A 72,089-nucleotide genomic window follows, 5' to 3' on the forward strand; every position below is an offset into this window, starting at 1 on the left:
TTCCCCACTATGACTTTCATATGTCCTATTAAGCCTTATAGTTGGGGTTCTTCTAGTGAGACAATCCCATTTATACTGAATTTACTTGTGATTTACACGTTTTTCTTCTTCCTAACAGGCAGAAAGGATCTTTTCCTGAATCTGCTAGAGACGATGCTATAACCAGCTTGCCGTCCTCGTCCCCATTGTCAGGTATGTACATGTCTATAGCACAAACAATGTGAATGTTGTCATCAAGGGTGAAATATTTCCACATGGTTTTTCTTTAATGGGTCTCCTATGTTATCCATGTTTCAAGGAACCCAATTACTTTGCCCATGGGCCCATACTGTGTCTCCATTTCTGTAATTTTGTACAGTATTATCATGGATTCTGTGATACATTGTTGCATCCAGTAACCTCCGCCATCATAATGAGATATCGTCTCCTATAGTAGAATATCGCTCATTAGGGATGCACCATATGGCGGCACACAGGGCGTTCACTGCTCCATATTAGTGACACATCTAATGCCCCTCATATGAGGTCATGTCCGGTATATAGGACTTATTCTGCCCTATTGTGTAATACCAGATTGTCAGGACTATAGGGGACAGGACTAGAACAATCTATGTACTATATACAGGAGCGATACAATGCAGACCCCATAACAATATGTCTTTAGTGAGTTGTTGTTTTTTCTTCTTTCTGATCAGAATTTCCAGCTGACAACGAAAAATCAGAAAATGGGAAAAAGGAGAAAAAGAGACGAGGTAAGTGTGAGAGTCATCTCCATGTTGTGTGATGTCGTCAGTGAGAATAATTCATGTGGAGCAGATGTCATCTGTCGGAGATGGGATTGTCACATGTATGATGGCTGACGATGATCCCTGACCTCTGTGTGATGAGATTCCTCTGCGTCCGGCCACAGTGACCGCACAGTAGTATCATGTCATATGGAGTCCCATCACTTACATTATATTTCCTTCTCTTCTCATAGGTTCCATCTTCCGCCGGATCTTATCATCCTGCCGGCGTGGATTATCCAGGGCTGCTCGCGTATTTGCGTGTTGTCACCGTTCCCCTAGAGACATCTAAAAGACGGTAAACCTCCGCATCCAGCGCCCTGAAGTCCAGCAGATCCACCATCACTGCTGGAGCTGTACAGAAGGACCTTCACCATCTACCGGTGGCCTTCTGACTGTTACATCTCTGCCCGGACAATCTCAGTATCACCTCTGTCACCAGGCTCCGCGGTATTCATACTGCTCGCAGACGTGGCGGTTACTGATCACCTGGTATCTGACCCCGGCTGTCCTCCTGACTATGAGTTTGCCTACTGATTCTGTTCCTGGTTTTGTCCTTCCCTTCTATCCTAATATTAATAAAAAAAAAATACAATTATTATTACTGAGATCTTGGTTCATCCATCAAACTTTACTCTGCATTTTGTTAACTGATAAAAATAATTTATTGACACTTCTGCTTTTAAAAGGATATATAGAGTATGCTTATAATATATATACAGTATGCTGATTATATATACATGGTGACAAAGTCACTGGCAAAGTGCTGGAGGGGAGGTATGTTTCACTGAGGCTATTAGCTTCAGTGATTTGAAGCCCATAAGTTTTACACCAGCATACTATGTGTTGAGAGGGATTAATCGGCCATTTTAAGGGCTGGGTTTTTGTGAACGACCATAGAACGGGTTGGGAGGTCATTCACCATATCTCCACCCCAGGGTGGGGACTAGGATGTATATAGTCGGCCTTCTAAGGCATTCAGTGTTCAGTAGGGCTGTAGAGAGGAACTCCAGCGCTTTGTGTCCTGAGAAGGAAAAGCTGAACTAGTGGATGGTTGTTCTCCTGAGCGGGCAGATCCCCACAGCAACACGGCTGTATGTTATGTTTTGTTTTTCCTTAGGTCAGAAAGCACGTATTTATTTTTGCTAACTCCTCACTGGCTTATGCAGCATCTACAAATAAACCAGTGAGAGACTTAAGGAGACGGCGCTCCGGTGGCTACTTCTGTGTGCAACTGAGTGGGCCGATCTACCATAGTATATATAAGGCGGCATGCGTGTCTTTGTCTGAAGATTCGATAAACTGCGCATGCGTGATGCGCAGCCTGGCTCCAGAGAGAAGCAGGCATCCAGCCATTACAGGTAAGAGGAGGTGTATGGCGCTGGAGATCGCGGGATGCGTAGACACTGAACGCATACCGCGATCTCCGGCGCCATACTTACATACTTACCTGACCGGGAGGAGCGTTGCTGCGGCGCCTCTCTTCGCTGGAGACCGGGGGCGGAGTGAAGGCGTCAGATCGACGCATGCGCATTGCGCTATCCGGCGTCATTTTACTGAAGACACATTTACAGTGTGTCTTCAGCAAAATGGCGCCGGACAGTGCGGTGCTCCAGCGCCGCACTCCTCCCCCGGCCTCTGGCAGAAGAGGACGCAGCAGCGCTGGAGTACAGAGAAGAAAGGTGAGTATAACTGTTTTTTTTTTTGTGTATGTGTGTACAGTGTGAAAGGGATGAGGGGGCCACACATAACAGGATTGTGGGGTGAGGGGACCATGCATATATCAGGACTGGGGGGTGAGGGGTACCATGCATATATCAGGACTGGGGGGTGAGGGGTACCACACATACCAGGATTGGGGGGTGAGGGGTACCACACATACCAGGATTGGGGGTGAGGCGTACCACACATACCAGGATTGGGGGTGAGGGGTAACACACATACCAAAATTGGGGGTGAGGGGTAACACACATACCAAGATTGGGGGTGAGGGGTACCACACATACCAGGATTGTGGGGTGAGGGGTACCACGCATACCAGGATTGGGGGGTGAGGGATAACACACATACCACGATTGGGGGTGAGGGGTACCATGCATACCAGCATTGTGCGGTGAGGGGTGCCACACATACCAGGATTGGGGGGTGAGGAGTGCCACACATACCAGGATTGGGCGGTGAGGGGTATCACGCATACCAGGATTTGGGGGGTGAGGGGTGCCACGCATACCAGGATTGCGGGGGTGAGGGGTGCCACGCATACCAGGATTGGGTGGTGAGGGGTAACACGCATACCAGGATTGGGGGGTGAGGGGACCATGCATACCGGGATTGGGGATGAGGGGTGCCACGCATACCGGGATTGGGGATGAGGGGTGCCACACATACAAGGATTGAGGATGAGGGGTGCCACGCATGCCGGGATTGGGGATGAGGGATGCCACGCATGCCAGGATTGGGGATGAGGGGTGCCACGCATGCCGGGATTGGGGATGAGGGGTGCCACGCATGCCGGGATTGGGGATGAGGGGTGCCACACATTCCGGGATTGGGGATGAGGGGTGCCACGCATACCGGGATTGGGGATGAGGGATGGAGTGCCATGCATACCGGGATGAGAGATGGGGTACCATGCATACCAGGATGAGGGATACCATACACACCAGGATAGTGATGAGGGGTACCATACATACCAGGATAGGGATGAGGGGTACCATACATACCAGGATAGGGATGAGGGGTGCCACACATACCAGGATAGTGATGAGGGGTGCCACGTATACCAGGATTGGGGGTGAGGGGTGCCACGCATACCAGGAATGGGGGTGAGGGGTGCCACGCATACCAGGATTGGGGGTGAGGGGCACCACGCATACCAGGATTGGATGGTGGGGACAGGATGGGGGCAGCACAAATACAAGGAGGGGGGCAGCACATACCAGCATGGGAGACCATATACCAATAAAAATGCTCGCCACCCGGGCGTAGAACGGGTTCAATAGCTAGTAGTATATATATGCTGAATGCATATACCGTATTTTTCGGACTATAAGACGCACCGGACCATAAGACGTACCTAGGTTTTAGAGGAGGAAAATAGAAAAAAAATATAAGCAAAAAATGTGGTCATTATGCCCTGTTAAGGGGGAGGGGGTCTGCTGCTTACACTGTTATAGGGGTAATGTCCCCCAATTCTGTTAATATCCCCCATCCTGGTATATTTATATATACACTGCTCAAAAAAATAAAGGGAACACTGAAATAACACATCCTAGATCTGAATGAATGAAATATTCTCATTGAATACTGTGTTCTGTACAAAGCTGAATGTGCTGAAAACAAAATCACACAAAAATCATCAATGGAAATCACATTTATTAACCAATGGAGGCCTGGATTTGGAGTCACCCCCAAAATTAAAGTGGAAAAACACACTACAGGCTCATTCAACTTTGATGTAATGTCCTTAAAACAAGTCAAAATGAGTCTCAGTATTGTGTGTGGCCTCCACGTGCCTGTATGACCTCCCTACAATGCCTGGGCATGCTCCTGATGAGGTTGCGGATGGTCTCCTGTGGGATCTCCTCCCAGACCTGGACTAAAGCATCCGCCAACTCCTGGACAGTCTGTGGTGCAACGTGACGTTGGTGGATGGAGCGAGACATGATATCCCAGATGTGCTCAATCGGATTCAGGTCTGGGGTACGGGCGGGCCAGTCCATAACCTCAATGCCTTCATCTTGCAGGAACTGCTGACACACTCCAGCCACATGAGGTCTGGCATTGTCCCGCATTAGGAGGAACCCAGGGCCAACCGCACCAGCACATGGTCTCACAAGGGGTCTGAGGATCTCATCTCGGTACCTAATGGCAGTCAGGCTACCTCTGGCGAGCACGTGGAGGGCTGTGCGGCCCTCCAAAGAAATGCCACCCCACACCATTACTGACCCACTGCCAAACCGGTCATGCTGAAGGATGTTGCAGGCAGCAGATCGCTCTCCACGGCGTCTCCAGACTCTGTCACGTCTGTCACATGTGCTCAGTGTGAACCGGCTTTCATCTGTGAAGAGCACAGGGCGCCAGTGGCGACTTTGCCAATCCTGGTGTTCTGTGGCAAATGCAAAGCGTCCTGCACGGTGTTGGGCTGTGAGCACAACCCCCATCTGTGGACGTCGGGCCCTCATACCACCGTTATGGAGTGGGTTTCTAACCGTTTGTGCAGACACATCCACATTTGTGGTCAGCTGGAGGTCATTTTTCAGGGCTCTGGCAGTGCTCCTCCTGTTCCTCCTTGCACAAAGGCGGAGGTAGCGGTCCTGCTGCTGGGTTGTTGCCCTCCTACGGCCCCCTCCACGTCTCCTGGTGTACTGGCCTGTCTCCTGGTAGCGCCTCCAGCCTCTGGACACTACGCTGACAGACACAGCAAACCTTCTTTCCACAGCTCGCATTGATGTGCCATCCTGGAAGAGCTGCACTACTTGAGCAACTTCTGTGGGTTGTAGAGTCCATCTCAAGCTACCACTAGTGTGAAAGCACAACCAACATTCAAAAGTGACCAAAACATCAGCCAGAAAGCATTGGTACTGAGATGTGGTCTGTGGTCTCAACCTGCAGAACCACTCCTTTATTGAGAGTGTTTTGATAATTGCCAATAATTTCCATCTATTGTCTATTCCATTTGCACAGCAGCATGTGAAATTGATCGTCAATCAGTGTTGCTTCCTAAGTGGACAGTTTGATTTCACAGAAGTTTGATTTACTTGGAGTTATATTCTGTTGTTTAAGTGTTCCCTTTATTTTTTTGAGTAGTGTATATATATATATATATATATATATATATATATGTATATATATATATATATATATATATATATATATATATATATATACATACACTGTGGCTCTGGGTGTTGGGGGGAACGGCAGTGGCGGAGGAGAGGGGCACAGAAGGCAGCAGCCACCTGCTGCAGCCTTTACCTGAACGGGATTCGGGCATATGATCTGACGTGGCCATAGACTATAATGGTCCAGACAGAGTGAATGTGCCCTCTGTCGTGCATCAGGTGTGTACGCCTACTGGAGGCGCAGTCTACTAAGCCTATGGCCTCGTCAGTGCACACTACCGAATCCAGTTTTGTGGGGGAGTTCGGACCAAAGCCCCGACTGGTCAATGTGAAACTCCGTAAGGAAGAATGATGAGATACATACCTGCATAGACAGAGTATGAGAGTGATGAATGGATGGATAGATGGGGGCATTTTTGTCAGGTTTACACAGTGGCTGTTGGGCAGGAAAGAAATCACTTTGTGCAAACGTTGTCCTTATAGTCATGAATCCTTTTTCAGACAACACCGCTCCACAATTTTACCACGGCCACTGATTTTACCTCGGCTCCCAGGAGGCTTCAGCCGCGCTCAACAGATTCGTCAACTTTCACAGAAGTCCAGTAGATTCTGCCCTATTTCTGGAAACCTCCATATGGCAAATATGGATGAGACAGACGGATGATTAGATGGATGTCTGAGAAGAGGGCGCCCTGATAATGAGCATATATTACAAAGCCAGTACAAAAACAACAGGGGTCCTGGACCCTGGCCGTGTAGACTGATAACTGGTGTACTGCACTTACAGGGGGACATTAAGTCATAGGGGCCACACCAGGCAGGGACCCGATATTACAGGGTGGCAGGAGGGCGACTATTGCAAACAACATAATTAGAGCTATGGGCCCTTATGTGCAGAGTATTCAGGGGCCCCATTATGCAATGCAGGCGGGATACAGAGTCCCAGCAGAGCTCAACAATGACGGATACAATGTTTTATAATGGAATTGACCTAATAGCAAGGCACCAGTGTAATGGTATCAGGGGCCCCGGCAGCCGCCTGTACTCAGCTCCTATATATCAGGTGTAAGGGCCACATAGTAATGGTATCAGGGGCCCCAGCAGCTGCCTGTACTCAGCTCCTATATATCAGGTGTAAGGGCCACATAGTAATGGTATCAGGGGCCCCAGCAGCCGCCTGTACTCAGCCCTTATATATCAGGTGTAAGGGCCACACAGTAATGGTATCAGGGGCCCCAGCAGCCGCCTGTACTCAGCCCTTATATATCAGGTGTAAGGGCCACATAGCAATGGTATCAGGGGCCCCAGCAGCCGCCTGTACTCAGCCCTTATATATCAGGTGTAAGGGCCACATAGCAATGGTATCAGGGGCCCCAGCAGCCGCCTGTACTCAGCCCTTATATATCAGGTGTAAGGGCCACATAGCAATGGTATCAGGGGCCCCAGCAGCCGCCTGTACTCAGCCCTTATATATCAGGTGTAAGGGCCACATACTACTGGTATCAGGGCCCCCAGCAGCCGCCTGTGCTCAGCCCTTTTATATCAGGTGTAAGGGCCACATAGTTATGGTGTCAGGGGCCCCAGCAGCCGCCTGTACTCAGCCCTTATATATCAGGGGTAAGGGCCACATAGTAATGGTATCAGGGGCCCCAGCAGCCGCCTGTACTCAGCTCCTATATATCAGGTGTAAGGGCCACATAGTAATGGTATCAAGGGCCCAGCAGCCGCCTGTACTCAGCCCTTATATATCAGGTGTAAGTGTGGCACCCCAGGGGTCTGGTTTCCACAGTAATAGCAATATTATGTCTGAGAGCAGGTGGGAGGTCTCTTGGTCAGGAATCCTGTGCATGCCACACCTCCTGCCCAGTCCTGGGAGGGGAAGAACTTCCCCTATATAAAACTGGGGCTGAGGCAGGGTTAGTTAGTTAAGAAGAGGAGCAGCTATAGGAAAGAAAGATCAGGAGCTCAGTGGGAGCAGTGCTACAAGGAATCAGGGGCTGGCAGCTGAAGAGCTCGCCCTGATTGAAGAGTTACACCGGACCCGGAGTCCGAGGCTGTTGGGACTAATCCTTACCCAGCAGCAGAAACCGACCGGCAGGGGATTTCAGGTCCTCTGGCCAAGAAACCCGAAGGCACGGTCACACGCGTGGGACCAGCACCGCCGTCGTGGAGCGGAAGCCACTAGAAGGCCCCGAGTCACCGGCCATACGGGTGAGCACCACACGGTACACTCAGGGACGTGGGCTACTTTTACCCACCTCTAGCAAGGTAGCCAGAAGAGTACAATTAGTTGGGGAGGCCTACAACTCCGCCTGGCCAGGGGAAATCCCATCTGCTCAAAGACTGACCAGGCCCCGATCGCTAGCCAGTACTCCGGGAGGGTCTATCTTTATCACCAGTAAAGACCCTGAACTACACCGCATCATCTCTGAGTGGTTCCTGCTACCCCCATCATCCACGTCGGCTGCCCTGAGGCCATACCCCTCCCGTTGGGGGTTATACCATCTACGCTGCACAATCGTACCACCGGCCTCAGCGGTCTGCCCTGCAGTGGCGGCCTCATAGCCGCATTCAACGGGTGGCGTAGTCGAACACCGTACCATCTACTGCTAAACTCTGCCACACAGTTTGACTGCCTGGGCACGGACCGGGTCACCGCCACGAGACTACTACCCCCAACAGGCCCGGCTCCGGGTAGTCCCCGCGTGCGCAACGCTACACCAAGTAGGCCCAGGGGCGCGTCATAAGGGCCACATAGTAATGGAATCAGGGGCCCCAGCAGCCGCCTGTACTCAGCCCCTATATATCAGGGGTAAGGGCCACATAGTAATGGTATCAGGGGCCCCAGCAGCCGTCTGTACTCAGCTCCTATATATCAGGGGTAAGGGCCACATAGTAATGGTATCAAGGGCCCAGCAGCCGCCTGTACTCAGCTCCTATATATCAGGTGTAAGGGCCACATAGTAATGGTATCAGGGGCCCCAGCAGCCGCCTGTACTCAGCTCCTATATATCAGGTGTAAGGGCCACATAGTAATGGTATCAGGGGCCCCGGCAGCTGCCTGTACTCAGCTCCTATACAGTGGTGGCCAAAAGTATTGGCACCCCTGCAATTCTGTCAGATAATACTCAGTTTCTTCCTGAAAATGATTGCAATCACAAATTCTTTGGTCTTATTATCTTCATTTAATTTGTCTTCAATGAAAAAACACAAAAAGAATTGTCCTAAAGCCAAATTGGATACAATTGGCAATAACTAAATCACACTTGCAGCCAGTTAACATGGATTATGTTATGATCTGCAACATAAACTAAGGAAAGAAAGGGAAAAGCTGTCCCTACAGTAAGACTAAGCTGAATCCCTACGATGTAGCGGGCAGCCTGTTCCTTGTGAACAGACCCGCCTTCGTCCTCGGCTAGTCTGAACAGAGACCTATAGAATAAAGGGAGGGGTCCCTAAAAGAACTAAGGACTGGGACAAAAAATGGACACCTCCTAACAGAAGTTGTTGCAGAGCAAAAATACAAACTGAACAAAAAGTACTAGAGGTCCAGAGGACCAAGCAAACTAGACAGAGATAGGCACCGAAGCACCTGGCTAGAGAGACAGGCAAAAAACACTGAAGTCCAGCAAAGCCAGAAGGGCGGAGCTGGAATATATAGGCAGCTAGTCACGTGACCGCAAAACACAAGATAGCAAAAACTAACAGGAGGGTTCTAACAGAGTAAAGTTGACTCAGCCTCTGTCCTGTGTCCTTGTGTGTACCACATTGAGCATGGAGAAAAGAAAGAAGACAAAAGAGCTGTCTGAGGACTTGAGAAACCAAATTGTGAGGAAGCATGAGCAATCTCAAGGCTACAAGTCCATCCCCAAAGACCTGAATGTTCCTGTGTCTTCCGTGCGCAGTGTCATCAAGAAGTTTAAAGCCCATGGCACTGTGGCTAACCTATCTAGATGTGGACGGAAAAGAAAAATTGACAAGAGATTTCAACGCAAGATTGTGCGGATGGTGGATAAAGAACCTCGACTAACATCCAAACAAGTTCAAGCTGCCCTGCAGTCCGAGGGTACAACAGTGTCAACCCGTACTATCCGTCGGCGTCTGAATGAAAAGGGACTGTATGGTAGGATACCCAGGAAGACCCCACTTCTTACCCCGAGACATAAAAAAGCCAGGCTGGAGTTTGCCAAAACTTACCTGAGAAAGCCTAAAACGTTTTGGAAGAATGTTCTCTGGTCAGATGAGACAAAAGTAGAGGTTTTTGGGAAAAAGCATCAACATAGAGTGTACAGGAAAAAAAAGAGGCATTCAAAGAAAAGAACATGGTCCCTACAGTCAAACATGGCGGAAGTTCCCTGATGTTTTGGGGTTGCTTTGCTGCCTCTGGCACTGGACTGCTTGACCGTATGCATGGCATTATGAAGTCTGAAGACTACCAACAAAGTTTGCAGCATAATGTAGGGCCCAGTGTGAGAAAGCTGGGTCTCCCTCATAGGTCATGGGTCTTCCAGCAGGACAATGACCCAAAACACACTTCCAAAAGCACTATAAAATGGTTTGAGAGAAAGCACTGGAGACTTCTAAGGTGGCCAGCAATGAGTCCAGACCTGAATCCCATGGAACATCTGTGCAGAGATCTCAAAATGGCAGTTTGGAGAAGGCACCCTTCAAATATCAGGGACCTGGAGCAGTTTGCCAAAGAAGAATGGTCTACAATTCCAGCAGAGCATTGTAAGAAACTCATTGATGGTTACCGGAAGCGGTTGTTCGCAGTTATTTTGGCTAAAGGTTGTGCAGCCAAGTATTAGGCTGAAGGTGCCAATACTTTTGTCTGGCCCATTTTTGGAGTTTTGTGTGAAATGATCATTGATTTGATTTTTGTTTCATTCTCTTGTGTTTTTTCTTTGCAAGAAAATTAAATGAAGATAATAATACCAAAGAATTTGTGATTGCAATCATTTTCAGGAAGAAACTGAGTATTATCTGACAGAATTGCAGGGGTGCCAATACTTTTGGCCACCACTGTATATCAGGTGTAAGGGCCACATAGTAATGGTATCAGGGGCCCCAGCAGCCACCTGTACTCAGCTACTATATATGGCCACGGCCGAAAGTGTTGGCAATCTTAAAATTGTTCCAGAAAATGAAGTATTTCTCCCAGAAAATTATTGCAATTACACATGTTTTGTTATACACGTTTAATATTCTTTGTGTGTATTGGAACAAAAGAAAAAAACAAACAAAAGGAAAAAAGGCAAATTGGACATCATTTCATACAAAACCCCAAAAATGGGCCGGACAAAATTGATAGCACCTTTCCAAAATTGTGGGTGAACAACTTTGTTTCAAGCATGTGATGCTCATTTAAACTAACCTGTGGCAAGTAACAGGTGTGGGCAATATGAAAATCACACCTGAAACCAGATAAAAAGTGGAGAAGTTGACTCAATCTTTGCATTGTGTCTGTGTGTGCCACACTAAGCATGGAGTACAGAAAGAGAAGAGAACTGTCTGAGTACTTGAGAACCAAAATTGTTGAAAAATATTACCAACGGATTTTGGGTCGCAATGTAGTGCCCAGTCAGAAAGCTGGGTTTGCGTCCTAGGTCATGGTTCTTCCAGGAGAATGACCCCAAACATACTTCAAGAAGCCCGCAGAAATGGATGGAAACATAGCGCTGGAGAGGTATGAAGTAGCAGCAACTATGAGAGACATGGAGCAGTTTACAAAAGAAGAGTGGTCAAAATTCCAGCTGAGAGGTGTAAGAAGCTTGTTGATGGTTATAGGAAGCGATTGATTGCAGTTATTTTATTCCAAAGGGTGAGCAACCAAATATTAAAGTTGAGGGTGCCAACAATTTTGTTCAGACCATTTTTGGGGCTGTGTGTGAAATTATGTCCAATTTGCCTTTTTTTCTGCTTTTTTGTGTTGTTGCAATACACACAAAGAAAATAAAGTGTGTATAGCAAAACATGTGTAACAGCAATAATTGGGAGAAATACTTCATTTTCTGAAACAATTTCAAGGGAGTGAACACTTTCGGCCATAACTGTATGTGTAATATATACATATATACATACATACACACACATACAGTTGAAACCAGAAGTTTCCATACACTATATAAAAAGACACATCTGCATGTTTTTCTCAATATCTGACATGAAATCAGAATAAACCTTTCCCGTTTTAGGTCAATTAGGATTACCATAATTTTTAAAATTTGCCAAATGCCAGAATAATGAGAGAGAGAGAATGTTTAAGTCATTTTTATTACTTACTGCAAAGTCAAAAGTTTACACACACTAAGATTACTGTGCCTTTAAACAATTCTGGACTGCCCATATGATGATGTAATGTGTTTGGAAGCTTCTAATAGTTTTTTTTTCTGTAGTATCATGGGAAAGTCTAAAGAAATTAGCGAAGATATCAGGAAGAGAATTGTGGACTTGCACAAGTCTGGCTCATCCTTAGATACAATTTCAAGATACCTGACGGTGCCTCGGTCATCTGTACAAACAATTATACGCAAGTACAAACAAGATGGGAATGTACTGCCATCTTATCGCTCAGGAAGGAGACGGGTTCTGTGTCCCAGAGATGAACGTGCTTTGGTCCGACACGTGCATATCAACCCAAGGACAAAAGCAAGAGACCTTGTGAAGATGATGGCGGAAGCAGGTAAGATTGTGTCAATAACCACAGTGAAACGAGTACTGTATCAACATGGGCTGAAAGGCCACTCTGCCAGGAAGAAGCCATTACTCCAAAAGAAACATAAAAAAGCCAAATTAATGTTTGCAAATGCACACAGGAACAAAGACCTTAATTTTTGGAGACATGTCTGTGGTCTGATGAAACTAAAATTGAACTTTTTTGGCATAATGACCATCGCTACGTTTGGAGGAAAAAGGGAGAAGCTTGGAAGCCTAAGGACACCATCCCAACTGTGAAACATGGGGGTGGCAGCATCATGATCTGGGGTTGATTTGCTGCAGGAGGGACTGGTTCACTTCACAAAATAGATGACACCATGAGAAAAAAAGATTATGTGGCAATACTGAAGCAACATCTCAAGACATCAGCCAGGAAGTTAAAGCTTGGGCGGAAATGGGTATTCCAAATGGACAATGACCCGAAGCATATTGACAAAATGGGAACAAAGTGGCTTAAGAATAACAAAGTCAATGTTTCGGCGTGGCTATCACAAAGCTCTGATTGCAATCCTATTGAAAATTTATGGGCACTCTTGCTGCGAGCAAGGCGACCTACAAACCTGGATCTGTTACCCCAGTTTTGCCAGGAGGAATGGGTCCAAATTCCGACCAACTATTGTGAGAAGTTTGTGGAAGGATATCCCAAAAGTTTGACCCAAGTCATTCAGTTTAAGGGTGATGGTACCAAATACTAATGAAATGTATGTAAACTTTTGACTTTATATATATCAAAAATTGATTCTGCTATAACCAGAACCCTGGTAGGATAAACAAAAACATGAACACTTCAAATAATATTAACAATATAATTTTATTAGAACATAAAATAACAATAATTAAAATACCAGGGGCCTCAAATGTGAGGGACAAACAAATGCTGTACCCTATATCTGCGCAGCAAGAGTAATAACCATATATTACCCCATTACTGAAATAATGTGACTACACAAATGCACTACAAAAGATTTCAATCTGAATAACCGCTCATGTGGCAAAAATAGAAAGAAAGAAATGCATATGCTATTATAACGGTCACTAGACTATCACTGATGAGTTTGAGATACACCTATAAAATGTAAAGCGGCAGTGCATATGATGATATAGAGTCGACTGTCCAGCAAAAAAGTGCAAAGTGCTTAGATAAAGATAACGTATTGTTTCCAGCCTCAAAGAAACTAATGCATATAGCGGTTAATAATGTTAGTATATCTATCAGGGGAGACTGGGTACATAAAAGAGGCTGGGTACGGTCCCATAGAATAACTATAGTGTAATAGTGGCACTGTCCACAAATAGACAAAACAGCTCAACACATCATGAGAAAGAAATACCTGGTTAGAATGGCAGCTTCTAGGCAGGGTAAGCACCCGTCCCTCCACCCCGACGCGCGTTTCATCAACACTTCCTCAGGGGTCGTGCCAGGGAGGGGAACGCCAGATGTTATATAGGGAGCCTAATCCAATCATGAACCGAGCCGGAGAGAAAAAGTGTGTCACCTGACTTTCCGGTATGTGTTCTGGCTGGTATACGGCGTGAGACATTCTGTGTCCGCCCCAATACATGTGACTCTGCGGCTTCTGGCATTTGACCCGCAAGCCGGCAGTGCAGTCACGGACATGACGGCAGTGCGTGCCAGCAGGGTCTAAGAGCCAGAAACAGCCAAGGTCAGGGGGAGGCGCCCATAAATGCTAGCGCTCAGCAGCCATACACTCTAACCTGATCATACATAATACTAAGATGTGAATAGGCAGAAATTATGGGATTCTATTGTGTAGTGAACAAATATACACACTGATTAGTGATTAGAATAATGTTAAGACTTTGCAGTAAGTAATAAAAATGCCTTAAAACATTCTCTCTCTCTCATTATTCTGGCATTTGGAAAATATCAAAAATGATGGTAATCCTAATTGTCCTAAAACGGGAAAGATTTATTCTGATTTCATGTCAGATATTGATAAAAACATGCAGATGTGTCTCTTTATATAGTGGATGGAAACTTCTGGTTTCATCTGTATATGTATTGATTTCATGGCTCTAATGATTTTTGGGGGAATTGCTCAAGTTTTTAATGTAAGCATCAAAAATTGTAAAAAAATTTTTACACTTTTATATTTTTTACATATTTCTATGTCGCCAACAAATTCTGCAAAGTTCAGTTTTTTTCTCATTAATAAAACTTGCATTTTTCTAATCATTTATTGTATCATAAAATATTACACACAATGCAGATTGTTCAACTTTGCCAAAATTTGACTTTTCCCATGTGTCCACCAGTCTTGACCAGTACCGGCAAAATTTTGAAGCCTTGCGGAGCTTCTTGGGGAGAGGCTTAACAGCGCCGCAGGTTTTTCCAGCTAATCCTTCACTAAAACAGGCGTGTAAAAGGCCAATCTTCATGAAATGGGACATAATCTTGTGTAACTGTCTGCCCAGAAACAATGTAGGGCTGACAATTATCTAATAGGTTTGAGGCCTTAAAGGGACTCTGTCAGCACAGAATGACTGTTCAAACCAAGCACAGGCACTCGATGCACTCTTGCTGCGGCCAAACAGTTAAGTGCATCTTCTCATCTATTTCTATCCCTGTTACAAAATGGAGCGTCTGGTTGGATGCCCGACCACTGATCCATTCATTCTCAATGGAGCTGTTGGAAAAAGCAGAGCGCTCTGCAGCCCCAAAGGGCAAGAATGGAGGTCAGACTGAGCATGTGCACCGCTGCCCAATTCCAAAAGTGATAAAAGTGGCGCATTCTGCCCATCAGTGCCGCTCTAAGCTGTTGGACACCACCGATCACCTTGGATAGGTGATAAAGGGGTCGTCTGATGAAAAGAAGTTCTCTCGATTTATGTACGGAAGCATCGTTATAAAATACAGTTTTCTCTCATAAAATGTGAGATTTTAGTATTACGTTATACCAGGGATGGCCAATTTATTTTCCCGAGGAGCCCTCCACTGTTCTGGAGGGAAAAATCAACAGGCTGAAATCAATTCTGCTCAATATTAGAATTGATACATTCCGCTGACTCGCTGCTACATGTTACGATAGAGCTTATTGTATCGTCTATCCTTACTTGTAGTGACTCGCCCCCTGGGCCGTGGGGCTCTCGGAACCAGACAAGAGGGCAATGCTGGGAGTAGTAGTGGCGACCCGGTCCCGTGGCTCAGGGTGGTCAGACCAAATGCTGTGGCAGTGTATTTGTAGGTTTTGAAAGTCCGACTACGCCACCTGTGGATTGCGGTCAGGGAGGACCGCCGCTGCGGGGCAGACCGCTGAGGCTGGTGTTGGGGGTGCAGCAGGGAATAGTACAACTCCCCATGGGAGGAGTGTAGCCTCAGAGCAGTGTAATAGGATGCTGGGGGTGATGGTGCAGGCGCAGCAGTAATCACACAGAGTCCAATAATGCAGTCCAGGGTCTTTTACTGCAGATCTTATCACAGACCCACCAGGAGTACAGGGAGGAATGGACCTGGGTGTCTGAGGGCATTCGGGCGAGCTCCACTGGTCAGGGTGAGTGGGTAGGCCTACCGTTCTCTCTCTGCCCTTGCTGACTATCTCCCCCTTTAGTGGTATGATAGCCCACGTCCCTGAGCTGGCCGTGTACTACGCCTGTATGGCTTGCGACTCGGGCCCTAGGTACCTATAGCTTGTCTGTGCTGTACTGGTCCCTCTGTGTGGCGGACCTTCCAGGCTTCTTAGGCCAAGGGACCTAAAATCCCTCGCAAGTAGATGATCTGCTGCAGGACTTGCAATTCTGACAGCCTCGGATCCCAGTGTCCGGTATGTTGTTCTCTCTCAGCCAGGACCAGCTCTCGTCGCCTCTGTCCCTGGCTTGCTGTTCCTCCTTAGCCTCCTGGACTCATCAGCTGCCGCTGACCTGTCCCTCTCTTCTGGGAACCCTTCTGGATGCTTCAGAAGTGGGTCCTGGTCTCCCTAAACCTGCCCTCAGTACCAGCTTTTATAGGGGCAGCCTGCTCCCCCTACTGGCCTGGGACAGGAGGTGCTGCATGCTAATGGTCCATGACCAGAGAACCTCCCTCCTGCTCTCAGACACAGCCTTACAAGTTTGTGGCATCCAGGCCTGGGGTGACACAGTAGCAGCAAATCCACACCATATAATTCAGCGCTTTTTATAAATCATCTGCTCCCGTTATTCAATCATTGTACGATGATAAACAGCTCTTCACACACACATTATGATGTCCCCACAGTACATTCCCCCGACAAAGTATGATGTCCCCGCAGTACATTTCACCACACACAGTATGATGTCCCCACAGCACATTCCCCCCCACACACAGTATGATGCCCCCACAGTACATTCCCCCCCACACACAGTATGATGTCCCCACAGTACATTCCCCCCCACACACAGTATGATGTCCTCACAGTACTCCCCCCCCCACACACAGTATGATGGCCCCACAGTACATTCCTCCCCACACACAGTATGATGCCCCCACAGTACATTCCCTCACACACACAGTATGATGCCCCCACAGTACATTCCTCCACACACAGTATGATGTCCTCACAGTACATCCCCCCACACACAGTATGATGGCCCCACAGTACATTCCTCCCCACACACAGTATGATGCCCCCACAGTACATTCCCTCACACACACAGTATGATGTCCCCACAGTACATTCCCCCCACACACACACAGTATGATGCCCCCACAGTACATTCCCCCCACACACACAGTATGATGCCCCCACAGTACATTCCTCCCCACACACAGTATGATGCCCCCACAGTACATTCCCACACACACAGTATGATGCCCCCACAGTATATTCCCCCTCACACACAATATAATGCCCCTACACAGCATGAGGTCCCCACAGTAAATTCTCACACACAGTATGATGCCCCCACAGTAAATTCCCCCACACTCAGTATGATGTCCAAACAGTACATCCCCCCCACACAAAGTATGATGTCCCCACAGTACATTCCCCCCCACACACAGTATGATGCTCCCACAGTACATTTCCCCCACACACAGTATGATGTCCCCACAGTACATTCCCCCACACACAGTATGATACCCCCACAGTACATTCCCCCCACACACAATATGATGTCCCCACAGTACATTCCCCCACACACAGTATGATGTCCACACAGTACATTCCCCCCACAGACAGTATGATTCCCCACAGTACATTCCTCCCCACACACAGTATGATGCCCCCACAGTACATTCCCACACATACACAGTATGATGCCCCCACAGTACATTCCTCCAACATACTGTATAATTCCCCCACACACAGTATGATGCCCCCACAGTACATTCCTTCACACACAGTATGATGCCCCCACAGTACATTCCCCCCACACAGTATGATGTCCCCACAGTACATTTCCCCCCAACACACAGTATGGTGTCCCCAGAGTACATTCCCCCACACACACAGTATGATGTCCCCACAGTACATTCCCCCCACACAGTATGATGCCCCCACACACACAGTATGATGTCCCCACAGTACATTCCCCCCACACAGTATGATGCCCCCACAGTACATTCCCCCACACACAGTATGATGTTCCCCTCTATGCCAGTCTTTTCACTGAGCTAAATACAACTCTCAGCAAAAAAAGTTGTGGACTGGCTCCGTACCGTCTCTGGCCATATTCACCTGTCCACGTGTTTGTGGTTAGGCAGTCCTTCCACTGGGGAGGGCACGGGTAATGTTGTGGGACCCATGCTTGTGGAAGGAGGAGACAATACCGGAAAAAATAATGGTGGCTGGGGACCGAGTATAGATACCCAGTCGCCGCCGCCATAAGATTGTGGACAGCTTCCGCCTCCACGAGCTTAAAAAGCCATATTTCAAGTGCAAGCAGCTGCCCAGAAATCTGGCAGTTTAGTGTTGCGGCCTGTGGGTGGGTGGATGGCTGCATACTTGCACTTGCATTCCAAGTAACAGAAAACTAAGCAGATGGTGGCCTCTATCATCATCATGGCCTCACCTCGGCACTATGAACTCTCCAGAAGGAGAAGCCAGGGCCCGCCGGAGTAGTCTCCGGTTCTCTGGTGGGCCCGTCCAACCCTGCCGAAAAGCTGCCCTGGCTAATAAAATTGTGGGGGAAGGTTTCCGGACACTCTGTGGCTGCTTTTTTAATGTGGATCGGCCATGCTTATGCATGTTATTTCTCAAAAAGCATTACAGATCAGGCCATTGTCCAACTCTGTATTCAAGAAATAAAATGCGAAAAGAAAGATGTGTGTGTGTTAAAGCACCACCGACAAGTGCGAGTTGATGTTGGACGGACTGCCATTGCTTCTGCAACAAGCTGAATTACAGGACTTCCTGGGAGAAATGACACCCAGGGTAGATACGGTTTCCCTCTATGCCAGTCCTTTCACCGAACTAAATACAACTGTCAGCAAAAAAAGTTGTGGACTGGCTATGTACCGTCCCTGGCCACGTTCACCTGTCCACAAGTTTGTGGTTAGGCGGTCCTTCCCAGTACGTGCACTGGGGAGGGCACGGGTAATGTTGTGGGACCCGTGCTTGTGGAAGGCAGAGGCGATACCGGGAAATATAGTGGTGGCTGGGGAAAGAGTGTGGACACCCGGTCGCCGCCGACATGAGGTTATGAAAAGCTTCCGCCTCCACGAGCCTAAAAGGCTACATTTCAAGTGCAAGTAGCTGTCAAAAATTTGTCAGTATAGTATTGCAGCCGGTGGGTAGGTTGGTGGCTGCCTGCATACTTGCACTTGCATTCCAAGGAACTGAACGCTGAGGAGGGACAAGGACGTGGATGGTGATTGTTGCAAGTCTGTAACGACAGGTCCATGGCGGGAGGCATCTTCGCATGCGCCAAGCATCTCTTATGATGGGCACACTTTTAGGCAGTGACCTGGGAGTCAGAGATGCTTCCATGCTGTTCCCATGTCTTTTCAGCACTGTATGCATGTGTCTGATGATGTGTCACACACCACATGGCCAGATAAGGTTGTAAAATGTTAAAATGACATTTCCTGGTGAATGCATTTGTGTTGGTTGAAAGCAATGCAAAAGTGCAAAAACGCATCAAAAACGCTACGTGTGAACATAGCCCAAGGTGTGGAGGAGTATTTTTGTTTTTGGTTATTTATTTTCCCTTATATACAAGTTATAACTCTGGAAAGGATGTTCCTTAACATACTTCCCAGGAAAATCCATTTTGGTTTCGTTTTTGTATATTTTATTGTGAGTCCGTAAAAGTGGCGTAAATACTTCTGACAACATTGTTGACAGCAGTGACCTGGGAGTCAGAAATGCTTCCAGGGGTCTTCCCCATGCTGTTCCCATGTCATTTGAGCACTGTTCCCATCGATTTGGGCAATTTTTAGGCCCTCTGCAGACCGCCGGGGGGAGCCGCCTGAAAAATGCTCGAGTTTCCCATAGACTTACATTGGGCTCATTGCTCGGGTCGAGCAGCCGAGTATTCCAATGTGCTCGACCCGAGCATCGAGCACCCGAGCATTTTAGTGCTCGCCCATCACCATTAATGACGTAAATGATTGATCACTTGGGGCACTTATCATTAATTCTTCATTATTTGTCACAGTTGTTAATAGTAAACTCTCCAACCAATGAGGTAAATGTTATTTGGTGAAAAAAGACACGCGCGGAATAAATATACACAATATTTCCCATAATATGACTATTATATCTTTGAGGAATGTTCACAAGTGGCATTTTTTTCAGGGTTATTTTTCTGCTGCTAAAACACTGCGTTTTACAGTACCAGCTTAGTGAATGAGATTTCTAAAGTCTCATTCACATGCTGCGTTTTTTTCCTTTTTTTATTTTAAATTTGCAGGATGTTAATTCTTTCAGGGGTTTTGCAACATTTTTCACCCATTCAAATGAATGAAAAAAAACAACCCACAAGTATAAACACTGCAAAAACACAGCAAATAAGTGTGGATTGTATGCAGTGTCTTTCCGGAGTACAACCTGGATTTTGGTGTGGAAAAAAATGCTGCAAAAACGCAACGTGTGAACATTCCCTTATCCTGGTTGTGTTGTATTTGGAAATAAAAGAGGACGGCCAAAAAAGCATATTGCTAGGCAGCATGTATGTGTGTAGAGCCACTCCTTGAAGATTCCATCACAAGATTCCATGATGACATCACAGGTCATGGTCGGGCATTATGACATCACAGCTCACAGTCACTATATATACAATGTACACAGGGTCGCGGCTGCCTTTGTTGGCTTCATAGTGACTGAGCGCACTTGCAGTTTCTCGCTATTCTATAGTGACTGATCGCACTTGCAGTTTCTCGCTATCCCATAGTGACTGAGCGCACTTGCAGGTTCTCGCTATTATATATAGTGACTGATCGCACTTGCAGTTTCTATGGCTGAATTACTTTTGGACAATCTTCAAGTAGAAGCTCTATGGGAGATTCTTACCACCAATCGCCCTGAGATTGTGCTTCTACCACCCGATGGCGTCCTCAGCTTCACTCACCGGCTGGTGGTGGAGCTTGTAAGGGACTGCCTGACCAAATACCACCGAGGTCATCTCACCTCAGAGTATCTGACGGATTTACCTCAGAACATCAGGACATTACTACAGCAGGTAAGTGGCGGAAGCTCCGCATAACACTTCTCAATAATGGATAATAATGGTGGGATAGAAGCAGGAACGTATTAAGAGTAGCCAGGGCCCTGGGCAGTTTAGGAGCCGTGAGCTCCCAGCACCCGATGTATCGCATGACATGGCACAAGATTGCCTTTGATAGATCATGTGATAAGTCATTCGATTAACATGCAGGTGCTCGGGTGCACTACACATAACAGAGCGCTATACATAATAGAGCAGGGGTGGGAAAGTAATATTACTGAGGGGCCACATGAGAAATGTGACTGTTGTGTAGGCCGAATCAATAGGCTGAAATTAATTCTGCTCAATATTAACATATTAATTATATTTTATATTATTAACTGTATCACTTATTATTGAGCAGAATTAAGTGTGCTGGCATCCCCCTACATACAGAAAGAGCCCACACACATACCCTATATACAGTAAGAGCCCACACACAGCACCCTTTATACAGTAAGAGCCCATACATAGCACCAATGTACAGTATGAGCTCACACACAGAATCCTATTTAGAGTATGAGCCCTCACATAGCCCCCTATATACAGCATGAGCCCCCACACACTTTAAATATTGCTTGGCAGCATGTATTTGTGCAGAGCAGCCGCTATAAGATTCCATCACAAGATTCCATGATGACATCACTAGTGATGGTCGGCCATTATGACATCAGAGCTCACAGTCACTGTGTACAATCTACACAGGGTCATGGCTGCCGTTGTTGGCTCCATAGTGACTGAGCACTTGCAGTTTCTCGCTATGGAACATCAGGACATTACTACAGCAGGTAAATGGTGGACGCTCCGCACAAGTCTTCTCCACAATAATGGATAATAATGGTGGGATAGAAGCTTCTTCTTTCTTCCAATATAAAACAGGACAAGACCCCAGATATGTAGTCATTGTATCTGCAGAGAGGAGCAGACGTCAGATACAATGGCCGCCTCCATTGTGATCTTTCTCATCTCGAGATTTTTCATTTGTGTTTCTTTTCTTCTTTATAGGCTGAAAAAAGATCTCAATATGGAGATTTGTCTTTTGTTAAAGAACTGGCCGAAAAAGTCCTGTGTGTACTGGAAGGTCCGGCCCGCTCATCGGAACGCCCGGTAAGGATCCATCATCTTCTCTATCACACGTCCTTGTTTTCTCATCTTCTCCAGATCACCAGCCAGATATCAGAAGATCTGGTGTTAGATCTTATCGGCCTCCCTGTCAGCCCCTGGCAAGCACAGGAGGTAATATGGCCGCCTGTCTCTGCTGATGGCAGTCTGTATTCTGCTGATGTAGTCACAGCTCAGTGGTGGGAAGTCTGTATTTCCGCCTCTGTCTCCCTCTATTATCCATATTAATGTTTTTGCAATGCTACCTCATCTTAATCCATTTTATCTGATAAAAGTCCTCATGATGGCGGCTGATCTGTATAGTTACAGTTGGTGCGTCTGTAAATGCGGGTTTAGTCCTTCCTGATTTGTGGATTTGGTGATTTAGTGGAAGGTTCCTCGTGGTAATTCTATATATTCTATCAATCAGGAGACATCAGAAGGCGACACCGAAGACGAGCAAAATGTGACCCCAGAAACCCCTGACCCTAATACGAGTCAGCCGGGGCCGAGCAGCGATCTGACTACAGGTGAGCCGATCACACAACCTTCTACCGGAAATATCCAGATATTAAAGAGAACAGGGGATAATGTCATAGCTACTCTTTCCACTCTCTAATCAAACATACAGAGAGCCAAAATGAAAAACTTGGAAAAAGTCACGAGCCAACCAGAATGCAGTATAATGGGTCCCACAAAGTCCTCCATAACGAATAATGGGTCCCACAAAGTCCTCCATAATGAATAATGGGTCCCACATCGTCCTCCATGCAGAATAATGGGCCCCACATAGTGCTCCATGCAGAATATTGGGCCCCACATAGTCCTCCATACAGAATAATGCCCCACATAGTAATCCATACAGAATAATGCCCCACATAGTCCTCCATACTGAATAATGGGCCCCACAAAGTACTCCAAACAGAATAATGGGCCCCACAAAGTCCTCCACACAGAATAATGGGCACCAGATAGTCCTCCATACAGAATAATGGGTCCCACAAAGTCATCCATACAGTATAACGTGCCCCAGATAGCCCTCCATACAGAATAATGGGCCCCACATAGTCCGGCACACAGTATAATGGGCACCACATAGCACTCCATACAGTATAATGGGCACCACATAGTCCTCCATACGGAATAATGGGCCCCATATAGTCCTCCATACAGAATAATGGACCCCACATATTCCACTATACAGAATAATAGGCCCCACATAGTCCTCCATACAGAATAATGGCCCCACATAGTCCTCCATACAATATAAAGGCCCCACATAGTCCTCCATAAAGAATAATGGCCCCACATAGTCCTCCTTATGAAATAATGGCCCCACATAGTGCTCCATGCAGAATAATGGCCCCACACAGTCCTCCACACAGTATAATGGCCCCACATAGTCCTCCATACAGGATAATTGACCCCACATAATCCTCCATACAGAATAATGGGCCCCACATAGTCCTCCATACAGAATAATGGGCCCCACATAGTCCTCCATAGAGATTAATGGGCCCCACATAGTCCTCCATACAGTATTATGGGCCCCACATAGTCCACCGTAGAGTATAAAGGGCCCCACATAGTCCTTCATAGAGAATAATAGGCCCCACATAGTCCTCCATACAGTATTATGGGCCCACATAGTCCTCCACAAAGTATTATGGGTCCCACAAAGTCCTCCATAGAGAATAATAGACCCAACATAGTCCTCCATACAGTATAATGGGCCTCACATAGTCCTCCATACAGAATAATGGGCCCCATATAGTCCTCCATACAGAATAATGGGCCCCACATATTCCACCATACAGAATAATAGGCCCCACATAGTCCTCCATACAGAAGTCATTTCTCCATTATATTGCTGTATTATTTGTGTAGGATTAATATCCTCTAATCCATTTTATTTCTTCATCATTTTATCACTATTTTAGAAACAACTGAGCTGTTGGATCCTGACAGTGTAATCTTAGAGATCCCGGAGATCCAAGAACCTGCCGGTGTAAGTATTATAGAGGTAGATGTCTGTGTATCACCAGATCACGGGGTGTGAATGACCCGTCCAGTATTATCCCCCATATAACCAGGGGGCGCCTCTATTATTAGAGGAGATGACACTATTGCATTAGATAATAGCGTTTATATTATAGGGAATCCGTCAGCAGGTTTCTGCTCACCTATCGGATCAGTGACATCAGCTAGGACATAATATAGACGTTTCTGCATCTGGAGATTTTCTCCAGCAGCTTCTAGATCTTAATATCATTTCTTCTTCTTCTTCTTTTCAAGAACTTGATGGAATCATTGATCCCGGCGAGAAAGCCGCGTATGAGCGACTACGAAACATCTAAGCTGATCAGCAGCGGATCTTTTGGGTGAGATTTCAGTTAGCATAAGCCACATTTCTCAGGGTTCCCTATGATAATGCTTCATCCTCTGTGCTTTGCCATTCAGTGTTATCATAGGGACATGATCTGAGGTGAAAGGTGATAACGTGACCTGGGTGAGGGTCCGGCAGACGTGGCATTGTGCAGACTTCCCATAGGTGATAATGTGACCTGGGTGAGGGTCTGGCAGACCTAGCATTGTGCACACCTTCCATAGGTGACAATGTGGTCTGGGTGAGGGTGTGGAAGATGTGGCATTGTGCAGACCTCCCACAGGTGATAATGTGACCTGGGTGAGGGTCCGGCAGACGTGGCATTGTGCAGACTTCCCATAGATGATAATGTGACCTGGGTGAGGGTCTGGCAGACGTGGCATTGTGCAGACTTCCCATAGGTGATAATGTGACCTGGGTGAGGGTCTGGCAGACGTGGCATTGTGCAGACTTCCCATAGGTGATAATGTGACCTCGGTGAGGGTCTGGCAGACGTGGCATTGTGCAGACTTCCCATAGGTGATAATGTGACCTGGGTGAGGGTCTGGCAGACGTGGCATTGTGCAGACTTCTCATAGGTGATAATGTGACCTGAGTGAGGGTCTGGCAGACGTGGCATTGTGTAGACCCTCCCATAGATGATCTATGTAGTATTATTTCATGTATTTCTAGATGTGGATTTCTAGTAATGGTCGGACTTCTGGTATTAAACATTAGAACAGAAGACCATATAATGACTTCTATAGACGGACTGTTAATAAGGATTCACTATAAACCATGGTTTCTTCTTCTCTCCAGGTCCGTCCACTTAGTTCACCATAAAGACTCACAGAAGATCTTCGCTATGAAGAAAATTGCCAAGCGGGACCTGGATACTCCAAAACATGTGGAAGCGGCCTATCTGGAGAGGGACATCCTGACATTCGCTGACTGTCCCTTTGTGACCTCCATGCTCTGCTCCTTCCCTACTAGATCTCACCTGTGTATGGTCATGGAGTATGTAGGAGGTAGGACATGTACATGTATTATATTCAGCCCATGTCTGCTGACATCTTATCAGCGCTCATATCATTAGGACTTGTCCCCGTGGACGGTTACATCCCCGCAGAGCATTTACTATAGATATTATGGAAAGTCATTGATGTGTGTGATCTCCCTGTATGTCCGCACTGAGCACGTCAGTATCGCCAGCTGTAGACGAGATGAGACATCACTTTATTAGTGACATGGACGACATCTCACCATGACCTCAGACTAATATTCTGTGCTCTATACATTATATCTGTATATATTTTCTCCTGCCCCAATGTCTCCGCTCACTTCTCATGATCCATCATGGTGATCTGCTGTATAAACCCCTCACCGTTCATATTTCCTTTCTTCTATAGGTGGAGACTGTGGGACCCTCCTAAGCACCAGGGGTCCTTTATCTGTCCCCTTGGCCCGCCTGTACTTTGCAGAAGCGATACTTGCTGTAGAATACCTGCACAGCTATGGTGTGTTGCATAGAGACCTGAAGCCAGAGAAGTGCCCCCTATAGTATAATAAAGGGGGGAAAGTTATCATTTATTACAACACAGCCCGTGAGCCTAAAACCATCTTCTCTTTCACAGCCTCCTGATTACACCGGCTGGACACACTAAAGTCGCCGATTTTGGGATTTCAAAAGTTGGTGTCATGATACCAGAAACCAACACCCACAAGGAATCATTGGAGGACATCGCCAGAGAGTTCCAGGACCATGAGGTCGGCATCACTTACAGGAACTTAGATGGTTCTTTACAAATCTCATCACACTATTGTCTCTTCTCTACGTTCTTCATTTCTAGAGAACTTTTCAACTGATATTTTATCTTCTGTCATTGGCTTTTTATGTCGAGAACTTGCCATAATAATTATTTAATTGATTCTCATTTCTACCTTCTGTCGGTTTCCAGGACTGTGGCACCCCGCTTTACATGGCCCCAGAAATCATTCTGAAGAAAGGCTATGGAAGACCTGCGGACTGGTGGTCAATGGGAATCATCCTGCATGAGTTTCTGGTGGGATATGTACCATTTCATGGGGATTCCCTATCTGAGCTCTATAAAAATATTGTCACTGGTAAGTAGAATAATCCGATTATTGCTTTGACTGATTACATGAATTTAGTTATTTCCTCTACTTTATCTTACAGTCCAAAACAGAGGTTTTATTTTCTGTAATTTTCTATATAACAGGAGACATAATTTGGGATTGGGATCACGCTCCTCCCCCCGATGCTCAGGACCTTATTAATGACCTGCTCAGAACAAATCCTGCACAAAGACTTGGGACAGGTAACTGATATACTTTATTAGTATTAATATTCACTTTTTACAACGAGGACTCTTCGCTCCTGTCCATGAGGATCAGCACTTCTCTATCTGCTTGCCTATTTCTAGTTCTCCATAATATAACTTTCAGTTTGTTTCCTTCGGTTTTGTCATTACTTAAGATTAAGATATACTGTTCAGATATGGAGCAGCCTCTAACAATGTCCGCATCACTTTTGTTTTTCTTTTTCCAGGAGGAGCATTTGAGATCAAGAGTTATCCATTCCTGAGTGACTTAGAATTTGAAAACCTTCTAAGTCAGAAGCCGGAGTACATTCCTCGGCTTGTTTCAGATGAGGACACCAGCTTATTTATCAGTAAGTAGAAGACATCATCTAGACTAAGCGGCTGTTTGTCTCGTCTTCAATAATATGTGACAATCGGTTCCCATTAATAGTAGTGATAAATGGTGACTGTGTTATACTGACAACCGCTAATAACACTTCATTACCTATGTCTTGTAGATCACGCTGATACAAACAAGCCTATTGTCTCAGAGGAGGAGGACACAAGTGAGGATAATGAGAGCCTTTTCTTCCAAAATTTTACAACATCCTCTAAAAGGCTTTCTAAAGTAAGTGATCAATAAATCCAGAATACATAAAAAGACCTCTAAGGCTGAGTTCACACGATGCGTTTTTCATGCGTTTCCGCGGCGTTTTTGCAGTTGCGTAAACGCCGCGGAAACGCATGAAAAACGCATGGTAGAAGGGCAGCAATGTTCCCCAATGGAAATCCGCATGTGCTGTGCCCATGATGCGGATTTTTCCGCAGCGTAAACGCTGCGGTCAAAAATCCGCAGCATGTCAATTAATTTTGCGGAAACGCTGCTCTTTTGCCGCCATTGACTTGCATTAGACCGCATGGAATCCGCATCACTGTATATGTTGATGCGCTTTTCATGCGGTCTAATGTGCGGATGGTACCCGGGTGTGGATGAGAGGACTCTCATCCAGACCCAGGTACCATTAAAAAAAAAGAATAAAATAAAAAATATATATATTTTCACCTTCTGACGGCCCGCGCTGCGTCCTGCCGGCTTCCCGCGCACTTCGCGGTTGAATGAAGGACCTTCGCTGACGTCAGAGTCATGTGACGGGTCACGTGACGCTGACGTCGGAAGGTCCTACAGTCTTCACTGCCGGCAGCCGGGACCGATGAAGCAGGACACCGGGGGCCATCAGAGGGTAAAGTATATATTTATTTTTTATTTTTTGACATCACACACTATATAAATCCATGCCGGCTGCATGGATTTATATAGTGTGAAGTTGACAAGCACTTTCCAAGTGATGCTAAAATCGCTTGGGAAGCGCTTGTCAACCCACATGCGGAAATGAAAGTGAAGACCGCTTCATTTCCGCATGTCCCTGGCAGGAAATCGCATGTACAATCCGCATGCGTTTTTTCCTGCCAGAGAGATGCAGAAACGCTCAGGAAAAAATCCTGAGCATTTCTGCATCGTGTGCACATACCCTAAACGTAAAAAATTGAATTTCATATCTTATTTTTGTCATTTTTTAGCTCTGTACCACCGCTATCAAGTTTCCTCCAGAGTGTACCCCGGCATCCAGCAGAAACATCTCAGAAATGTGAGTAGATTATGGGGTCATTATTGGGAGCTCCAGGCTAATATATGTGCACAACACCAAATATAGGACATAAATACCATAATATTGAATGCAGCATCCACCGCCCCATGATCAGCGGTCATTGGCTATTGGCTTCAGAATCCGCTGGAGATAACAACCCATAATTGCTGCCGGTCAGGCATTGTTAGTTTTGCCCACACTGCAGGAGATATGTAGTATTACATGCCGGCCATTGTTGCTAGTTGTTTCCATAGAAGGTCGTTTTGAGCAGGAGACTTCCCCACTATGACTTTCATATGTCCTATTAGGCCTTATAGTCGGGGTTCTTCTAGTGAGACAATCCCTTTTATACTGAATTTACTTGTGATTTACACGTTTTTCTTCTTCCTAACAGGCAGAAAGGATCTTCTCCTGAATCTGCTAGAGACGATGCTATAAGCAGCTTGCCGTCCTCGTCCCCATTGTCAGGTATGTACATGTCTATAGCACAAACAATGTGAATGTTGTCATCAACGGTGAAATATTTCCACATGGTTTTTCTTTAATGGGTCTCCTATGTTATCCATGTTTCAAGTAACCCAATTACTTTGCCCATGGGCCCATACAGTGTCTCCATTTCTGCAACTTTGTACAGTATTATCATGGATTCTGTGATACATTGTTGCATCCAGTAACCTCCGTCATCATAATGAGACATCGTCTCCTATAGTAGAATATCGCTCATTAGGGATGCACCACATGGCGGCACACAGGGCGCTCACTGCTCCATATTAGTGACACATCTAATGCCCCTCATATGAGGTCATGTCCGGTATATAGGACTTATTCTGCCCTATTGTGTAATACCAGATTGTCAGGACTATAGGGGACAGGACTAGAACAATCTATATACTATACACAGGAGAGATACGAAGCAGATCCCATAACAATATGTCTTTAGTGAGTTGTTGTTTTTTCTTCTTTCTGATCAGAATTTCCAGCTGATGACGAAAAATCAGAAAATGGGAAAAAGGGGAAAAAGAGACGAGGTAAGTGTGAGAGTCATCTCCATGTTGTGTGATGTCGTCAGTGAGAATAATTCATGTGGAGCAGATGTCATCTGTCGGAGATGGGATTGTCACATGTATGATGGCTGACGATGATCCCTGACCTCTGTGTGATGAGATTCCTCTGCTGTCCGACCACAGTGACCGCACAGTAGTATCATGTCATATGGAGTCCCATCACTTACATTATATTTCCTTCTCTTCTCATAGGTTCCATCTTCCGCCGGATCTTATCATCCTGCCGGCGTGGATTATCCAGGGCTGCTCGCGTATTTGCGTGTTGTCACCGTTCCCCTAGAGACATCTAAAAGACGGGAAACCTCCGCATCCAGCGCCCTGAAGTCCAGCAGATCCACCATCACTGCTGGAGCTGTACAGAAGGACCTTCACCATCTACCGGTGGCCTTCTGACTGTTACATCTCTGCCGGAACAATCTCAGTATCACCTCTGTCACCAGGCTCCGCGGTATTCATACTGCTCGCAGACGTGGCGGTTACTGATCACCTGGTATCTGACCCCGGCTGTCCTCCTGACTATGAGTTTGCCTACTGATTCTGTTCCTGGTTTTGTCCCTCCCTTCTATCCTATTATTAATTTAAAAAAAATTACAATTATTATTACTGAGATCTTGGTTCATCCATCAAACTTTACTCTGCATTTTGTTAACTGATAAAAATAATTTATTGACACTTCTGCTTTTAAAAGGATATATACAGTATGCTTATAATATATATACAGTATGCTGATTATATATACATGGTGACAAAGTCACTGGCAAAGTGCTGGAGGGGAGGTATGTTTCACTGAGGCTGTTAGCTTCAGTGATTTGAAGCCCATAAGTTTTCCACCAGCACACTATGTGTTGAGAGGGATTAATCGGCCATTTTAAGGGCTGGGTTTTTGTGAACGACCATAGAACGGGTTGGGAGGTTGTTCACCATTTGGGAGGTCATTCACCATATCTCCACCCCAGGGTGGGGACTAGGATGTATATAGTCCTTCTAAGGCATTCAGTGTTCAGTAGGGCTGGAGAGAGGAACTCCAGCGCTTTGTGTCCTGAGAATGAAAAGCTGAACTAGTGGATGGTTGTTCTCCTGAGCGGGCAGATCCCCACAGCAACACGGCTGTATGTTATGTTTTGTTTTTCCTTAGGTCAGAAAGTACGTATTCATTTTTGCTAACTCCTCACTGGCTTATGCAGCATCTTCAAATAAACCAGTGAGAGACTTAAGGAGACGGCGCTCCGGTGGCTACTTCTGTGTGCAACTGAGTGGGCCCATCTACCATAGTATATATATACTGAATGCATATACCGTATTTTTCGGACTATAAGAAGCACCGGACCATAAAACGTACCTAGGTTTTAGAGGAGGAAAATAGAAAAAAAATTGAAGCAAAAAATGTGGTCATTATGCCCTGTTAAGGGGGAGGGAGTCTGCTGCTTACACTGTTATAGGGGTAATGTCTCCCAATTCTGTTAATATCCCCCATCCTGGTATATTTATATATACACTGCTCAAAAAAATAAAGGGAACACTGAAATAACACATCCTAGATCTGAATGTACAGTGCCTACAAGTAGTATTCAACCCCCTGCAGATTTAGCTGGTTTGATAAGATGCAAATAAGTTAGAGCCTTCAAACTGCAAACGAGAGTAGGTTTTATGAACAGAACCCTAAATCTTACAAACCAAAAAGTTATGCTGCTCAGTTGAATTTTATTAAATTTTAAACATAAAAGTGTGGGTCAATTATTATTCAACCCCTATGTTTAATATTTTGTGGAATAACCCTTGTTTGCAATTACAGCTAATAATCATCTTTTATAAGACCTGATCAGGCCGGCACAGGTCTGTGGAGTTATTTTGGCCCACTCCTCCATGCAGATCTTCTCCAAGTTATCTAGGTTCTTTGGGTGTCTCCTTTGGGTGAGCTCCTTCCACAAGTTTTCAATTGGGTTAAGGTCAGGAGACTGACTAGGCCACTCCAACACCTTGACTTTTTCCCTCTTGAACAAGGCCTTGGTTTTCTTGGCTGTGTGCTTTGGGTCGTTGTCTTGTTGGAAGATGAAATTACGACCCATCTTAAGATCCTTGATGGAGGAGCGGAGGTTCTTGGCCAAAATCTCCAGGTAGGCTGTGCTATCCATCTTCCCATGGATGCGGACCAGATGGCCATACCCCTTGGCAGAGAAACAGCCCCACAGCATGATTCTGCCACCACCATGCTTGACTGTAGGGATGGTATTCTTGGGGTCGTATGCAGTGCCATCCAGTCTCCAAATGTCACGTGTGTGGTTGGCACCAAAGATCTCGATCTTGGTCTCATCAGACCATAGAACCTTGAACCAGTCTGTCTCAGAGTCCTCCAAGTGATCATGAGCAAACTGTAGACGAGCCTTGACATGACGCTTTGAAAGTAAAGGTACCTTATGGGCTCGTCTGGAACGGAGACCATTGCGGTGGAGTACGTTACTTATGGTATTGACTGAAACCAATGTCCCCACTGCCATGAGATCTTCCCGGAGCTCCTTCCTTGTTGTCCTTGGGTTAGCCTTGACTCTTCGGACAAGCCTGGCCTCGGCACGGGAGGACACTTTCAAAGGCTGTCCTGGCCGTGGAAGGCTAACAGTAGTTCCATAAGCCTTCCACTTACGGATGATGCTCCCAACAGTGGAGACAGGTAGGCCCAACTCCTTGGAAAGGGTTTTGTACCCCTTGCCAGCCTTGTGACCCTCCACGATCTTGTCTCTGATGGCCTTGGAATGCTCCTTTGTCTTTCCCATGTTGACCATGTCTGAGTGCTGTTCACAAGTTTGGGGAGGGTCTTAAATAGTCAGAAAAGGCTGGCAAAAGAGATCTTTAATCCACACATGTGAAGCTCATTATTCTTGGTGCCTGAACTACTTCTTAATACTTTAGGGGGACCAAACAGAATTCTTGTGGTTTGAGGGGTTGAATAATAAATGACACTCTGAATTAACTTTTAACGTTTTAAAAAAAAAAAAAAAAAAAAAAAAAAAAAAAAAAAAAAATTTGCTGCAGTGCATTTCCCACTTCCAGGCTGATCTACAGTACAAATGTCACAATGCCAAGTTAATTCCGCATGTGTCAACCAGCTAAATCTGCAGGGGGTTGAATACTACTTGTAGGCACTGTATACACTGCTCAAAAAAATAAAGGGAACACTGAAATAACCCATCCTAGATCTGAATGAATGAAATATTCTCATTTAATACTTTGTTCTGTACAAAGTTGAATGTGCTGACAACAAAATCACACAAAAATCATCAATGGAAATCACATTTATTAACCAATGGAGGCCTGGATTTGGAGTCACCCCCAAAATTAAAGTGGAAAAACACACTACAGGCTGATCCAACTTTGATGTAATGTCCTTAAAACAAGTCAAAATGAGTCTCAGTATTGTGTGTGGCCTCCACGTGCCTGTATGACCTCCCTACAACGCCTGGGCATGCTCCTGATGAGGCTGAGTATTGTGTGTGGCCTCCACGTGCCTGTATAACCTCCCTACAACGCCTGGGCATGCTCCTGATGAGGCTGAGTATTGTGTGTGGCCTCCACGTGCCTGTATGACCTCCCTACAACGCCTGGGCATACTCCTGATGAGGTTGCGGATGGTCTCCTGTGGGATCTCCTGCCAGACCTGGACTAAAGCATCCGCCAACTCCTGGACAGTCTGTGGTGCAACGTGACGTTGGTGGATGGAGCGAGACATGATGTCCCAGATGTGCTCAATCGGATTCAGGTCTGGGGAACGGGTGGGCCAGTCCATAACCTCAATGCCTTCATCTTGCAGGAACTGCTGACACACTCCAGCCACATGAGGTCTGGCATTGTGCTGCATTAGGAGGAACCCAGGGCCAACCGCACCAGCACATGGTCTCACAAGGGGTCTGAGGATCTCATCTCGGTACCTAATGGCAGTCAGGCTACCTCTGGCGAGCACATGGAGGGTTGTGCGGCCCTCCAAACAAATGCCACCCCACACCATTACTGACCCACTGCCAAACCGGTCATGCTGAAGGATGTTGCAGGCAGCAGATCGCTCTCCACGGCGTCTCCAGACTCTGTCACGTCTGTCACATGTGCTCAGTGTGAACTTGATTTCATCTGTGAAGAGCACAGGGCGCCAGTTGCCACTTTGCCAATCCTGGTGTTCTGTGGCAAATGCCAAGACTCCTGCACGGTGTTGGGCTGTGAGCACAACCCCCATCTGTGGACATCGGGCCCTCATACCACCATTATGGAGTGGGTTTCTAAGCGTTTGTGCAGACACATCCACATTTGTGGTCAGCTGGAGGTCATTTTGCAGGGCTCTGGCAGTGCTCCTCCTGTTCCTCCTTGCACAAAGGCGGAGGTAGCGGTCCTGCTGCTGGGTTGTTGCCCTCCTACGGCTCCCTCCACGTCTCCTGGTGTACTGGCCTGTCTCCTGGTAGCGCCTCCAGCCTCTGGACACTACGCTGACAGACACAGCAAACCTTCTTTCTACAGCTCGCATTGATGTGCCATCCTGGATGAGCTGCACTACCTGAGCAACTTCTGTGGGTTGTAGAGTCCATCTCAAACTACCACGAGTGTGAAAGCACAACCAACATTCAAAAGTGACCAAAACATCAGTCAGAAAGCATTGGTACTGAGATGTGGTCTGTGGTCCCCACCTGCAGAATCACTCCTTTATTGAGGGTGTCTTGATAATTGCCAATAATTTCCATCTATTGTCTATTCCATTTGCACAACAGCATGTGAAATTGATTGTCAATCAGTGTTGCTTCCTAAGTGGACAGTTTGATGTCACAGAAGTTTGATTTACTTGGAGTTATATTCTGTTGTTTAAGTGTTCCCTTTATTTTTTTGAGTAGTGTACATATATATATATATATATATATATATATATATATATATATATATATATATATACTGTGGCTCTGGGTGTTGGGGGGAACGGCAGTGGCGGAGGAGCGGGGCACTGAAGGCAGCTGCCACCTGCTGCAGCCTACACCTGAACGGGATTCGGGCATATGATCTGACGTGGCCATAGACTATAATGGTCCAGACAGAGTGAATGTGCCCTCTGTCGTGCATCAGGTGTGTACGCCTACTGGAGGCGCAGTCTACTAAGCCTATGGCCTCGTCAGCACACACTACCGAATCCAGTTTTGTGAGGGAGTTCGCACCAAAGCCCCGACTGGTCAATGTGAAACTCCGTAAGGAAGAATGATGAGATACATACCTGCATAGACAGAGTATGAGAGTGATGAATGGATGGATAGATGGGGGCATTTTTGTCAGGTTTACACAGTGGCTGTTGGGCTCGAAAGAAATCACTTTGTGCAAACGTTGTCCTTATAGTCATGATTCCTTTTTCAGACCCCACCGCTCCACAATTTTACCACGGCCACTGATTTTACCTCGGCTCCCAGGAGGCTTCAGCCGCGCTCAACAGATTCGTCAACTTTCACAGAAGTCCAGTAGGTTCTGCCCTATTTCTGGAAACCTCCATATGGCAAATATGGATGAGACAGACGGATGATTAGATGGATGTCTGAGAAGAGGGCGCCCTGATAATGAGCATATATTACAAAGCCAGAACAAAAACAACAGGGGTCCCGGACCCTGGCCGTGTAGACTGATAACTGGTGTACTGCACTTACAGGGAGACATTAAGTCATAGGGGCCACACCAGGCAGGGACCCGATATTACAGGGTGGCAGGAGGGCGACTATTGCAAACAACATAATTAGAGCTATGGGCCCTTATGTGCAGAGTATTCAGGGGCCCCATTATGCAATGCAGGCAGGATACAGAGTCCCAGCAGAGCTTATATATCAGGTGTAAGGGCCACATAGTAATAATATCAGGGGCCCCAGCAGCCGCCTGTACTCAGCTCCTATATATCAGGTGTAAGGGCCACATAGTAATGGTATCAGGGGCCCCAGCAGCCGCCTGTACTCAGCTCCTATATATCAGGTGTAAAGGCCACATAGTAATGATATCAGGGGCCCCAGCATCTGCCTGTACTCAGCCCTTATATATCAGGTGTAAGGGCCACATAGTAATGATATCAGGGGCCCCAGCATCTGCCTGTACTCAGCCCTTATATATCAGGTGTAAGGGCCACATAGTAATGGTATCAGGGGCCCCAGCAGCCGCCTGTACTCAGCTCCTATATATCAGGTGTAAGGGCCACATAGTGATGGCATCAGGGGCCCCAGCAGCCGCCTGTATTCAGCTCCTATATATCAGATGTAAGGGCCACATAGTAATGGTATCAGGGGCCCCAGCAGCCGCCTGTACTCAGCTCCTATATATCAGGTGTAAAGGCCACATAGTAATGATATCAGGGGCCCCAGCATCTGCCTGTACTCAGCCCTTATATATCAGGTGTAAGGGCCACATAGTAATGATATCAGGGGCCCCAGCATCTGCCTGTACTCAGCCCTTATATATCAGGTGTAAGGGCCACATAGTAATGGTATCAGGGGCCCCAGCAGCTGCCTGTACTCAGCTCCTATATATCAGGTGTAAGGGCCACATAGTAATGGTATCAGGGGCCCCAGCAGCCGCCTGTACTCAGCTCCTATATATCAGGTGTAAGGGCCACATAGTAATGGTATCAGGGGCCCCAGCAGCCGCCTGTACTCAGCTCCTATATATCAGGTGTAAGGGCCACATAGTGATGGCATCAGGGGCCCCAGCAGCCGCCTGTATTCAGCTCCTATATATCAGATGTAAGGGCCACATAGTAATGGTATCAGGGGCCCCAGCAGCCGCCTGTACTCAGCTCCTATATATCAGGTGTAAGGGCCACATAGTAATGGTATCAGGGGCCCCAGCAGCCGCCTGTACTCAGCTCCTATATATCAGGTGTAAGGGCCACATAGTAATGGTATCAGGGGCCCCAGCAGCCGCCTGTACTCAGCTCCTATATATCAGATGTAAGGGCCACATAGTAATGGTATCAGGGGCCCCAGCAGCTGCCTGTACTCAGCTCCTATATATCAGGTGTAAGGGCCACATAGTAATGGTATCAGGGGCCCCAGCAGCTGCCTGTACTCAGCCCTTATATATCAGATGTAAGGGCCACATAGTAATGGTATCAGGGGCCCCGGCAGCCGCCTGTACTCAGCTCCTATATATCTGGTGTAAGGGCCACATAGTAATGGTATCAGGGGCCCCGGCAGCCGCCTGTACTCAGCTCCTATATATCAGGTGTAAGGGCCACATAGTAATGGTATCAGGGGCCCCAGCAGCCGCCTGTACTCAGCTCCTATATATCAGGTGTAAGGGCCACATAGTAATGGTATCAGGGGCCCCAGCAGCCGCCTGTACTCAGCTCCTATATATCAGGTGTAAGGGCCACATAGTAATGGTATCAGGGGCCCCAGCAGCCGCCTGTACTCAGCTCCTATATATCTGGTGTAAGGGCCACATAGTAATGGTATCAGGGGCCCCAGCGGCCGCCTGTACTCAGCCCTTATATATCAGGTGTAAGGGCCACATAGTAATGGTATCAGGGGCCCCAGCAGCCACCTGTACTCAGCTCCTATATATCAGGTGTAAGGGCCACATAGTAATGGTATCAGGGGCCCCAGCAGCAGCCTGTACTCAGCTCCTATATATCAGGTGTAAGGGCCACATAGTAATGGTATCAGGGGCCCCAGCAGCAGCCTGTACTCAGCTCCTATATATCAGGTGTAACAGACCCCAAGACACAGCAGTGGGGGTCGCACCATGGAGAGCGGCATAGGGGCTCCTGATCAGCCCATAACAACCTGCACTGCGGTGATGCGACCAGCAGGGGGCAGCGCACACAGCACCAATCACCCACCTGTCTCTCTGCTCCTCTCTCACAACACTGCCTGCCACTTCCGGCTTCCGAAGGCGGAGATGGAGTCGCGTCTACCACTGATCTGAGCACGGGGGGGGGGGGACTGCAGCGGCCGCTCTTACTCTGTCCCGTCACTGATCGCAGCCGCATCTTTATTTTACCTATCAGTTCATTAAATATCTGCACTTTTACAAACAATAACAATTTATTCTCCTCAGCTCCCCCTGAGGGCTACAAAGAGTTGGTATCTTCCAAAGCGCGACGATTGGAGCAGAGCAGCCGGCTCCCAGTCTTGTATTTTCACTGGGACCCAATCATATTTTATCCCGGTAACGCGTCATCTGGTGCGAAGATGAAAACGAGTAGGCTGAGCTGATGCGCCGCTGATCAGCCTCTAGATGGCGCTGTAGATCAGCACAGGACGGAATGCGCTGTTTACTCGCTAAAAATGTCGCTTCCTTTTGTGTGACATTGGATCTGTGCAGATGGCGACACATAATAGATCAGGGATCCTAATAGACTCCATGTAATTGGGAGAGATGAGATATATATATCCAGGGATGTGTCCTTCTGTCCTAAGCCTCTATAGTCTGCGCCGGGAGGACGAGGCTGGAGGAAGAGTGCGTCGCCGGAGATCACCATGTGCATAGGCGCTGACCACGTCTCCGGCGAGGCTTAAGGAGGAGTCTGTGCCGGAGCCAGCGCATAGCGCGATATCCAGCACCATTTTGTTGAAGACAAATTCGCAGTGTCTTCAACAAAATGGCGCCAAATAGCGCAGTATGTGCACACACTGACTCCAGCGCCATTTTATTTACATATTTAACACAGACGATGTGCTGCGGGGGAAGGGTGAGTAGGAGTGTTTGTGGATGGATGAGCAGGACAGGCAGGATAGGGGGGGGGTGACATATACCAGGATGAGGGGGAGCATATACCAGGATTGGGGGTGACATATACCAGGATGGGGGGGAGCATATACCAGGATGAGGGGGAGCATATACCAGGATGGGGGGGGGGGCATATACCAGGATGAGGGGGAGCATATACCAGGATGGGGGGGGGGGCATATACCAGGATGAGGGGGAGCATATACCAGGATTGGGGGTGACATAAACCAGGATGAGGGGGAGCATATACCAGGATCCGGGGTGACATATACCAGGATGGAGGGGGAGCACATACCAGGATGAGGGGGTGACATATACCAGGATCGGGGGTGACATATACCAGGATGGGGGGGCATATACCAGGATGAGGGGGAGCATATACCAGTATTGGGGGGTGACATATACCAGGATGGGGGGGAGCATATACCAGGATCGGCGGTGACATATACCAGGATGGGGGGAGCATATACCAGGATGAGGGGGTGACATATACCAAGATCGGGGGTGACATATACCAGGATGGGGGGCGGCATATGCCAGGATGAGGGGGAGCATATACCAGGATCGGGGGGTGACATATACCAGGATGGGGGGGAGCATATACAAGGATGGAGGAAGCATATACCAGGATGAAGGGGAGCATATACCAGGATGGGGGGGGCATATACCAGGATGGGGGGAGCATATACCAGAATGGGGGGAGCATATACCAGAATGAGGGGGAGCATATACCAGGATGGGGGAGCATATACCTAATGAGGGGGAGCATATATCAGTATGGGGGTAGCATATACCAGGATCGGGGGTGACATATACCAGAATGGGGGGAACACATACCACGATCGGGGGGTGACATATACCAGGATGGGGGGAGCATATACCAGGATTGGGGGTTGACATATACTAGGATGGGGTGGAGCATATACCAGGATGAGGGGAAGTATATACCAGGATGGGGGGGACGATATACCAGGATCGGGGGTGACATATACCAGGATGGGAGGGAGCATATACCAGGATCAGGGGGCGACATACCAGGATGGGGGGAGCATATACCAGGATCGGGGAGTGACATATACCAGGATAGGGGGGAGCATATACCAGGATGGGGGGAGAAAATACCAGGATGGGGGTGACATATATAAGGATGGGGGGAGCATATACCAGGATGGGGGGAGCACATACCTGGATGGGGGCATATACCAGGATGGGGGGCATATACCAGGATGGGGGGAGCATATACCAGGCTAGGGGGAGCATATACCAGGATGAGGGGGAGCATATACCAGGATGGAGGGGCATGTACCAGGATGGGGGGAGCATATACCAGGATGGGGGAGCATATTCCAGGATGAGGGGAGCATATACCAGGATGGGGGATATACCAGGATGGGGGGCATATACCAGGATGGGGGGCATATACCAGGATGGGGGGGAGCATATACCAGGATGACGGGGAGCATATACCAGGATTGGGGGGTGACATATACCAGGATGGGGGGGAGCATATACCAGGTTCGGCGGTGACATATACCAGGATGGAGGGGAGCATATACCAGGATGGGGGAGAGCATATACCAGGATGAGGGGGAGCATATACCAGGATGGGTGAGAGCATATACCAGGATGAGGGGGAGCATATACCAGGATGGGGGGGAGCATATACCAGGATGCTGGGGTAGAGCAGGAGCGAGGTGCGGCGACGCAACCACAGCGGCTGTAAGTATGGAACCTTTTCATATTATATATTGGATTGGTTGTCACTTTGACTATATTGTCTTTCATGACACTTATTTCTATTAATGTACTGAGTGTCATACTTGCATCCACTTTGGGAAAATGCTTCTATATTAGAACCTGCATTAAACAGAAGTCTCTCACTGTGCGACCTTTCAATTGGATAGACACTTGAGCTACCTCTTTATGACCTGTTTTTGCAGTGCCATATTTTGCCTTCAGGCAATTGATTTACATAGGGCAGTACATTTAACCTGTTCCTCGTCTCCATGCTCCTCCATTGTTTTTAATTTTATGCCTCTGAGTGTTTTCCATTTTTTCTATTCTTGATTTTTTTCAATAAAGATTTTGTATTTTCATGTTTTCATGAAGTTCTTTTGTGCTTCCTTGTTCTCCATGATGGGGGGGAGCATATACAAGGATGGAGGAAGCATATACTAGGATGAAGGGGAGCATATACCAGGATGGGGGGGGCATATACCAGGATGGGGGGAGCATATACCAGAATGGGGGGAGCATATACCAGAATGAGGGGGAGCATATACCAGGATGGGGGAGCATATACCTAATGAGGGGGAGCATATATCAGTATGGGGGTAGCATATACCAGGATCGGGGGTGACATATACCAGAATGGGGGGAGCACATACCACGATCGGGGGGTGACATATACCAGGATGGGGGGAGCATATGCCAGGATTGGGGGTTGACATATACTAGGATGGGGTGGAGCATATACCAGGATGAGGGGAAGTATATACCAGGATGGGGGGGACGATATACCAGGATCGGGGGTGACATATACCAGGATGGGAGGGAGCATATACCAGGATCAGGGGGCGACATACCAGGATGGGGGGAGCATATACCAGGATCGGGGAGTGACATATACCAGGATAGGGGGGAGCATATACCAGGATGGGGGGAGAATATACCAGGATGGGGGTGACATATATAAGGATGGGGGGAGCATATACCAGGATGGGGGGAGCACATACCTGGATGGGGGCATATACCAGGATGGGGGGCATATACCAGGATGGGGGGAGCATATACCAGGCTAGGGGGAGCATATACCAGGATGAGGGGGAGCATATACCAGGATGGAGGGGCATGTACCAGGATGGGGGGAGCATATACCAGGATGGGGGAGCATATACCAGGATGAGGGGAGCATATACCAGGATGGGGGATATACCAGGATGGGGGGCATATACCAGGATGGGGGGCATATACCAGGATGGGGGGGAGCATATACCAGAATGAGGGGGAGCATATACCAGGATGACGGGGAGCATATACCAGGATTGGGGGGTGACATATACCAGGATGGGGGGGAGCATATACCAGGTTCGGCGGTGACATATACCAGGATGGAGGGGAGCATATACCAGGATGGGGGAGAGCATATACCAGGATGAGGGGGAGCATATACCAGGATGGGTGAGAGCATATACCAGGATGAGGGGGAGCATATACCAGGATGGGGGGAGCATATACCAGGATGCTGGGGTAGAGCAGGAGCGAGGTGCGGCGACGCAACCACAGCGGCTGTAAGTATGGAACCTTTTCATATTATATATTGGATTGGTTGTCACTTTGACTATATTGTCTTTCATGACACTTATTTCTATTAATGTACTGAGTGTCATACTTGCATCCACTTTGGGAAAATGCTTCTATATTAGAACCTGCATTAAACAGAAGTCTCTCACTGTGCGACCTTTCAATTGGATAGACACTTGAGCTACCTCTTTATGACCTGTTTTTGCAGTGCCATATTTTGCCTTCAGGCAATTGATTTACATAGGGCAGTACATTTAACCTGTTCCTCGTCTCCATGCTCCTCCATTGTTTTTAATTTTATGCCTCTGAGTGTTTTCCATTTTTTCTATTCTTGATTTTTTTCAATAAAGATTTTGTATTTTCATGTTTTCATGAAGTTCTTTTGTGCTTCCTTGTTCTCCATGATGGGGGGGAGCATATACAAGGATGGAGGAAGCATATACCAGGATGAAGGGGAGCATATACCAGGATGGGGGGGGCATATACCAGGATGGGGGGAGCATATACCAGAATGGGGGGAGCATATACCAGAATGAGGGGGAGCATATACCAGGATGGGGGAGCATATACCTAATGAGGGGGAGCATATATCAGTATGGGGGTAGCATATACCAGGATGGGGGGTGACATATACCAGGATGGGGGGAGCACATACCACGATCGGGGGGTGACATATACCAGGATGGGGGGGGCATATACCAGGATTGGGGGTTGACATATACTAGGATGGGGTGGAGCATATACCAGGATGAGGGGAAGTATATACCAGGATGGGGGGGACGATATACCAGGATCGGGGGTGACATATACCAGGATGGGAGGGAGCATATACAAGGATCAGGGGGCGACATACCAGGATGGGGGGAGCATATACCAGGATCGGGGAGTGACATATACCAGGATAGGGGGGAGCATATACCAGGATGGGGGGAGAATATACCAGGATGGGGGTGACATATATAAGGATGGGGGGAGCATATACAAGGATGGGGGGAGCACATACCTGGATGGGGGCATATACCAGGATGGGGGGCATATACCAGGCTAGGGGGAGCATATACCAGGATGAGGGGGAGCATATACCAGGATGGAGGGGCATGTACCAGGATGGGGGGAGCATATACCAGGATGAGGGAGCATATACCAGGATGAGGGGAGCATATACCAGGATGGGGGATATACCAGGATGGGGGGCATATACCAGGATGGGGGGCATATACCATAATGGGGGGGGCATATACCAGGATGGGGGAGCATATACCAGTATGGGGGGAGCATATACCAGGATGGGGAGGAGCATATACCAGGATGGGGGGATATACCAGGATAGGGGGAGCATATACCAGGATAGGGGGAGCATATACCAGGATGGGGGAGCATATACCAGGATGGGGGGAGCATATACCAGGATGGAAGCAGTATATAACAGGATGGGGGGCATATACCAGGATGGAGGGAGCATATACAAGAATTGGGGGAGCATATACCAGGGTAGGGAAGCAAATACCAGGATGGGGGGCATATACCAGGGTGGAGGGGCATATACGAGGATTGAGGCAGCATAAACCAGGATGGGTGGAGCATATACCAGGATGGGGGGGCATATACCAGGATGGAGGGAGCATATACGAGGATTGGAGGAGCATATACCAGGATTGGGGGAGCATATACCAGGATAGGGGGAGCATATACCAGGATGGAGGGAGCATATACCAGGATGGGGGGAGCATATACCAGGATGGGGGGAGCATATACCAGGATGGGGAAGTATATACCATGATGGGGGAGCATATACCAGGATGGAAGGAGCATATAACAGGATAGGGGGTATATACCAGGATGGGGGGAGCACATACCAGGATGAGGGGCATATATCAGGATGGGGGGCATATACCAGGATGGGGAGAGCATATACCAGGATGGGGGGAGCATATACCAGGATGAGGGGGAGCATATACCAGGATGGTGGGCATATACCAGGATGGGGGGAGCATATACCAGGATGGGGGAGCATATACCAGGATGGGGGAGCATATACCGGGGGAGCATATACCAGAATGGGGGGATATACCAGGATGGGGGGCATATACCAGGATGGAGGGAGCATATACCAGGATGGGGGAGCATATACCAGGATGGGGGGAGCATATGCCAGGATAGTGGGAGCATATACCAGGATGGGGGGAGCATATACCAGGATGGGGAGGAGCATATACCAGGATGGGGGGAGCATATACCAGGATGGGGGAGCATATACCAGGATGGGGGCACATACCAGGATGGAAGGAGCATATAACAGGATGGCGGGGCATATACCAGGATAGGGAAGCATATATCAGGATGGGGGGGCATATAGCAGGATGGAGGGAGCATATACAAGAATTGGGTGAGCATATACCAGGGTAGGGAAGCATATACCAGGATGGGGGGACATATACCAGGGTGGGGGGGCATATACGAGGATTGAGGCAGCATATACCAGGATGGGTTGAGCATATACCAGGATGGGGGGGCATATAACAGGATGGAGGGAGCATATACGAGGATTGGGGGAGCATATACCAGGATTGGGGGAGCATATACCAGGATAGGGGAAGCATATATGAGGATGGAGGGAGCATATACCAGGATGGAGGGAGCATATACCAGGATGGGGGGAGCATATACCAGAATGGGGAAGTATATACCAGGATGGGGGAGCATATACCAGGATGAAGGGAGCATATAACAGGATGGGGGGAGCATATACCAGGATGGGGGGAGCATATACCAGGATGGGGGGGTATATACCAGGATGGGGGAGCATATACCAGGATGGGGAGAGCATATACCAAGATGGGGGAGCATATACCAGGATGGAGGGAGCATATACCAGGATGGAGGGAGCATATACCAGTATGGGGGGAGCTTATACCAGTATGGGGGGAGCATATACGAGGATTGGGGGAACATATACAAGGATGGGGGGGAGCATATACCAAGAAGGGGACCAGGATTGGGGGATCATATACCAGGATGGGGGGGAGCATATAACAGGATGGGGGAACATATACCAGTATGGGGGGAGCATATACCAGGATGGGGAGGAGCATATACCAGGATGGGGGGATATACCAGGATAGGGGGAGCATATACCAGGATGGGGGGAGCATATACCAGGATGGGGGAGCATATACCAGGATGGGGGGAGAATATACCAGGATGGAGGGAGCATATAACAAGATGGGGGGCATATACCAGGATGGAGGGAGCATATACAAGAATTGGGGTAGCATATACCAGGGTAGGGAAGCATATACCAGGATGGGGGGCATATACCAGGGTGGGGAGGCATATACGAGGATTGAGGCAGCATATACCAGGATGGGTGGAGTGTATACCAGAATGGGGGGGCATATACCAGAATGGAGGGAGCATATACCAGGATAGGGGAGCATATACGAGGATGGAGGGAGCATAGACCAGGATGGAGGGAGCATATACCAGGATGGGGGGAGCATATAAAAGGATGGGGGGAGCATATACCAGGATGGGGAAGTATATACCAGGATGGGGGAGCATATACCAGGATGGTGGGAGCATATAACAGGATAGGGGGAGCATATACCAGGATGGGGGGAGCATATACCAGGATGGGGGGTATATACCAGGATGGGGGGAGCACATACCAGGATGGGGGACATATACCAGGATGGGGGGCATATACCAGGATGGGGGGAGCATATACCAGGATGGGGGGAGCATATACCAGGATGAGGGGGAGCATATACCAGGATGGGGGGCATATACCAGGATGGGGGGAGCATATACCAGGATGGGGGAGCATATACCAGGATGGGGGAGCATATAACGGGGGAGCATATACCAGAATGTGGGGATATACCAGGATGGGGGGCATATACCAGGATGGGGGGCATATACCAGTATAGGGTAAGCATATACGAGGATGGAGGGAGCATATACCAGGATGGGGGGAGCATATACCAGGATGGGGGGAGCATATACCAGGATGGGGAAGTATATACCAGGATGGGGGAGCATATACCAGGATGGAGGGAGCATATAACAGGATAGGGGGGAGCATATACCAGAATGGGGGGGCATATACCAGGATGGAGGGAGCATATACTAGCATTGGGTGAGCATATACCAGGATTGGGGGAGCATATACCAGGATAGGGGAAGCATATACGAGGATGGAGGGAGCATATACCAGGATGGAGGGAGCATATACAAGATGGAGGGAGCATATACCAGGATGGGGGGAGCATATACCAGGATGGGGAAGTATATACCAGGATGGAGAGAGCATATAACAGGATAGGGGGAGCATATACCAGGATGGGGGGAGCACATACCAGGATGGGGGGCATATACCAGGATGGAGGGAGCATATACCAGGATGGGGAGGAGCATACACCAGGATGGGGGGAGCATATACCAGGATGGGGGAGCATATACCAGGATGGGGACACATACCAGGATGGAGGGAGCATATAACAGAATGGGGGGGCATATACCAGGATAGGGAAGCATATACCAGGATGGGGGGGCATATACCAGGATGGAGGGAGCATATACAAGAATTGGGTGAGCATATACCACAGTAGGGAAGCATATACCAGGATGGGGGACATATACCAGGGTGGGGGGGCATATACGAGGATTGAGGCAGCATATACCAGGATGGGTGGAGCATATACCAGGATGGGGGGGCATATAAAAGGATGGAGGGAGCATATATGAGGATTGGGGGAGCATATACCAGGATTGGGGGAGCATATACCAGGATAGGGGAAGCATATATGAGGATGGAGGGAGCATATACCAGGATGGAGGGAGCATATACCAGGATGGGGGGAGCATATACCAGAATGGGGAAGTATATACCAGGATGGGGGAGCATATACCAGGATGGAGGGAGCATATAACAGGATGGGGGGAGCATATACCAGGATGGGGGGAGCATATACCAGGATGGGGGGGTATATACTAGGATGGGGGAGCATATACCAGGATGGAGGGAGCATATACCAGGATGGAGGGAGCATATACCAGTATGGGGGGAGCTTATACCAGTATGGGGGGAGCATATTCAAGGATTGGGGGAACATATACAAGGATGGGGTGGAGCATATACCAAGAAGGGGACCAGGATTGGGGGATCATATACCAGGAAGGTTTATTTTCTCCCTGCTGCATTCGACTACGTGCAGGCGTCGGGCAACATAATAACGCTATTAACCTGCAGATTAATCACATATGTGCAGGTTAACGGTGTTATTTCTGGTGACAGGTTCCCTTTAATTTTGTAGTACAATAAATACTTCAATAGAATGACCCGGACTCAGTGTATGCCTATACCATGCTATCCGGCACCATTTTTTTAAGACACTGTCTGCAAATTCGCATATACAGTGTCTTCAATAAAATAGCGCCGGATAAGCGCAAACGCTGACTCCAGCGCCATTTTATTGAAGTAATGTACTACAACGTCAACATAGCAGTGCGCATGCACCACCCATCACCATTATCCCTTTGGCTGGCACGTGTGCACTGCTGTGTTGACATTGTAGTACATTACTTCAGTAAAATGGCGCTTATCCGGCGCTATTTTATTGAAGACAATGTATATGCGAATTTGCAGACAGTGTCTTAAAAAAAAATGGCGCCAGAAATATACCAATAAAAATGCTCACCACCCGGGCGTAGAAGGGGTTCAATAGCTAGTATAATATATAACCAGTGGCGTAACGAGGCTGATGGGTCCCGGAGCAAGATTTGGACCCCCCCATTCTGATTATATACAGGGTGGGCCATTTACATGGATACACCTAAATTAAATGGGAATGGTTGGTAATATCAACTTCCTGTTTGTGGCACATTAGTATATGTGAGGGGAAAACTTTTCCAGATGGGTGGTGACCATGGCGGCTATTTTGAAGTCGGCCATTTTGGATCCAACTTTATTTTTTTCAAAGGAAAGAGGGTCATGTGACACATCAAACTTATTGAGAATTTGATAAGAAAAACAATGGTGTGCTTGGTTTTAATGTAACTTTATGACCACTTATAAAATGTGTTCAAATTGCTGCCCATTGTGTTGGATTGTCAATGCAACCCTCTTCTCCCACTCTTGACACTCTGATAGCAACACCACAACACCATAGTCCTCCATATAGTATAATGCACTCCCCATAGTCCTCCATTTAATATAATGCACAACATAGTCCTCCATACAGTATAATGCACTCCCCATAGTCCTCCATATAGTATAATGCACCACACAGTCCTCCATATAGTATAAAGCTTTCCCCATAGTCCTCCATATAGTATAATGCGTTCCATAGTCCTCCACATAGTATAATACACTCCCCATAGTCCTCTCTATACTATAATGCAAACCATAGTCCTCCATATAATATAATGCATCCCATAGTCCTCCATATGGTATAATGCATCCCATAGTCCTCCATATAGTATAATGGACTCCCCACAATCCTCTATATAGTATAATACACTCCCCATAGTCCTCCATATAGTATAATGCACTCCACATAGTCCTCCATATAATATAATGCATCCCATAGTCCTCCATATATTATAATGCACTCCCCATAGTCCTCCATATACACTGCTCAAAAAATAAAGGGAACACTTAAACAACAGAATATAACTCCACGTAAATCAAACTTCTGTGAAATCAAACTGTCCACTTAGGAAGCAACACTGATTGACAATTAATTTCATATTTTGTTGTGCAAATGGAATAGACAATAGATGGAAATTATTGGCAATCATCAAGACACCCTCAATAAAGGAGTGGTTCTGCAGGTGGGGACCACAGACCACATCTCAGTACCAATGCTTTCTGGCTGATGTTTTGGTCACTTTTGAATGTTGGTTGTGCTTTCACATTCGTGGTAGCACGAGACGGACTCTACAACCCACAGAAGTTGCTCAGGTAGTGCAGCTCATCCAGGATGGCACATCAATGCGAGCTGTGGCAAGAAGGCTTGCTGTGTCTGTCAGCGTAGTGTCCAGAGGCTGGAGGCGCTACCAGGAGACAGGCCAGTACACCAGGAGACATGGAGGGGGCCGTAGGAGGGCAACAACCCAGCAGCAGGACCGCTACCTCCGCCTTTGTGCTAGGAGGAACAGGAGGAGCACTGCCAGAGCCCTGCAAAATGACCTCCAACAGGCCACAAATTTGCATGTGTCTGCACAAACGGTTAGAAACCGACTCCATGAGGTTGGAATGAGGGCCCGATGTCCACAGATGAGGGTTGTGCTCACAGCCGAACACCGTGCAGGACGCTTGGCATTTGCCTTAGAACACCAGGATTGGCAAAGTCGCCACTGGCGCCCTGTGCTCTTCACAGATGAAAGCAGGTTCACACTGAGCACGTGTGACAGACGTGACAGAGTCTGGAGACGCCGTGGAGAGCGATCTGCTGCCTGCAACATCCTTCGGCATGACCGGTTTGGCAGTGGGTCAGTAATGGTGTGGGGTGGCATTTCTTTGGAGGGCCGCACAGCCCTCCATGTGCTCGCCAGAGGTAGCCTGACTGCCATTAGGTACCAAGATGAGATCCTCAGACCCCTTGTAAGACCATATGCTGGTGTGGTTGGCCCTGGGTTCCTCCTAATGCAGGACAATGCCAGACCTCATGTGGCTGGAGTGTGTCAGCAGTTCCTGCAAGATGAAGGCATTGAGGTTATGGACTGTCCCGCCCGTTCCCCAGACCTGAATCTCATTGAGCACATCTGGGACATCATGTCTCGCTCCATCCACCAACGTCATGTTGCACCACAGACTGTCCAGGAGTTGGCGGATGCTTTAGTCCAGGTCTGGGAGGAGATCCCACAGGAGACCATCCGCAACCTCATCAGGAGCATGCCCAGGCATTGTAGGGAGGTCATGCAGGCACGTGGAGGCCACACACAATACTGAGCCTCATTTTGTCTTGTTTTAAGGACATTACATCAAAGTTGGATCAGCCTGTAGTGTGTTTTTCCACTTTAATTTTGGGGGTGACTCCAAATCCAGGCCTCCATTGCTTAATAAATTTGATTTCCATTGATGATTTTTGTGTGATTTTGTTGTCAGCACATTCAACTTTGTACAGAACAAAATATTCAATGAGAATATTTCATTCTTTCAGATCTAGGATGGGTTATTTGAGTGTTTGCTTTATTTTTTTGAGCAGTGTATTACAATGCACTCCCCATAGTCCTCCATATAATAATGCATCCCATAGTCCTCCATATAGTATAATGGACTCCCCATAGTCCTCCATAAAGTATAATGCACTCCCCATAGTCCTCCATATGGTATAATGCATCCCATACTCCTCCATATAGTATAATACACTCCCCATAGTCCTCCATATAGTATAATGCATCCCATAGTTCTCCATATAGCATAATGCACCCCCCCATAGTCCTCCATATAATATAATGCATCCCATAGTCCTCCATATAGTATAATGGACTCCCCACAGTCCTCTATATAGTATAATGCATCCCATAATCCTCCATATAGTATAATACACTCCCCATAGTCCTCCATATAGTATAATGCATCCCATAGTCCTCCATATAGCATAATGCATTCCCCATAGTCCTACATATAATATAATGCATGCCGTAGTCCTCCATATAGTATAATGGATTCCCCACAGTCCTCTATATATTATAATATTCTCCCCATAGTCTTCCATATAGGATAATGCACCACATAGTACTCCATACAGTATAATGCACTTCCCATAGTCCTCCATAAAATAGAATGCGTCCCATATTCCTCCATATAGTATAATGCATCCCATAGTCCTCCATATAGTATAATATGCTCCCCATAGTTCTCCATATAGTATAATGCATCCCATAGTCCTCCATATAGCATAATGCATTCCACATAGTCCTCCATATAATATAATACATGCCGTAGTCCTCCATATAGTATAATGGATTCCCCACAGTCCTCTATATAGTATAATATTCTCCCCATAGTCTTCCATATAGCATACTGCGCTCCCCATAGTCCTCCATATAGTATAATACACTCCCCATAGTTCTCCATATAGTATAATGCACCACATAGTCCTCCATATAGTATAATGCACCACAAAGTCCTCCATACAGTATAATCCACTCCCCATAGTCCTCCATATAGTATAATGCACTCCCTATAGTCCTTCATATAGTATAATGCACTCCCCATAGTCCTCCTTATAGTATAATGCACCACATAGTCCTCCATACAGTATAATGCACTCCCCATAGTCCTCCATATAGTATATTGCACTCCCCATAGTACTCCTTATAGTATAATGCACCACATAGTCCTCCATACAGTATAATGCACTCCCCATAGTTATCCATATAGTATAATGCACTCCCCATAGTCCTTAATATAATAGTATGCATCCCATATTCCTCCACATAGTATAATGCATCCCATAGTCCTCCGTATAGTATAATTGACTCCCCACAGTCCTCTATATAGTATAATACACTCCCCATAGTCCTCAATATAGTATAATGCACTCCCCTTAGTCTTCCATATACAATACTGCATTCCCCATAGTCTTTCATATAGTATAATACACTCCCCATAGTCCTCCGTATAGTATAATGCACTACATAGTCCTCCATATAGTATAATACACCACATAGTCCTCCATACAGTATAATGAACTCCCCATAGTCCTCCATATAGTATAATGCACTCCCCATAGTCCTCCATATAGTATAATGCACCACATAGTCCTCCATACAGTATAATCCACTCCCCAGAGTCATCCATATAGCATAATGCACTCCCCATAGTCCTCATTATAGTATAATGGACCACATACTCATCCATATAGCATATTGCACTCCGCATAGTCCTTCATATAAAATAATGCATCCCATAGTCCTCCAAATAGTATAATACACTCCCCATAGTCCTCCATATAGTATAATGCACTCCCCATAGTCCTCCATATAGTATAATGCACTCTCCATAGTCCTCCATATAGTATAATGCACTTCGCCATAGTCCTCCATAAAGAATAATGAACTCCCCATAGTCTTCCATATAATATAATGCACTCTCCATAGTCCTCCATAAAGTTAAATGCACAGCTCATAGTCCTCCATATAGTATAATACACTCCCCATAGTCCTCTATATAGTATAATGCGCTCCCCATAGTCCTCCATATAGTATAATGCACTTCCCCATAGTCCTCCATATAGTATAATACACTCTCCATAGTCCTCCATATAGTATAATGCACAGCCCATAGTCCTACATATAGTATAATGCACTTCCCCATAGTCCTCCATATAGAATAATGCACCCCATAGTCCTCCATATAGTATAATACATCTCATAATCCTTCATATGGTATCATGCACTCTCCATAGTACTCCATATAGTATGATGCACTCCCCATAGTCCTCCATATAGTATAATGCACTCTCCATAGTCCACTACATAGTATAACGCACCCCATAGTCCTCCATATAGAATAATGCACTCCCCATAGTCCCAAATATAGTACAATGCACTCTCCATAGTCCTCCATATAGTATAATGTACAACTCATAGTCCTCCATATAGTATAATGCACAACCCATAGTTCTCCATATAGAATAATGCACCCCATAGTCCTCCTTATAGTATAATGCCCTCCCCATAGTCCTCCATATAGTATTATGCACTCTCCATAATCCTCTATATAGTATAATGCATTCTCCAAAGTCCTCCATATAGTATAATGCACTCTCCATAGTCCTCCATATAGTATAATGCACTCCCCACAGTCCTCTATATTGTATAATGCACCCCCATACTCCTTCATATAGTATAATGCATCCCATAGTCCTCCATATGGTATAATGCACTGCCCATAGTTCTCCATATAGTATAATGCACTCCCCATAGTCCTCCATATAGTATAGTGCACTCTCCATAGTCCTCCATATAGCATAATACACTTCCCACAGTCCTCCATATAGAATAATGCACTCCCCATAGTCCTCCATATAGTATAATACAGTCTCCATAGTCCTCCATATAGTATACTACACAGCCCATAGTCCTTCATATAGTATAATGCACTTCCCCATAGTTCTCCATATAGAATAATGCACCCCATAGTCCTCCATATAGTATAATGCACTCACCATAGTCCTCCATGTAGTATAATGCACTCTCCATAGTCCTCCAAATATTATATTGCACTCCCTATAGTCCTTCATTTAGAATAATGCACTCCCCATAGTCCTCCATATAGTATGATGCACTCCCCCTAGTCCTCCGTATGGTATAATGCACCCCCATAGTCCTCCATATAGTATAATGCATCCATAGTCCTCCATATGGTATAATGCATCCCATAGTCCTCCGTATAGTATAATGCATCCCATAGTCCTCCATATGGTATAATGCACTTCCCCATAGTCCTCCTGATAGAATAATGCACCCCATAGTCCTCCATATGGTATAATGCACTTCCCCATAGTCCTCCAGATAGAATAATGCACCCCATAGTCCTCTATATAGTATAATGCACTCCCTATAGTCCTCCATATAGTATAATGCACTTCCCCATGGTCCTCCATATAGAATAATGCACTCCCCATAGTCCTCCATATAGTATAATGCACTCTCCATAGTCCTCCATATAGTATAATGCACAGCCCATAGTCCTGCATATAGTATAGCGCACTTCCCCATAGTCCTCTATATAGAATAATGCACCCCATAGTCCTCCATATAGTATAATACACTCCCCATAGTCCTCCATATAGTATAATGCAATCCCCATAGTCCTCCATATAGTATAAAGCACTTCCCCATAGTCCTCCATATAGAATAATGTACTCCCCATAGACCTCCATATAGTATAATGCACTTCCCCATAGTCCTCCATAAAGAATAATGCACTCCCCATAGTCCTCCATATAGTAAAATGCACTTCCCCATAGACCTCCATGTAGAAAAATGCACTCCCCATAGTCCTCCATATAGTATAATGCACAGCCCATAGTCCTCCATATAGTATAATGAACAGCCCACAGTCCTCCTTATAGTATAATGCACTTCCCCATAGTCCTCCATATAGAATAATGCACTCCCCATAGTCCTCCATATAGTATAATGCACAGCCCATAGTCCTCCATATAGTATAATGCACTCCTCATAGTCCTCCATATAGTATAATGTACTCTCCATAGTCCTCCATATAGTATAATGGACTCTCTATAGTCCTCCATGTAGTATAATGCACCCCATAGTCCTCCATATAGTATAATGCTCTTCCCCATAGTCCTTCATATAGAATAATGGACTCCATAGTCCTCCATATAGTATAATACACTCCCCTTAGTCCTCCGTATAGTATAATGCACTCCCCATAGTCCTCCATATTGTATAATGCACTCCCCATAGTCCTCCATATAGTATAGTGCACTCTCCATAGTCCTCCATATAGTATAATGCACTCTCTATAGTCCTCCATATAGTATAATGCACTCCCATAGTCCTCCATATTGTATAATGCACTCCCCATTGTCCTCCATATAGTATACTGCACCTCCATATAATATGATGCACCCCCATAGTCCTCCGTATTCGTATAAATCACAGCCCATATTCTTCATATAATATAATGCACAGCCCATAGTCCTCCATCTTAGTATAATACAAAGCCCATATCCTCCATATAGTATAATGCACTCCCCATAGTCACCTGTGTAGAAGTATGGTCACCATGTACTCACTGGTTTAGAAAGAAAAAAATAAATACTCCCCTGCCCTGCGCTCCCCCTCCGAGCGGCATCCTCTTCTGAAGCCGGCAGCTGACTTCAGAGTACAAGTGACGGGAGCGCATGACGTCAGCGTCTGGCCTCTGATTGGCTGGCAGCATGTATCGCCGTGCATGGACCCGAAGGGTCTGTGCGCTGCAATACACTTCAGCTGAATGTGTGTCCTTTTGACACATGACAGCACATACTCCTACATGTGACGCTATTCGTATGGCATTATACACACTACTGCTATCATAGCATGAGGACTGTCTGGCATTTGCCTTGTGACAGAGCCTTTTTCCCACCTGGGATCTATTATGCCTAACATCTTATTACCACTCATTTGAGATGGGATTTTTTTTGTATCAGTGATTGTCACCATACATGACTGATACACTCATGTGGTTTCATGTGTTATATATTTATTCAGTTGCTTCTGTTGTATTGACATCTGAACTTTGCCAGTGTGGTTACACTTTTTTGTGTTTTTCACCAGCAACCATGTATACTTTTCATGATACTCTATTATTTTTTTTAAGTGTTTAATAAAGTTAATACATATTTTATGCGCATTATATTTGTTGTTGCTATTACTTATGGGGTATTTAGCTCCTGTTTTTCTCTACTGTTGTACTAATTGGGGGAAGGGAGGACATAATCGCTGGAGTTCTGAGGGAAGGACGTTGACCCATTCTTGTCTGATGTCGGATTCTCACTGCTCCTCCTTTGTCGGATTTTTTGTTTCATGATGCTCACAATATTTTCTATTGGTGAAAGGTCTGGACTGCAGGTGGCCGGTTCATCACCAGGACTCTTTTTCTGCAGAGCCGTGGTGTGTGATGGATGCAGGATGTGGTTTACCATTGTCCTGTCAACATATACAAGGTCTTCCCTGAAATAGACGTTGTCTGGATGGAGCAGATGTTGTTATAACATCTCTACACGTAAGGCTCAGCATTGATGGTGCATTTCATGTCAGTGCTGTCCCTATAATAGGCATTAATGCAGCCAGATACTATCAGAGATAAAGAACTGTGTGCCAATAACAAGCTGGATGGTCCCTCTCCTCCATAACAAGGTGGATTGACCCTCTCCTACATGATAAAGTGTATGGTTCCTCTCCTCCATATCAAGCTGGATGGTTCCTCTCCTCCATATCAAGCTGGATGTTTCCTCTCCTCCATATCAAGCTCGATGGTTCCTCTACTCCATAACAATCTTTATGGTCTCTCTCCTCCATAACAAGCTTTATGGTCTCTCTCGTCCACAGCAAGCTGGATGGTTCATGTCCTCCATAACAAGCTGGATGGTTCCTCTCTTCAATAACAAGATGGATGTTTTTTCTCCTCGATAACAAGCTGGATGGTCCCTCTCCTTGATAAAGGTCCCTCCCGTTGATAAAAAGCTGGATGGTCCCTCTCCTCCATAGCAAGCTGCAAATGCCCTCTCCTCCATAACAAGCTGGATGATCCCTCTCCTCCATAACAAGCTGGATGGTCCCTCTCCATGATAACAAGCTGGCTGGTCCCTCTTCTCCATAACAAGCTGGATGATCCTTTAACTCCATAACAAGCTGGATGTTTACTCTCCTCTGTAACAAGCTGGATGGTCCCTCTCCTTGATAAAGGTCCCTCCCCTTGATAAAAAGCTGGATGGTCCCTCTCCTCCATAACAAGCTGCAAATGCCCTCTCCTCCATAACAAGCTGGATGGTCCCTCTCCTCCATAACAAGCTGGATGGTCCCTCTCCATGATAACAAGCTGGATGGTCCCTCTTCTCCATAACAAGCTGGATGATCTTTTAACTCCATAACAAGCTGGATGTTTACTCTCCTCCGTAACAAGCTGGATGGTCCCTCTCCTTGATAAAGGTCCCTCCCCTTGATAAAAAGCTGGATGGTCCCTCTCCTCCATAACAAGCTGCAAATGCCCTCTCCTCCATAACAATCTGGATGGTCCCTCTCCTCCATAGCAAGCTGGATAGTCCCTCTCCATGATAACAAGCTGGATGGTCCTTCTTCTCCATAACAAGCTGGATGATCCTTTAACTCCATAACAAGCTGGATGTTTACTCTCCTCCGTAACAAGCTGGATGGTCCCTCTCCTTGATAACAAGCTGGATGGTCCGTCTCCTCCATAACAAGCTGAATGGTCCCTCTCACTCTGAGGGCACAGCGTCTGTGGTTTCCATAACGAATTTCACATTTTGATTTTTCTGACCACAGAACAGTTTTCTATTTCGCCTGAGTCCATTATAAATGAGTGCAGAGAAGACTACAGCGTTTCTGGATTGTGCTGATATTCTGCTTTTTCTTTGCATGATAGAGCTCTCATTTACATTTGTGGAACGCATGGTGAACTGTGATCACAGACAATGATTTCTGGAAATTTTTTTGAGCCCATGCAGTGACTTGGATGACTGAATCATGTCTTGATATCATGCAGAGCCTTCTCAGGGTCCGTACATCATGAGCATTCAATATTGACCATCAGCCCCATTGTTTGTGCACATGGATTTTTCCAGAATTTTTTGAAGATTTTATGGCCTGTAGATGGAAGATATTCAAAGTCTTTGTAATTTCACATTGAGGAAAAATTTCCTGAAATTATTCTACAATTATTAGACGCAGTTGTTCACAGATCGGTGACCTCTGACCATCTTTGCTTCTGGGAGGCTCTGCCTCTCTAACATGCTTTTTTTTATACACAGTCATGTGATTTAGTTAGAAATTGACCCTCCATTTGGTTTTCATTACTTATACTTACTTTTAAAGCCTTTTATTAACCATAATAAATACATTGATCTGACATAGATAGATAACATAGAAAATGAGATACATAAAGATGAAAACTAGAAATTAGGATGATCTGGATAGATAGAGAAAAATATGTGAAAACAAATAATAGCCGCACCGTGGAATATTGGGTGCGATCCCCTCGAAACCGTAGTGAGGTCCACTGTATAAAATATAAAAAAGGCAGGTGTTGGAATCTATATTGTTTTACTATCGGCCATCTTGTTGTGGTTTGCTGGCTTCTAGTCTTTTCCTCTGGTGCTGGGTGTCTTGGTCACGTGATCTCTTCACTCTTTATTACTCAGCACCTGTCTCCCATTCCCCGCTAGACATCAGTGTTGTTACGCTTGTGCTCTGGCTAAGTTTCCTTGCTAAGTTCTCTGTGCTTTGGACAATTGATATGCTGGGACTTCTTGTTCCACCAGTTTTGTTCCCTTTAATCTTCGTTTCTGCAACTAACTTTTCTATTAGGAGGTCTCCTGTTTTTTCTCCTAGTCCTTAGATCTGTTAGGGACCCCTTTTCCCCTTCCTTCAGGTCTTTGTTTGAGTTCAGTGCAGGAGTTTCGGTGGGGCTATTCACAAGGAATAGAGCACCCACCCCAGCGTAGAGTTTAGCTGAGTCTCAGTGCAGGGACAGCTTTTCCCTCCTATTCTTTAGTTCTAAACTGCAGAACATAACAGCAGTCAGCGCTCTGATAAAAGCTCGTGAATTTTCTGCATAGGAAAGCTAACAGTGTTTTTCATAGATAGCACTCTTACCTGTAATACGACCTGCAGGTTCAAAACCAAACAGGTTGATAGCGTTATCTGACATGACAACTTCCCTTTAAGTGCTCTGGGTGCGGCAGGCACTTTACGAGCCTCCGCCTCCTTGGGGTAAAAATTTCTTATCCCAAATATATATTATAAAATGTAATTGATTCTGTTGTCTATGTCTAAATGAGCGGTGCACATATTACATGTCTGTATACCTCCCACCTGTCTGTCCATACATTATATACAGCCCCCTGCACCACCATCTGCCAGTCCTCGCAGCACATGCCTGAATTATAGGCTTCTCCAGCGCAATGACATCACTCCATCGCACCGCCTGCAGCTACAGACTGCGGCACAAGGACAGCACCACTCGTTGTGGGAGAAGGGAGTTTTCATTTATTTTTATTTTATTGCCAGGGCACTGGATGGGAGGATGTAAAGGGGGGATTACAATTGTATGGAGGCACTAGTAATATATAGAATTACAGAGGAGCACTATGCCTGGTATATGGACATACTGCATATAGGCACAGAACAGGCACTATCACTATATGGAGGAATAGAAGGGGCACTATCACTATATGGAAGCACAGAGGGGGCACTATCACTATATGGAAAAACAGAGGGGGGCACTATTACTATATGGAGGAATAGAAGTGGCACTATCACTATATGGAGACACAGAGGGGGGCACTATTACTTTATGGAGGCATAGAGGGGGCATTATTTCTATATGGAGACATGGAGGGGGCACTATTACTATATGGAGACACAGAGAAGGCACTATTACTATATGGAGACACAGAGGGGGCATTATTGCTATATGGAGGCATGGAGGGGGCACTATTACTATACGAGGACACAGAGGGGGCATTATTACTATATGGAGACACAGAGGAGGCACTATTACTATATGGAGGCACGGAGGGGGCATTATTACTAAATGGAAGCACAGAGGGGGTATCATTACTATATGGAGACACAGAGGAGGCACTATTACTATATGGAGGCACGGAGGGGGCATTATTACTATATGGAAGCACAGAGGGGGCATTATTTCTATATGGAGACACGGAGGGGGCACTGTTACTATATGGAGACAGAGATTGGGCACTATTACTATATGGAGGCACAGAGGGGGCATTATTTCTATATGGAGACACGGAGGGGGCACTATTACTATATGGAAACACAGAGGAGGCACTATTACTATATGGAGACACAGAGGAGGCACTATTACTATATGGAGGCACGGAGGGGGCACTATTACTATATGGGGACACATAGGGGGGCATTATTACCATATGGAGACACAGAGGAGGCACTATTACTACATGGAGGCACAGAGGGGAGAGGGGGCATTATTACTATATGGAGGCACAGAGGGGTGCATTATTACTATATAGAGGCACAGAGTGGGAACTATTCCTTAATGTGCCTAGAAAGATTACTATTTCTATATAGTAGCACAATGGGGGCATTTTTACCATGTGGAAGCTCAGACGTGAGACTTTTAGTATATGGAGGCAGAGAGCTGGACACAATTACTGTATAAAGGCAAAGAGGGGTGTACTATTACTGTGTGGGGCAACAGAGAGGGCATTATTACTCTCCAGGGCACTAGAGATGGTTATAGCATTATGCAGTTTGTGTAGAGGTGGGAAAAAGTGGGAAAAGTGCCGGTTAAATAATAATCCAAAGACGTCTGTGCATTAAGTTCTGCAGAGACACATCGTGGATGGAAGAAGTTATCACGGTGATCTGGGCTAAATAGAGGAGAGAAGGGAAAGTGAATGACTATGATCAGCAAGAACATGTCACCGATAAGACTCTGGATTTATCTGTACTGTATATACTTATACCATTCAGAGGCTTCAGATCTACCATAGCTCTTCAGCCTCATTTGCATACCAATTTAAAAGCTGATTTCTCAGTAATGGAGGAACAGTCCGTGAAAGAGCTACATGTGCATATAAGTAGTGTGGAGGGTGCAGGGGTGGATTAAGAGTAGCAAGGGCCCCGGGCAGTTTAGAAGGCGCCCCCCCCCCCCCCCACACACACACACACACACACACGCACACCTGATGTATCACATGTCACATGATCACCTGTGATAGATCATGTGATAGTTCACGTGAAATTAATTTGGCACAATATTAATATATTAATTATAATAATAATTTATAATATTTTTTTTTAGGCTGTGTGCCCACTATGGGTTTTTTAAGCGTTTCCGCTTGGTATCATTGTGGAAAAATCCGCAGCACTACCAATTATTTTGCGGAAGAGCTGCGTTTTCGCCGCCATTGACTTGCATTGGAACGCATGGTATCCGCATCACTGCATCTGTACATGCGGATTCCATGCGTTTCAATGTGCGGATGGTACCCGGGTTTGGAGAACAGAAGACTCTCCTCCGGACCCGAGTACCATGGAACCTGTAAAAAAAAGAATAAAATAAAGAATAAATATTATGCTTACCTTCTGATGGCCCCCGGTGTCTTTATCCGATGCGTCCTGGCTCGCCGGCAGCTCGCGGTAGACTAAAGGACCTGTGGTGACGTCATTTAGTCATGTGACGGGTCACGCGACCGCTGACGTCGGCAGGCCATCAGAAGGTAAGTATATTTATTTTTTACCATTCTTTCGGTCACACTATATAAATCCTTGCCGGTTGCATGTATTTATATAGTGTGACCAAGTTGTCAAGTACTTTTCCAAGTGATGCTAAAATCGCTTGGAAAACGCTTGACAACCCGCATGCGAAAATGCATCTGAAGAATGCATCACATCCGCTTGTCCCTGGCAGGAAAAACGCACGTACAATCCGCATGTACAATCCGCATGTACAATCCGCATGCGTTTTTTCTGCCAGGGAGATGCAGAAACACTCAAAAAAAATCTGGAGCATTTCTGCATCGTGGGCACACAGCCTAACATTGGATGACTTAATATTGAGCACACGTAGCCATCTATACTCAGCAGGAGGCCGCACGTAGCCATCTATACTCAGCAGGAGGCCGCACGTAGCCATCTATACACAGCAGGGGGCTGCACGGCGCCATCTATACACAACAGGAGGCTGCACGTAGTCATCTATACACAGCAGGAGGCCGCACGTAGCCATCTATACACAGCAGGGGGCTGCACGGCGCCATCTATACACAGCAGGAGGCTGCACGTAGCCATCTATACACAGCAGGAGGCCACACGTAGCCATCTATACACAGCAGGAGGCTGCACGTAGCCATCTATACACAGCAGGAGGCCGCACGTAGCCATCTATACACAGCAGGAGGCTGCACGTAGCCATCTATACACAGCAGGAGGCCGCACGTAGCCATCTATATACAGCAGGAGGCCGCACATAGCCATCTATACACAGCAGGAGGCCGGACGTAGCCATCTATACACAGCAGGAGGCAGCATGTAGTCATCTATACACAGCAGGAGGCCGCACGTAGCCATCTATACGCAGCAGGGGGCCGCACATAGCCATCTATACACAGCGGGAGGAAGCACGTAGCCATCTATACACAGCGGGAGGAAGCACGTAGCCATCTATACACAGCGGGAGGCCGCACGTAGCCATCTATACACAGCAGGGGGCTGCACGGCGCCATCTATACACAACAGGAGGCTGCACGTAGCCATCTATACACAGCAGGAGGCCGCACGTAGCCATCTATACACAGCAGGGGGCTGCACGGCGCCATCTATACACAGCAGGAGGCTGCACGTAGCCATCTATACACAGCAGGAGGCCGCACGTAGCCATCTATACACAGCAGGGGGCTGCACGGCGCCATCTATACACAGCAGGAGGCTGCACGTAGCCATCTATACACAGCAGGAGGCCGCACGTAGCCATCTATACACAGCAGGAGGCTGCACGTAGCCATCTATACACAGCAGGAGGCCGCACGTAGCCATCTATATACAGCAGGAGGCCGCACGTAGCCATCTATACACAGCAGGAGGCCGGACGTAGCCATATACACAGCAGGAGGCTGCATGGCGCCATCTATACACAGCAGGAGGCCGCACGATGCCATCTATACACAGCAGGAGGCCGCACATAGCCATCTATACACAGCAGGGGGCCACACATAGCCATCTATACACAGCAGGAGGCCTCACGGCACCATCTATACACAGCAGGAGGCCACATGGCGCCATCTATACACAGCAGGAGGCCACACGGCGCCATCTATACACAGCAGGAGGCTGCACGTAGCCATCTATACACAGCAGGAGGCCGCACGTAGCCATCTATACACAGCAGGAGGCCGCACGTAGCCATCTAACCTACCTTTCCTTTACCTGACTTTTACTAACCTACCTATATCTGACTTTTACTATCCTACCTATACCTGACTTTGCAATTTCTTTTAGGTGGTGCCACCATAACTCCCACACATGTCACCTGCACCTTAAAAACATATCCAGAATTCAACCTTTTCGCACCTTTGATACTGTAAAAACTCTTACTGTGTCTCTGATTAATTACTGCAGCTATCTTCTAATCAATTTCCCTCTAAACAAACTCTCTTCTCCAATCCTTTCTGAATGTAGCAGCCAGAGTCGTATTTCTATAAAGGGCAGCACGGTGGCTCAATGGTTAGCACTGCAGCCTTGCAGCGCTGGGGTTCTGGGTTCAAATCCCACCAAGGACAACATCTGCAAGTAGTTTGTATGTTCTCCCTGTGTTTGCATGGGTTTCCTCTGGGTTCTCTGGTTTTCTCCCACACTCCAAAGACATACTGATAGGGTATGTAGATTGTGAGCCCCAATGGGGACAGTGCCCATAATGTCTATAAATTGTCTGAATTGTAAAGCGCTGTGGAATATGTTGGCGCTATATAAATAAAAAGATTATTATTAGTGTTGAGCGAGTATGTTCTATTAACCCTTTCGGCGAGTATGCTCGGGCCGAGCTCCGTGTATTTATAGCTGCTCGGTGATATGGTTGAATCGCTCCCGTGTGCATGATTTGCGACTGTTTTGACAGTTTTATTACATGGAAGTAATGTCTATTTCTTACACATTCCTCACAAGTAATAAAGCTGTCAAACAGTTGCAAATCATGCACCCGGGAGCGATTCAACCATATCACTGAGCAGCTGTAAATACTTGGAGCTCGGCCCGAGCATACTCGGACAGAACATACTCGCTCAACCCTAATTATTATTATTAAGCCGCTTCACCGAAGCCTCTACCCTTTGCGAGTCATTGCACTGGTTAGGTTAAACAATCACTACAGAATACAATACAAACTCATCTCTTTCACCCACCAAGCTCTCCACAGTTCTGCACCGGCCTATATCTCTTCCCTCATTTCTGTGTATCACCCCTCCCATGCCCTCCGTTCTGCAACTGATCTAAGACTGACATTCTCCTTAATCAGAACCTCACACCTCTGTCTACAAGACTTCTCTCGTGCCGTGCCAGTTTTCTGTAATGCCCAAGTCGGCTTGTGTGCCAGACTGCCAACAGCCAAGACTTCCCTGTTCTCATCAAGAGGACGATTGTCCATGTTCTCTTCCTCCTCCTCATTATCACCCAATCCGCGTCGGGATGAGATGAGGCTGGGCTGAGTAGCATAACCCTGTATAGCTCCTTGCTCCACCTGCAATGCCTCCTCTTTAATTGTGAGCAGCGATTGTTCCAGTACACAGAGAAGCGGGATGATGATGCTAATTATGGCGTCATCGCCGCTCACCATCTTGGTGGAGTCCTCAAAGTTTTGGAGGACGGCACAGATGTCAGACATTCATGCCCACTCATCAGCTCTTATGTGCGGAGGCTGACCTGAATGCCGACGGGCGTATTGAAGCTGGTACTCAACTGCTCTCTGCTGCTCAAAATCATTCCAAACATCTGCAACGTTGATTTCCAATCCGTGGTCACATCGCACACTAGTCGGTGATCTGAAAGCTGCTGAAGCCCTGCCAGAGCGGTGAAAGCTGTAGCTGACTTTCTGAAATGGGCACACATGCAGCGTACTTTCACAAGTCGCTGTGGCAGACCTGGGTAGGTTTTGAGAAACAGCTGAACCACTAAGTTGAGCACATGGGCCAGGAATGGCTCGCGTGTGAGCTTGCCTAGCTTCAGAGCCGCCATCAGGTTCTCTGACACAGCTTTCAACAACTCTGCAATGGTGTGTGGTTTGTCAACTAAGCATACAGTCCTGCTTATTGTTATTGGCACCCACAAAGTTTTAGTACATAATCTGGAATATCTCCTGAAAAAAATGAATCAAGTGATGGAGATGGAGGCTGGAGAGGAGGAGGTGGTGCAGGAGCTGTAGAATGTGGGGGCAACCCTGGTTGACCCAGGGCTTGCAATCCTCTGCGTCGGGAGTACGCATTCCGTCCCAAGGTCCCACTGGGTTCCGGCTTCCAGAATATTAACCCAGTGAAATGTGTCAGTGAGATGTACCATCCCTGGCCACATTCACTTGTCCATGTGTTTGTGGTTAGGCGGTCCTTCACACTAAGTGCGCTGAGGAGGGCACGGGTAAAGTTCTGGGACCCGTGCTGGTGGAAGGCGGGGACGACACCAGGAGAAATAATGGTGGCTGGGGACGTGTATGGATACCCGGCTGGAAAGCTTCCACCTCCACGAGCCTAAAAGGCCATATTTCAAGTGCAAGTGTGTCACCCTGGCCTGGATGCCACAAGTGTAAATAAAGCTGTGTCTGAGAGCAAGGGGGAGGTTCTCTAGTCAGGGGAACATTAGCATGCAATGCCTCCTGTCTCAGGCCAGTTGTTAGAACCTTGCTCTTAGGTTTTTTTTTCCTTTGCTGGTCACATGACCTTGTTGGCCTATTTAATCCTGCTCCGCCCTTCTGGCTTTGCTGGACTTCATTGTATAACTACTTTCTAGCTAGCCTGTGCTCTGTATCTAACTCTGTTAGTTTGCTTGGTCTACGGACCTCTATGTTCTATATATTTTGTTTGTTCGTCTGTCTGCTACTATTTCTGTTAGGAGGTGTCCCATATTCCTCCCAGTCCTTAGTACTTGTAGGGATTCCTTCCCCACATCTATAGGTCTCCGTACAGACTAGCTTAGGACTTTAGCAGGTCTGATCGCAGGATCAGGTTCCCTGTTACATCGTAGGGATTCAGCTGAGTTCTATCGTAGGGACAGATCTCCTCTCTTTCCTTAGCTCTGGTAGCAGAACATAACAGTAAGTCCAGCCCAGCAAATGCTCTAAGGAAAGATTTTTCTGTTCCATCATGGTGTCGGTTCAGGATTTGGCTAAACACCTGCAGGGACTCTCTCTGGAAGTGGCCGAGCTCCGTCAGCACGTGAGTAACTGTCCTGGAGCACATTTCTTGGAGCCTAAGGTATGTTTGCCGGATTTATTTTTTGGTGAACACCGAGAATTTTTTGTCATTTAAAAATGCTTGCTTATTGTATTTTCGTTTGAGACCCAAGTCCTCTGGGGATGAATCCCAGCGCATAGGGTTCATAATGTCACTTTTGCGCAAAGAGCCTCAGGAGTGGGCCTTTTCTTTGCAACCTAGTGATACATGCTTCAGATCAGTGGATAGTTTTTTTTCTGCTTTGGGACTATTATATGATGATCCTGACGGTGTCGCATCAGCTGAGACTGAGTTGAGACGTTTGAAACAGGGATCAGGTAATGTGGAAAAATATTGTACTCATTTCCGTCGTTGGTCTACTCAAACAGGGTGGAACGATTCTGCTCTGAAAAGTCTATTTCTTGCTGGGCTCAATGAAAGGGTTAAAGACCTGCTAATTGCTTATCCTACACCTGAAGATTTGCAACAGGCTATGCAATTAGCTATACGGGTGGATAGGAGACTGCGTGCAAGGGTTAATGAGAGCAAATCCTCTGCTATGTCAGTTTCTGGTTATGAGAATGTGTGTACTAACAGTGGTGAACTGATGGAGATTGGATCGGTGGCACCTCGCTCTCAAGAAAAAGATCGTAGATTTTCTGAAGGCTTGTGTTTCTATTGCGGAAAATCTGGTCATTTGATTAAAGGCTGTGAGCTTCGTATGAAGAAAGAAAAAAAAATGGTCAGTCATGCCCGTATTGCCTGTTTAAATTCCAAGGGTGTATTTTTAGCTGCTTCCACGATTGCTCAGGAAAAATTAATGGAATTTCGGGTGTTTGTTGATTGTGGGTCTACTCTGAATGTTATTGATGGGGGATTCTTGGAAAGACTCAATTTAAAACCCGAACCTTTATCATCCCCCATTGCTGTGGTTTCTGTGGATGGTTCCCCTTTGAAGAATATTACTCTCAAGGTCTGTGAATTTCCTCTCACTATTAATGGTGTTCACCATGAGAAATTGGATTTGGTAGTTTTGAATAACTTGCCTTCTCCAGTAATATTGGGATTGCCCTGGTTAAAATTTCACAATCCTGTACTGGATTGGTCTACCAGTGAAATTAAATCCTGGAGCCATAAATGTTATGACAAGTGTTGTAACGGGCGTATTGCAGCTTTGGATAGGGGAGAATTGCCTGTTCCTATTCAGGATTTTTGGAGAGTTTTTTCTGAGAAGGAATCGCAGGTTTTGCCTCCCCATAGAGACTATGATTGTTCTATTGAATTTGTCCCTGGAGCGACTCTTCCTAAAAGTCGTTTATTTAACCTTATTATTCCTGAGAGGAAGGCTTTGGAGGAATACATACAGACAAGTTTGGCCGCCGGTCACATTAGGCCCTCTAAGTCTCCTGTGGCGGTTGGATTTTTTTTTGTAAAAAAAAAGGACGGCGGTTTACGTCCTTGTCTGGATTTTTGTGAGATTAACAAAATTACTGTACGCAATCCTTACCCACTGCCATTGATTCCTGATCTGTTTAACCAGTTAACCACTTCGCACCAGAGCCTGTTTTTGCCTTCGTGACCGGGCCAATTTTTTCAATTCTGACCACTGTCACTTTATGAAGTAATTACTCTGGAACGCTTCAACGGATCCCCCTGATTCTGAAACTGTTTTTTCGTGACATATTGTACTTCATGATAGTGGCAAAATTTATTTGATATCACATGCGTTTATTTGTGAAAAAATCGGAAATTTGGCGAAAATTTTGAAAATTTTGCAATTTTCAAACTTTGAATTTTCATGCCCTTAAATCAGAGAGATATGTCACACAAAATACTTAATAAATAACATTTCCCACATGTCTACTTTACATCAGCACAATTTTGGAACCAAAACTTTTTTTTGTTAGGGAGCTATAAGGGTTAAAACTTAACCAGCGATTTCTCATTTTTCCAACAAAATTTACAAAAACATTTTTTTAGGGACCACATCATATTTGAAGTCACTTTGAGGGGTCTTTATGACAGAAAATACCCAAAAGTGACACCGTTCTAAAAACTGCACCCCTCAAGGTGCTCAAAACCACATTCAAGAACTTTATTAACCCTTCAGGTGCTTCACAGGAATTTTTGGAATGTGGAAGAAAAAAATTAACATTTAACTTTTTTTCACAAAAATGTTACTTTAGACCCAATTTTTTTTATTTTCACAGGGGTAACAGGAAAAAATGGACCCCAAAATTTTTTGTGCAATTTCTCTTGAGCGTGCTGATACCCCATATGTGAGGGAAAACCACTGTTTGGGCGCACGGCAGGGCTCGGAAAGGATGGAGCGCCATTCGACTTTTTGAATGTAAAATTTGTCTGAATAATTAGCAGACACCATGTTGCGTTTGGAGAGCTCCTGATGTGACTAAACAGTGGAAACCCCCCACAAGTGACACCATTTTGGAAACTAGACCCCTTAGGGAACATATCTAGATGTGTGGTGAGCACCTTGAACCCCAAGGTGCTTCACAGAAGTTTATAATAATCAGCTGTAAAAATAAAATTTTCACATTTTTCCCGCAAAAACGTTTTTCATCCCTTAATTTTGCATTATCATATGGGTAATAGGATAAATTGCACCATGAAATTTGTTGTGCAATTTCTCCTGAACACGCCGATACCCCATATGTGGAGGCAAACCACTGTTTGGGCGCACGGCAGGGCTCGGAAGGGAAGGAGTGCCATTTGACTTTTTAAATGTAAAATTTGTTTGAATAATTAGCTAAACAGTGGAAACCCCCCACAAGTGACACCATTTTGGAAACTAGACCCCTTAGGGAACTTATCTAGATATGTGGTGAGCACCTTGCACCCCCAGCTGCTTCACAGAAGTTTATAATATTGAGCCATAAAAATAAAATTTTCACATTTTTCCCACAAAAAATGTTTTCCTTTTCCTAATTTTGTACTATCATAAGGGTAACAGGATAAATTGCACCATGAAATTTGTTGTTCAATTTCTCCTGAACACGCTGATACCCCATATGTGGGGGAAAACCACTGCTTTGGTGTACGGCAGGGTTCGGAAGAGAAAGGAGCGCTATGTTGGCTGGGATAGGCAGCAGACACCATGTCACATTTGAAGAGTCGCTGACATGCCGAAACAGCAGAAACCCCCACAAGTGACCCCATTTTGTAAACTACACCTCTCAAGGAATTCATCTAGGGAAGTAGTGAGTATTTTTTAATTTTTAAATTTATACCATTGGGCAGTGAAAAAAGCATAATTATATTTTTACCACAAAAAAATGTTTTACCCTCAGATTTTACATTTTCACACAGGGCAATGGGTAAAAATGGTGCCGAAATGTGTCACACAATTTCTTCTAAAAGTGGCAATACCCCATATGTGGCTGTATCGTACCGCACAGCCATACGGCGAGATCTGGGGGGGACGGAGTGCTATTTGACAATTGGAGAACAAATTATTGTAGAATAGGCATTTGGATTTGGGAGCACAAAATTTTTTGAATTTCTTTTGGGGGGCAAGGGCCATTTCGCTTTTCCAGAGCCTTTCAGCTACCAGTAACTTGGAAGTCCCTTATATTTTTAACAGATGATGGACCTGAGTGGGGACTAGCTTTTTTTGAGGACTGAGTTGAAGCTTTTATTGGGAACATTTTACGGAACATTTATCCGGCGCTCTAGGCTGAGCATTTACATCGGGGTTTCCATCTAAATTTCCAAGTGATGCAATTCAGATGAAACCCCTGCGGGATCCATTCACTGTAATGAGGCAGCAGAGTTACTCTGGACTCCGTCTGGCCTCTGTTTAGCGGTGTCCTTTTTTTCAGAAGTGCACAAAACTGTGGCCAACCGCACTTTTATGCACGCCTAAAACAAATGACACCGTGGGATCACAGGCCAGACGGCATCCACAGTGGCCTATATCTGCCTCATTACAGGGAATCTTCCGTCATGGGTTCCGGCTGAATCACATATTTCAGAGATTTACATGGAAACTCTGGCGTAAGTGCTCAGAGCAGAGCGCAGGATAAATGTGTGCCGAGCCATACTGCGATCTTTGGGAGACATAATAAACAAATCAGTAGCAGGTGAAGAATTGGTTTTATTTATTTTTTACGCCGTTCCTAGTGTGATATAACTGATTAGATTACTTTATTCTTCGGGTCGGTGCGATTACAGAGATATCAGATTTATATCGGGTTTTTATGACTGACAGCTGTCACACACTAAGAGACGCTTTTTTTTGCAAAATCTAGTTTTTGCATCGCCATATTTTGAGAGCTATAATTTTTCCATATTTCGGCCGATAGAGTCATGTGACGGCTTGTTTTTTGCGGGACGAGTTGACATTTTTATTGGTACCATTTGTGGGTATGTAACATTTTTTGATCGCTTTCTATTCTGTTTATTGGGAGGTAAAATTAACAAAAACCAACAATTCAGGAATTGTTTTTTGAGTTTTTTTTTATGCCGTTCTGCGTGTGGTAAAAGTGATCAGGCAGCGTTATTCTTCGGGTCAGTAAGTTTACAGCGATACTACACTTACTGTATATTTTTTTATGTTTTGGCGCTTTTACACAATAAAACAATTTTATAGAAAAAAAATTTTTTTTGCATTGCTTTATTCTGAGAGGTGTAACTTTTTTATTTTTTGGCTGATGGAGCTGTATAGAGGCTTGATTTTTGCGGAACAAGATGACGTTTTCAGCGGTACCATTTCTATTTCCATTTTGCTTTTTGATCGCATTTTTTTCCACTTTTTGTTTGGCAATATGAGGAAAAAGCATAGTTTTTTGCTCCGTTTTTTATTTATTTTTATTACGGTGTACACATAAGGAGTTAATTAGTGTGACAGTTTTATAGCTCGGGTTGTTTCGGACGCGGCAATACCAAATATGTGTACTTTTTTGGTTTTTGCATAAATATATGGATTTATCGGTTTAATATTTTATTTATTTATTTTTATTTATTTTGTATTTTTTTTTTAACAGTTTCAAAACATTTTTTTTAACTTTTTTTTACATTTTTACTTAGTCCCTGTATGGGACATAAATTTTTATTTTTCTGATCCCTGATCTCATGTAATGTAATAGACATGTATTACATTATATGAGATCTTCACTGACTGTTTTCACAGTCTCCTGTCTGGCATCAGCTACAGGCTGAAGCCAGACAGGAAGGACACCATATATGGCAGAGCTGGAGGCGGTCATGTGACCTCCAGCTGCCATAGCAACGCCAGGTCCTGAAAGCAATCAAGGGGTCGTCGGAGAGGTAAGTGGACGACCCCCTCTCCTCCTGCTGTCTTCTATATGCCACGATCACTATAGATTTTGAGAATCTCGTTATGCCTTTTGGTCTTACTAATGCTCCTGCATTTTTTCAGAATCTTATTAATGACATCCTTAGACCTTTGATCGGCAAAAATGTGGTTGTGTATTTGGATGACATTTTGATTTATTCGCCGGATCTGGAGTCTCATTGGCGGAGCGTGCGTGAGGTATTACAGTTATTAATGGACAATTCGCTTTTTGCTAAGCTGGAGAAATGTGAGTTCGCTGTACAGAGAATTAGTTTTTTGGGTTACATTATCTCCAGCGAAGGTTTTGAGATGGACCCGGTTAAAGTTCAAGCTGTACAGGAATGGCCTAGGCCTATTGGTTTGAAATCGATACAGAGGTTTTTAGGTTTCGCCAATTATTACAGAAAATTCATAAAAATTTTTTTTAGTATTGTCAAACCTCTGACCGATCTCACCAGGAAAGGTGCTGATGCGGTTCAGTGGTCTTCTGAGGCCATTGAAGCTTTTGTGTATCTCAAGGAGAGGTTCACCTCTGCTCCCATCCTTATGCAGCCTGATGTGACTAAGCCGTTTTTGGTTGAGGTTGATGCTTCCTCTGTGGGGGTTGGAGCAGTATTGTCTCAGGATAACGGGGATGGATTACATCCCTGTGCCTTTTTTTCAAAAAAATTTTCGGAGACTGAACTGAATTACGATATTGGTAATCGGGAATTATTGGCTATTAAACTCGCATTTGAACACTGGCGCCACTTCTTGGAAGGTGCGGAATTTCCCGTTCAGGTTCTTACGGATCATAAAAATCTGATATATCTTGATGCTGCCAAGCGCCTGAATGCCCGTCAGGCTAGGTGGGCACTGTTTTTCTCGCGGTTTAATTTCTCCGTTACTTACATCCCTGGTACTAAGAATGTTAAGGCGGATGCCTTGTCTCGCAGTTTTTCTCCCATAGTCGGTGCTGAGAAAGAGGAGAACATTTTACAAGAAGGTGTTGTGATAGCTACTTTGGACTCCGTTTTGGAAGATGAGATTCTTAAAGCACAGGAGAATGCCCCATCTAACACTCCTCATGGGAGGTTGTTTGTGCCTGGGACCTTTAGGAGAGATTTGTTTGTTGAGTGTCACGAATCTCGGTTGGCAGGTCATCCCAGAATCTCTGAGACCAAGAGACTGGTGGGTCGCAGTTTTTGGTGGCCTGGATGGCAGAAGGAAGTCATTAAGTGGGTGCGTCAATGTACTATATGTGCTAGATCTAAGTCCTCACATACTCCTGCTGCGGGGTTGCTTTGTCCTTTGGAGGTTCCCAGTGCTCCTTGGACACATTTGGCTATGGACTTTATAACTGACCTTCCCCCCTCTGAGGGTTTTACTGTCATCTGGGTGGTCGTGGACCGTTTTAGCAAGATGTGTCACTTGGTTCCCTTCATCAAACTGCCCTGTGCTAAAACTCTCGCTAAGGCCTTTGTCAAGGAAATTGTCAGACTTTATGGCGTTCCTACTGACATTGTTTCTGATAGGGGTCCTCAGTTCGTGGCTCGTTTTTGGCGTGCCTTTTGTGACAGGTTGGGAGTTCATTTGTCGTTCTCGTCCGGATATCATCCTGAATCTAATGGCCAGACA

This window comes from Phyllobates terribilis, unplaced genomic scaffold, assembly GCF_046119375.1.
Source record: "Phyllobates terribilis strain yellow unplaced genomic scaffold, ASM4611937v1 Scaffold_19__1_contigs__length_20705806, whole genome shotgun sequence".
NCBI classification, from domain to species: domain Eukaryota; kingdom Metazoa; phylum Chordata; class Amphibia; order Anura; family Dendrobatidae; genus Phyllobates; species Phyllobates terribilis.